Consider the following 72,089-nt stretch of genomic DNA (forward strand, 5'->3'; position numbering starts at 1 on the left):
AAAGTATTTCCCTCTGCCAGTTCCATCAGGGCAAGGAAGGAAAATATCAGGACTGAGACCTGGTACCTGCTCTCTTATCCACCAGTTTATGAACTAAGTCAGGTTACTCAGCCACTTTGGATTCAATTAGCCACAAAATCTGGATAATCCAGTTTCTTTTAGCACTGGAATGTATAAGATAAACAAATACTTAATGCTTTGCTTAAAGTATTATTGATAGTGAAATCTACCAAAAGACCATTGTTCTGTGGTAACAATAAGAAACTAAATCTGTATTAGGCTAATGAAAGCCTGTTCACGGACAGTTACAGAATGTATGAGGAGACCCCAAAGCAGGGTGTTTAAATGAGACTGCTGGCCTTTTGAGAATAAGAAAAAAAAATGGTAAATATATTCAGGATTAGTTATAGTAAAATATACTCCCTTGTTGTTGTCTATTTCCAATGGCAACAAAAGTAGATTCAGTTTGGTCCTAGCCATTCATACCAGACTCCCTCTCCAAACAGTAGAGAATATGTCAGTGACCGTGGGAATAAGGTAGACAGCAAGATGCTGACTTCAGGTGACAGCATCCGTGTGACCTTGGGAAAGTCAGATGAAGTTTGTCCTTTTCTCTATAAAAAAGGAATAAATAATAGAAAATATTTCATAAGGTTGTTGTAAGGATTAAATAAAACAACAATTGTAAAGCACATAGCATAGCCCCTGATACATAACAAAAGCTCAAACATTAATTGCAGTGATGATGATATTGGTGGTGGTGTTGGTGGTGGTGATAGTGATGATAGTGACTCTATTTGAAGCTAAACCTCAATGGTGTTATTTACAGTGTGAACTGATATAGCTAAGGAGGTATCTTGCAAACTTCTCAGTGTTCAGAATATATTAAAAGGTACCTCTCACTTTCTAGACTCCTTCTTTTGAGATTTTACTATGCAATTCTTAATGCCACCTGACCCAAATGAATCATTATATCCCTATTAGGCATTGAAACAGTAAATACAACTTGTGTGTGATCAGAAAATTGTAATATTAACATAGGGACAGAAATCAGGCTTCCACTTAGTACAACAAAGCTGATTCCAAGACAGTTTACTATGGTTTGACCAGGTGCCCATTTCTCCCTTCTGATCCCTGTGTTTAATTGGAAGGTATTTATTAATCTGTTGGTCTGGCCTGCTATGGACCAGACCCCTCATCTTTTTTTTTCCCCATCCAACCATTTTTATATTTAGTCTTACTGTGCTCTGCTACAGAAGAGTTATTCTATAGCTTGCAGCACCCCTTCCCTTTTCCTTTGGGACTAATATAAATTATTACTCTGTCATATTTAAGCAGCAGCATTAGGGGCTAGAGCAAACAAAAATGCCCAATGACTTAGATTGAAAATAATTAAGTAACTAGAGGTACCCGGAATCTTGTTTCTGGGCATTATGGATGGTCTTTGGTAATATACAGCTGTGAGCATTTCAATTGTCAATGATATCCTATGATGGAACATTCCTAGTACATTGTTAACTCACTTTATAATTAAGCATTTGCTTTTTTCTCCTTGGCCCACAAGACAAAAAAGAAACACTATTATAGAAATAAAATCAGTGATTTATTGCTGTTATTGCTTATATCTCCCAGTAAAAGCTATCATATATGATGTGGTAATATATTTTATTGATACGCCATGTCAAAAGAAATTGCTGGTGTGTAGAGAAATCGCGAGGCCTGAGAATGTGTATGTGTAAACATTCTTCTAACAGCCAAATTCATGCAAATTGAGAACCAATGGTAATGAAAGACAGAATAAAACAATATTTCATAAGCCAAGTTGGACATAGGTTTTAGAAAGTATAATTCTCAGTAGCATCTATGAATACCAAGATGGCTTCTGCATACAGAAATTTGTCTATATCATTCTTTGAGGATGAGACATCTAAAATCATGATTCCAATAATTTTAAATTTCTTGAGAACTGAAATTAAGCGGCCAATTTTGTTATTTGGTCACATACATATTTTTAAATAATCAGATCTACCATCTGTTATCACTGTCTCTAATAAAAGTAATGACTTACCAAAAAGAATTTCAAAAAAACATTGGAAGTCCTTTATATGTTTATCGGCCGCTTGTATGTTTTCACCACTAATCATCAGAGAAACGCAAATGAAACCACAATGAGATACCATCTCACACCTGCCAAAATGACAATTGTTAACATGCCAAAAAAACAACAGATGCTGGAGTTGCTTTGGAGAAAAGGAAAGGCTTATTCACTGTTGGTGGAAATATAAACTACTTCAGAAATTGTGGAAAGGAATTTGGAGTGCATATTAAAAAAAAAAAAAAAGAAAGAAAATCGTTCTATCAAAAAACATTTGTACTTGTATACTGATCACATGCTATTCACAATACCAAAGATCAGAAGTCCACCTAGGTGTCTGTCAACTCTTTGCTGGACACAGAATATGTGGTACATACACACCATGGAATACTACCCAGCCATAAAAAAATTAAATCAAGTCCTTCGTAGCAACATGGACTCAGCCTGAAGCCATTATCTTAAGTGGATTAACAAAGAAATGGAAAATGAAATATTACATGTTCTCACTTACCATTGAGAGCTAAACATTGGTTATTCATGGACATAAAAATGGGAACAACAGACAATGAATAGGGAGAGATGGAGTCAGGCAGGGGCTGAAAAACTACCTATTGGGTTCCATGCTCACTACCTGGGTGACAGGATCATTTGTTCCCCAAATCTCAGTGCCATACAACAAACTCATGTAACAAACCTGCACGTGTACCTCCCAAACTTAAATAAAAGTAAAAATTAAAAAGAAAATGAAAAAGCCCTTTAAATAGATTATATTGAACCTCTTGAAAAACTCATGATGCTGTCCTTCTGTTTTTAATTTTGCTATAGATGTAAACGTTTTTGCCAGACTTGCACTACTCCACAGGGCAGCATTTGAAACTCATGATGCTTGTGTTCGTGCCTGTATGTCACCAAGAGTCAGGGGTTTATATTCTGCTCATTCCTGACTCTTGGTGGGATTAGTTTCCACCTGTAGCTCCATAGGCCATCACGACGCTGGTATATGTGCAACAGGGCTGCTCAGGATGAAGTTTTCAAAGTTCTGTGCTAGTAGCAGGACCTTCTAGACTTACCAGCACGTGCATGCTCTTAGCACAGAGGATACTTCTGAGGGGCGAGCTGCCAGTCAGGCCAATCAAGGGGATACTCAATACTTGACAAAGCAGAACCCCATTGTATGCCATGACATCTATATTTCACAGTGCACTCAAAAGCAGCTTTTTATTTAGCAATTTTGGGGGGACTCCATTCCTTTATCTTACAGCTATTCCGTACCTGGCATAATACAAGCTCATACTATCATTTTTCAAGCCATTAAATGTTAACTTCATTTGCTTGTGTGAATTATGCTTTGCTCTTTTAGTTTTGTAATGAAAAATAAGTACAGGTTATGCAAGCAATAACCCCTGTGTACGCAGCAGCTATCTTTCTAAACGGTTTATTATGCCACAGTCTGGTACTCCATTAAATATAGATTACAGACTGCTGAATAAATGAATATCAACTAAGCGTCCCCATCCTTCTGTACATATCAATGCAAATAATGAATTGTGGCATCTCATGAAAATGGAAAACTAAGAAGAGTGGGTCAAGAAGTAATTACACATTTGTCTTATCTCATGCTTCTTGCCCTCAAAACAGCAGAATACATCATGTGGTGGAGGGGATGGTGCAGAGATACGGCTGATCTGTTATTATCGGTAAAAGCCTGCCCTCTATTCTTGTTTTCTTCCTCCTCACAAATTTTTATGTGGGAGGGGCCACCTTGGACCTAGAACTCACGCCTGTTTGCTTTCACCAAGCTCTATGAAGTAAGACCTGAAAGCTTCATCATAGCTGTTTGAAGAGAGAAAACGTTGTCATGTAATTATCCCTGTCTTTCACTCGGTGCTTGGGTAAGCACTTGCCTCTCTTCACCCATATTGAAATTGAAAACTTTCGAGCCAGAGAAAATAGGACATCGCCATGGCCTGCAAATGAATGGACATTTCTATTGCCTCTCTTCATCTCTGACTTGAGACTGGTTGTTTCAGTCAGCCTTCTTTCTAGAGGTCTGTGGCCCTTATTAATTCACTCACATTTTAAAGGACACTTATTTTGCAGGAATAAAAATAGGGAAGAATTTGCCTTTTGGGAGTTAATGCCTTGAGTGGCAGGGTAACACAGCAGGCGTCTCTTAGTTTACTTTGAGAGGATAAAGAGTGATGTACATCAATTCTAGTTTTCAGTGCAAGCATTACTTGTACTGAAAAGCAAATAGGTGGTTTTGGTAGTTTAAATAGCTGCTTTTTAACAGGATTGCCTTATATTTAATCTCATATCTTCTTGCTCCTTCTTGATCCTTCTAGAACCTCATTCTTTCGAGTCCAGTTTTATCTGTTCATTTCCACTGTACCCTTCCTTCACCTCTGCTTTCAAGCATGTTAAGTTTTTCCACTATTGAAGGAAAACACAAGGACCTCCCCAGTGTTATCCCTTTCATTCTTATCTTGCCAAAAACCCTTAAAGGAGCTTAACGGTGTGATTTGTTTCCTCTCTGCCCACTCACTCCTCCTTAATCCAGTGTAATTTACCTTTTTTTCTTCTTTCTTTCCTACCAAACTGCTCCCTCAAAAGTTACCTGTAGCTCCTTGGCCTTTCCATAACACTCAGTGTTATTAACTTTCCTTCTGATTATTGAAACTTTCTTCTTCATTGACTTTTGGATCACTCTGCTGCCTTCTTTAAAAGAAATATTATCCTCTTCCTTTTTTTCACTGATCTCATTTCTTTTTCAAATCTCTAAAATATTACTAACATGCAAGTTTTTGTCTTTAAATTCTCTTCGTCTTCTTTTAAGGTTAAGCATTTCACTCGTCTCTTCTGAGAAGGAAGTTTTCTTCCGATCCCTTCTCTCCAGGGCTAGTAGACTCCTCCTTTTCCTGTGACCTTTTGACACCTGAATTGTCTGTTTTTCAAACTAGATAGCAGCAGCCGCTTGGATCTTTTCAACACCACCGTCTAGTGCGTGGCACGCTTTCAGTAAGTATTTGTGGAGTAAGTGGATGAGTAAAAGGGTATGCTAAATTGTCAATAACAAAGTAAGTTTTAGTGCTACATAAACATTTTTTTCAGATAGACTAAATCATCCTAACAATGAGAGTGTTAAAAAAAAAAAAGAGTGTTATCTGTGGCCCAGGACACATCTGACGGTGGTATGCCGGCTATTTGGTTGTCAGAAATGGCAAAGGAGAATAAGCCTCCAAGAGAGACTTGAAAGTAGCAAAGAGAATATGACAGGATTCTGGGATAGATTCTTTCTTATTGACTCAGAACTACAGCTAAGACCTAAATCTTGTAGCTGAAAGATGTTCATTGCCTGCTGCGTAATGTGTAAATATACGAAGACCCACAGGTTGCAGCAGAGAAAGGAGTTAATAATCACAGGGCAGCTGAAGGAAGACATGAGAGGAAACGTCAACTCTGCCTCCTGGAGAGGCTTGGGGATGGATTTTTAAGGGGTGCAGGGATGAGTGATGGACTAAAGTATAAGGATTGCTGATTGTTCAAGAAGTGAGGTGTGACATCCTGGGACAGGAAGATGAAGAAAGTGCATTCCTGTGCTAAGTCAGTTCCTTGGTGGGCATCTTCGAGTGGTGGGCATCACTTATGTTACTGGAATTCAAGATCTGAAAAACTTAAGCAGTTCTTGGGTAAAAATGTCCCGTGTCAGTGAGTATTTATAAGAGGAACAATGGGCAAGCAGATTATCAGCCTGCTATACAACTCTCAGTTAGCAGCTGCAGGGAAGTGGGTCGAAATGCACCAGCCCACCCTGCCCGATGCCTATCTATAATTCTGTATAAGGCCTGATGTGTAACTCTTGTTTACCCTGTGAAGGGGGTTTCCATCTGAGGATGAAAGACATTAGGGACTCCATATTTGAGGTTTAGAAATATTCACACAGTTAGAAACAGCCCCTCTGAAACAGAAAAAAGAAAGCACCAATGCATTCTTGCCTCAGAAAGGTCATCTTTTCCTCCTCAAAGCCAAAAAAATGGGCTGGCACAAGAATTGCTCCTAAAGTAATTAAGAGACTGACAACTTTTGGAGAGACATCTGTCTAGTGATGGACTTCCTAATCTGTGCTATCTCAGAAGAGAAAATAACACTGCTGTGTGGTGGGAGGGCTAAGGGGAGCATGGGGTGGCACGGATATAGCCCTGCTCTTTGCTGTGCCAGCAGTTTCCCAGGAGTTTAGGGGTCACTGCAGAAGCTAATTAAGCAGGGAGCCCAACCAGAAGATTTACTTTCCAGCAGAAGGAAGCCAGAGTGGAATACCACTGTGGAAACTTAGGAAATAGTGGAGGTGGTGAGTCCAGGACTGGATCTCATGCATCAGACTGTGGAACTGGTCCCAGGAAGAAGTTCCAAAGAACCTTTGCCTGTCCCCTGTGAGGGAGCCAGCTTAGCTGCTTACCATTTCATATTAACCAGTGAATTACTATTGACCAAGAGGGAGAGGACTCACGCTCACTCAAGTAAGCAGACATGCCATTTCCTGCTCTAATGCTTTCTGTTTTAATACACCTGAAGAGTTTCTCTGCTGTAACCTGTGCACCTGAGGAAGGGAGGAGAACAAAAGGGTGAAGAGCTCACTCTGCAACGCATCCCTCATCTACTCCCGGAGACTGCACTGCAGAACAGCTGAGCCCAACCTGGGGCTGCAATTAGGGCAGGTAAGGAGGTATAGGGCTTTCAATGGCGCTTGAGACTAAAACTTTCAACGGAGCAGAAGTGAGTCTAAATATTGAAATGAGGCTTTTTCAAAAGCCAAGAGTAACTGAGAAGTTGCAGAATCTGGCCAAGATGTCATTAAGATACCTGTTTTCTACCAGGTAAGAGGTCACAAGTGGTGAAGAGTGGTGGTTGATACGTCCCCAGCCTGGAGACCCCTGCAACACAGCTGCAGGAAGCCCACAACTGTAAAGAGCACATATGGAGAGACTACTCTGTGTTTTGATGACAAATCCAGGGACAGACCAAGGTGCTACCAGGGGGAAGACACAACGATTGCCCAGGGACATCACAATATAATTCCTGAGAGTCTGGCTCTCTCCTTCAAAAATGTGGCCAGTTCACTTTTATATATTTTTATTATTATTTAAAAAATCTTTTTATGTCCTACAGGAAACTAGACCCTAGAAAGACCGATTCATGCCAACCCAACTCATAAGGAGTGATACATGAGACAGAAGGTGAATTTGTTCATTAACAATATAGCATTTTATTTTGAAAATCATAGGGGTCTGGACTCTGAGACCTAGCCAGATAAATCAGTTATACAAGTAGACTGATTATCAAAAACCTGACTTAAAGTCATGACCTCTGGATATGGTGGATAAGCTAAATACTGGAGGTAACTGATGACATCAGACCCTGAAACTCTGCCATATGCAGTACCACAGTAATAGAGGACTGACTGCTACCTGCTTTGTGCTCCCCAAAAGCCATGCTTCTGAACTATGGGTTTCTCTCCACAAGACAGCCTTGGGATGGATACTCCAGGGTTGGTCTCTGTGACTCTTCCTTACCAAGCTTCAAAGACTGAGGAGAACTTTGATGACTGACTCATATGTTTTCTCATTCAGCTGTGCTACATTTTATTTTATTTTATTTATTTTATTTTATTTCCTTGAGATGAAGTCTCACTCTGTCACCCAGGGGTGCCATCTTGGCTCACTGCAAACTTCACCTTCCAGGTTCAAGTGATTTTCCTGTCTCAGCCTCCCAAGTAGCTGGGATTATAGGCATGTGCCACCGCACCTGGCTAATTTTCGTATTTTTAGTAGAGACAGGGTGTCACCAAGATGGTCAGGCTGGTTTTGAACTCCTGACCTCAAGTGATCCGCCTGCCTCAGCCTCTCAAAGTGCTGGGATCAGGTGTGAGCCACATTGCAGGACCGCAGCCACGCTACATTTCTAAGCAACTCCTACATGCCAGAAACTATGCCAGATACTGAGAACTGTAATTTAGTTGTGTGTCCGCTGTTCAGAGAAAAACTTTAAGCAAATTAAATTTAACGGAGTTTAATTGAGCAGAGAACAATTTGTGAATCAGGCAGCTCTCAGAACTGGAAGACGATCAGAGAGCTGTTCTCTGCAAAGTGGGCAGGCAGTGTTTATGGACAGAAAACTGAAGTGAGGTGTAGAAACAGCTTGATTGGTTATGCTTCTGCAGTTGACTGATTTGGACATGATGTGACAAGTTGACAGCCTGCAATGGGCTGAAGTTTGTTGTGTGATTGGCTGAGACTCACCTACTTGTTATAGGAATATACCGCTAAGTTAGGCTTTCTGTTAGTTTAGGTAAGAGACTAGGTTGCAGTTTGTTAAGTAGGAAATCAAGGTGCAGGGGCATCTTTAGGCCAAATTTAGTTTAATTTACCACCACCCATACCATAGCTCAAGGGAAAGGCTTAAGTGTTGCTATTTTCCCCAGCTGGGCCAAAAGGCAGGTGGAAGGGGAGTTCTTCAAGGGCGATGCATTGATAGGTGGAAGGATGTACATTTGAGCATCCTCAAAGCTGAAGTCGTTTCCACCAATCCGTAGTGCTTTTGCCCAACCACATCTCATCTCCTGTTAGAGGATAACATGCCCTTTTTTTTCCTTCTTAGGCCATTTTTACCAGCAATTACCCCTTGAAAATAAAGATTTATGTCTCAACAGCCAAAAGAGAAGGATGCACTTGGGCATGAGTAGAAGAGTTTCATAAAGAAGCAGTAAGGCAGGCCGGGCGTGGTGGCTCATGCCTGTAATCCCGGTACTTTGGGAGGCCGAGGTAGGCAGATCACGCAGTCAAGAGATCAAGACAATCTGGGCCAACATGGTGAAACCCCGTCTCTACCAAAAATACAAAAGTTAGCCGGGCATGGTGGCACGCGCCTCTGGTCCCAGCTACTCGGGAGGCTAAGGCAGAAGAATCGCTTGAACCCAGGAGGCGGAGGTTGCAGTGAGCCGAGATTGCACCACTGCACTGCAGCCTGGTGACAGAGCAAGACTGCGTCTCAAAAAAAAAAAAAAAAAAAAAAAAAAAAAAGAAAAGAAAAGAAGCAGTAAGGGAAACTGCCTTAAACACACATAATATATGTGTATACATATATTTGTATTCTTCCTCTAAATATAAGATATATATTCTAAATATATATAAATTGTATGTTATATGTTAAAATACATGTAAACATATACAGTGTGTATATTCAGTATATATATACACATTTATCTTGCATTTAGAAAATAGAAACTGTAAACATAAGATAAAAGCCATAAGACATTTATTTACTTCCTTATTTCATTTTCCGTTAATAACGATAGTAATGGTAGTAGTAGCAGTAGTCACAGCAAAGTGTTATAAATTGTTTACCGTGTGGGAGGCAGTGTTCTAATGTCTCTACCTCCATTAACTTATACATATGTCCTGGAATATAGATATTATTAATATTATTTGCTACAGGGTAACTGAGTAAATTGCTTATGTCACATATGTAGGAAGTGGCAGCACCAGGATTCTAAGAAAAGTATGCTTGCTTATCAGCGTGTGTTTCCACAGCAATGCTTGCTAGCCCTGTCTCCTTTTCTTTCCAGGACAAAGGTGATGTGTGCCATGGACCTATGGTAGCGGTGTGCTGCTTAAGCATCTCAATTCTCCAATCCCCTCTGAAATCCACCAGGAATATTATCACAGCATGCCCAATAGTTCCTAATAGTAATGAGAAAAGAAAATGTGCAGATAATATGGCATGTGGAATAAAATACTCAGTACACAGAAAAACCCTTGGCAGTCAGGGGACATAAGTAATTTTCTCATCATTTTCCATCTTTCTTGTTCAACTCAGTGGGAAAGAAAAGCACCACATTAATATTTCAATAATACTCATAATTTTAAAAATAATTTTAGAGTTTTATATGTGATGCTTTGATTTCCACAGAGAGGTCACAGCGGGTATAATTCATGAGTATGGAGAATGAGTCTCCTTCAATATTGTCACCCCGTAATTTAGATGCCCTGGTTCTTGGATTTACCTAGTAATAATGTTTCTGAGGCTTCATTGCTGTTTTTCATATACTTATCTGTCACTTTTACCACACAATAAGGTTTTCAAGTCAAGTTTTTAAATGTATTTTTCTATCTTCAGCACAAGCCCAGTATGTGACAATCGACCTTTGAAAAGAATGAATGAATTAATGAATGAAATTAAAAACATAACTCTTGACTCCTGGGAACTCTGTGCTTTGACCCAGCCATATATTTCTCCTTGATGGTTTTCACAAATTTCACCTTCTATTTTTCACCCATGCCCCGCACACTGCTTTGAGGCTGAAGATGGTGACTCTCATTTTAACTTAATCTGTGTTTTACAGCTTGGAAAGAGCCTCTCTATAAAGTGTTTGCTTTCATTCATATTCATTACAAGTTGTGCTTTAGTTCACACTTTCAAACTAAACTGATATATGCTACTATTTTGCAAAAGGGCATATCTCCCTATTTTCGATGAACTTTAGTGTACTGCTGCATGAAGAAAGGAACAGAATGACGAAGAGTTTCACAAAACTGAAGCATTTAAAAAAAGGTGCCATTATTCCTTTACTAAATTTTCTACTCATTTGTAATCAGAAGATAGTCACTCTGCTAGGGTATCTCTAGGGTCAGAAGAAAGTCATAGATAGTAATGGCTGATGTAAAACATCTGGACTCCACAGTGGCGAGCCAGGAGATTCAAAGTGAGGTCTCATTAGATCTGAGAGCTGGTTCTATCCTGAAGGCATCAGGCACAGGATGTGTGCCATGTGCTTGGCCCCTGGCATACAGGGAGGAAAACCACATGTAACCTGCAGTCAGACATTCCCAGGTGTAAAATGTGGCTCCACCACATGACTTGCTGGTAGTGTTACCTTGGCGAAATTTTTAACGTCCTTTTATCTAGAAAAGGGAAACAATTAGCTACATAGCTATTAGATTTTGTAGAGGAGAATGAATATGGTGGCATATGAAAAGTACTACAAGTTGGCACCAAGTATGTGTCTTACAAATGCCATTGAATCTTATAGCCATTCTTATATTTATAGTTAACCATCAAGTCTTTATAGGTCTATGCATTTTTTGATTATCAAAGTGCTTATTGAATATGCTCTATCACTGATATTTAATCTCACACTTCTGCAATATTTTAGAATTGAGTGTGTGCACAGCTAGCTATGCTATTTGTAAAAAGGGGTTATTCTCAGTTGCTACTGATTTATGGTCAGTGGCAGAAGAACTGACCTTGTCTCTCTATAAAGTTGAAAATAAAAGAAGAATATAAAAGGGTCTGTATATTTTTAGTTAGATAAACCCTTTATCCAAAATGCACCTTTGAAATTAGCTGTGGGTATATCCAGCCACTTATATCTCTGAGTCATCAACTAAAGAATAAAAGCATAAATACAAAGCACACATGACCTTCTTACTCATGTTGCTATTGGCCTTATGGTGGTAAAAATCTAATTAAATGTATATTCTTCCCTGAAGATCCTAGTATTTTTAACCTTTAAGAGAAGTTCTAGCAACTTTGCTTGTTAGGATGAAAAGCTTCAAGCAATTATAGTTGTTTCCTATTTTTCTGACTAAAGGCTGTCTTTCAAAAATTTCTACCTCCTACCTCTTTAAGTTTTAAGCAGCTAAACTCTTCATCTAGGTTTTCTTCCCTCTCCTTGAATCAAATAGGCACCTGATAGCCCCCTCTTCTATCTTGTGTGTCCCCAAAATCTTCTGTCCCATCAGCGAAAGTGCAGATACAGCGAGATGCTGGAGCTTGACTTATCTTTTTGGCACCTCCCCTCTTTGTCTTATCTAGCTTTGCTTCTATCAGGCATCTTTAAAAACAGTGAACTTGGGCGGGGCGCTGCTGGCTCTCACCTGTGATCCCAGCACTTTGGGAGGCCGAAGCAGGCTGATCACAGGTGAAGAGGTGGAGACCATCCTGGCCAACACGGTGAAACCCTGTCTCTACTGAAAATACAAAAATTAGCTGGGCGTGGTGGCAGGTACCTGTAGTCCCAGCTACTTGGGAGGCTGAGGCAGGAGAATCACTTGAACCCTGGAGGCGGACGTTGCAGTGAGCTGAGATTGCCACTGTGCTCCAGGCTGGTGACAGAGCAAGACCCCATCTCAAAAACAAAAACAAAAACAAAACAAAACAAACAGTGAACTTTGGTTTAGGATTCTTGTTTTTGTGAAAACCTGGTAAGTGATTTAACATTTGTGGAGGCTTTGGGACATCAGATTCTCTGAACCAATTTAACTGCTGGATTACTCAGTACAATGACACTATTTCTTCTACCTCGGTAACATTCCCTGATGTTGAAATATGCTTCTTGGAGAGGATATTGAAAACCGAAGCACTATTTCTCTACAGATGGGCAATTTCAGGATCAGAGGAATAAATAACTTCTCCTAAATGACAAAAGGGGAAGGGCAGCTGGACTAAAATCTTCCAGCGGACCACTGTGTCATCAAAGTAAGGGAGAGGAGCTGAGCTCAGAGCCACAGCTGCCGACTGCTAGTCCGGAGCCATGTGTTCGGTCTCTAAGACCTCCGTGTTGCCGAGCACTGCCTGCTCCGTGCTGGGATGTGCTTCATCTTTGTCAGTGAGAAGAAAACAAAAATCTGCCTCTTTCGGTCTTCAGAAGAGAAGCAAGTAGCAAGAGCAGACGAGCAGGACCAAAAGGCGAGAAACTTCAAGCATCATTGCTCATTAAGGAAAGAACAGCCAGAGGATACACAGCTGCCCAGCCCCATGCTGAACAGAGAGAAGGGAAAGAGCGCAGCGAGCTTCATCTGAAGCCACCTGGGCCAGGCTCTGCAGCTCGCCTGGTGAAAAACGTGCAGGTCCCCCACCTCCCCGACTCTCCCAAGGCCCCTGGGTTATTTCAGAGTGCCTAAGAGTAAATTCCAAGTTTTCCTCAATGTGTCTCTTAAGCTGCTATATAATACCCAACACTCTTCTTTCCCTCCTGTTAAACAATCTCTTTCACTGATGTCTCTCATGAAGGCCTGTGAAGGACTTCACCTCTGTCAGTGCAGCTGATGTCACCTTCCACAGCTCCTCCCTATCAAGAGGCATGGCTAGAGACTGTGCAGCTGCTGCACAGAGCTCACTCTACTGCAGACCAGCACAGCGCACTGCTGCCTCCCATGACATGACCTCACACACCCACAGACAAACGCAGTTACACACAGAGGCACATGCAGAAGCACAGGCAGAGACGCCCACAGCTATATACACACATAGACACACGCAGAGACACATGCAGAGACACTCACAGAGAGACTCACATAGCCATATACACACATGGACAGATAACACACAGAGACACACACAGACACACATGCAGAGACACATGTAGAGAGACTCACACAGCCATATACACACATAGACAGACACACAGAGAGACTCACACAGACACACATGCAGAGACACTCACAGAGAGACTCACACAGCCATATACACACATAGACAGACATACACAAAGACACACAGACATACATACAGAGACACATGTAGAAAGACTCACACAGCCATATACACACATAGACACACACAGAGACTCACACAGACACACATGAAGAGACACAGAGAGATTCACACAGCCATATACACACATAGACAGACACACGCAGAGAAACAGAGATATATGGTCATATATACACATAGACACAGATGCACACAGAGACACATGCAGACACACCCAAAGACACATGTGGAGACATGTAGACACAGAGAAACACACACAGTCATATACATACACAGACACATGCAGACACAGCCAACACACACACACACAGCCATATACACAAACTCACACACATAGACTCACAGCCACATACATTCACACTCATACACATAGACATATGCACACAGCCACATACATTCACAGAGACATATATGGGCACACACATACACCAAACACAGAGACATGCACAGAGAGATACACACATAGACACACAAACACATACAAAGAGACAGAAACACCAAGACACACACAAATACACAGATACAAAGACGCATATAGCCACACACAGACACAGATGCACTCACAGACGTATTCAGATGTATACATAAAGACAGCCACACAGATGCACACATACACATAGCCACACATACAGACACACATAGATGCATACACAGACACAAATACATGGAGCCACACATTGCCTTACACACATGCACAGAGCCTCTATCGAGGTGCACATACACACAGATGTACCCATAGGCACACACAGCCACACTCACAGTCTTACATGCCCAGGTACCTTTAGTCCACTCCCATCACAATGACTTTACCAAGAGTGCTGCCTTATGTTTACTTCTCATGGAGACAGTTTCTTTTTTGCATAAAAATACCTTATTATTCTTAAACCCGTTTTCTTTCAAGATGAGGAGCAAGACTCTGTTGGAGCAGGAGGAAAGAGAGTGAATAAGAAGGCCAGTCTCTGTGACACCTCCATCTGCTCTAAAATCCTCCATGACCATTGTCCCCAATACTTTGGGTAGTGTAGGTCCAGTTCATGGCTTCCGTCTCGAGGTGAGATGCTTTCCTATCTACTGGGTCACCCTAGGCCACTTAGCAAATATTATAGGATCATGGGGTGTGCCCAGTAGCCTTCTTTCCACCGCTAGCCATCATAGCAAGCCAGGTGTGAAACCTCACAGGAATTGAAGCAGTCAGAGCCCCTTCCCTGAGAATTTGGAATCCACACGAAGGTGGTCCAGACTCTTCTACTCTGAGAGTGGTCAGGAGGGAAGACTTGTGTGCAGAAAGAGAGAAGCATTGAGCATTCCCAGAGAGATGTTGGGGAGAGAGGCAGGGGTGAATCCTACAAGTTTATGAGTTCTCGTTCTTTGTTATGAATCTGGAACATTCCTGCCCGTGTCCTTCAGGAGACACCCAGATGCCAGAGGAAAATGTTCCGTAAGATTAGATGAATGCCCTTCAGCTACAACCAAGTCATTTAAATCAGAAAAACGTGAGACTTGGAAAAGCTCTCACAAAATTAAATATACACACTTCTATATTTAATAGATAAATAGAAATATATCATGTATCTATATCTATATAAATATAGATATTCCAGTAAAGATTTTCTAAGCTCTTGAATGTAAATATAGGTAAACTAAGTAAGTGTTCTGTCCTTTCTGCTGAGATTATGTTTTATTTGTTTGGTTTAAAATGCCATTTTTATTTTAAATTTTCTTTAAAAAATAAGGCACCATTGGCTCCACGTTTTTGTTTTCTAAGCAATTGGAGAAAATACGAATTGCAGGAACTCACTAATGTACCTTGCCTGGCACGTCTGGTGTGTCTCCCAAGCCTTTCTTTTGTGTGTGTGTGTGCGTGCATGTGTGTGTGTGTGTGTGTGTGTGTGTGTGTGTCTATATGCATATGTTTAATTTTTAATTGAAACATATTTTACAAGTTTGTAAAGTCCATGTCATATTTTGTTACATGCATAGAATGTGCAATGATCACATCAAGGTACTTGAGGTCTCCATAACTTAAGAGTGTTTATTATTTCTATGAAAGTTCTACAATCAGTCAATGACACCAGGTTTGTGCAGCCTCAGAGTTTTTAACTTGGCTTGTAACATGCATGTGCACACACACAGGCAAACACACTTCTGGAAAGTCACATTGTCTTCCAAAGCCAGTTTTCCTTGAGATGGTGAACCTCTCCACTAGCAGGCTCGTCTCAGGAAGAACGGTGCATCTTCAAGCTTTCCATTCTAAAGCATCAGATCTCCATCCAGCACCAATGCTGCGAAGATGAAGACAGACCTGGTGCTGAGCAGCACGACCTTTCATCCCTTTGCCTTGACTGTCACTGCTGGCTTCCTGGCTTGCTCTTGTGCCCAAGACATGCTCTGGGGCAGCAACACATTCCCACTGGGATTCTCTGGCTCTTCACGCTGCACCTGACTTTCCTACACTGCAGCCACTGTGGGTATTATAAGTCACGTTGACAACACACGTTAGACCATCCATCACAACCTCTGGCCCCAGGAGTAAGCACGACCATTTGAGCGTGACCTGCTTGGCCTCACTGGGATCAACCATGGCAATCTTTTGGCTCCTTAGATTACTTTCCCTCACTTGGCCTGAATTTAGATCCATTTCACCCAAATCACGCTTCTCATAGACACACACTTCTATACTGCTCATTTCTGGCCTTGTTCATTTCCTTGAAAACTGCATTTCTTTCTCATTGCATGCCACCTTTGATTCTTGACTGAGATAGCTGTTGTCAGTCTTTGAACATTTCTCATGATCTGCTGACTGTAACTGCATGTGGTTCCAAGCTAGAACTGTGCAGCTTGGGAGATAATCCTTTAATGAAGTCCTAAGCCTGACACACATTCATGTAATCAATGACTGCACATGTAACAAATAGCTATCAAGAGGTAGACAGGAAAGTGGCCCCAATAATAGGCTTTTTTTAAAAATTGCATTTTAGGTACATGTGAAGAACATGCAAGATTGTTGCATAGGTACACACATGGCAGTGTGGTTTGCTGCATTCCTCCCCTTCACCTATATCTGGCATTTCTCCACATGCTATCTCTCCCCAACTCCCCACCCCCCACTGTCCCTCCCCTATTTCCCCCAGGCAGACCACAATGTGTGATGCTCCCTTCCCTGTGTCCATGTGTTCTCATTGTTCAACACCCACCTGTGAGTGATGGGCTATCTTAAGGTTAGATTTCATTTTTCAGTTTTGAGAAACTGACTCCTTTACAGTAGGTATGTATGTATGTATTTATTTATTGAGACGGTTTTGCTGTTGTTGCCCAGGATGGAGTGCAATGCCATGATCTCAGCCCACTGCAACCCTCACCTTCCTGGTTCTCACGATTCTTCTGTCTCATCCTCCAGAGTAGCTGAGATTACAGGTACCTGTCACTTTGTCCAGCTTATTTTTGTATTTTTAGTAGAGACAAGGTTTCACCATGTTGGCCAGGCTGTTCTCAAACTCCTGACCTCAGATGATCCACCCACCTTGGCCTCCCAAAGTGCTGGTTTTACAAGCATGAGCCACCGCTCCTGGCACCTTCACAATTTTAGAGTACAATTTCGCATATTCTAATACACAATTTAAGAAAGGTCAACTCTAGATTTCCCACCTCAAACAAAAGAACCAGAAATAAAAATAAGCATTTATATGGTGGAGAAAATTGTGAGTATGTGCCCTGGAGTAAGCTGACTACTTGTTCTGATCTATAACTAAATAAACAGGAATTTGATCAACACTGGAAATAAATGTATCTTCTTTGGTTTAATGTGAGAAAGTGTGTCATTCTCCATTGTTGCATGATCATTACACTATTCTGCTTTCATTCTGAGAAAGCATTTTTTTACTATAGAACCTGAAGGAGTGTTAAGGTGTACACTCCCTGGACTGGAACTTTCCAAGTCAAGGTGGCAGCTGATGGAAGCAAGATAGTGTCTGAGCTTTAGGAGCCTGAGGATGTGAAGAAAGCAGAAAATTGTATACCTATTTATGCTGACCTCTGTCCCTGGCACAACATCTCAGCCCTCCACAAACTCAGGTAACCTTACCGCTACCCTGTGCTGCTCTGATTTGCCCTCCACTGCTCCCGCTCACCCAGCCAACAACTTGGTCTTATTCACCATCCCTCCAGATCCTTGTGCATCCCGTTAGTTCTGTTGGTTCCTTGCTGTGCATCATGGACACGTGCCCAAACATGAGGGCTTCTTAATACAGCACACTGAGGAGTCTTGACTCTTTATCCAATTTGTCAGTCTATATCTTTTAATTGGGGCATGTTTACATTTAAGGTATAAATTTGTTCCTGTCATTATGATGCTAGCTGGTTATTTTGCCCATTAGTTGATGCAGTTTCTTCACAGTGTTGATGGTGTTTCCAATTTGGTATGTTTTTGGAGTGGCTAGTACCAAGTTTTCCTTTCCATATTTAGTGCTTCTTTCAGGAACTCTTGTAAGGCAGGCCTGGTGGTGACAAAATCTCTCATCATTTGGTTTTCTGTAAAGGATTTTATTTCTCATTTGCTTATGAAGCTTAGTTTGGCTGGAGGTGAATTTCTGGGTTGAAAATACTTTTCTTTAAGAATGCTGATTATTGGCCCCCACTCTCATCTTCCTTGGTTTCTGCAGAGAGATCTGCTGTTAGTCTGATGGTCTTACCTTTATGGGTAACCTGACCTTACTCTCTGGCTATCTGTAACATTTTTCATTTATTTCAACCTTGAAGAGTCTGAGAACTATGTGTCTTAGGGTTGCTCTTCTCAGGAAGTATCTTTGTGGTGTTCTCTGTATTTTCTGAATTTGATTGTTGGCTTGTCTTGCTAGGTTGAGGAAGTTCTCCTGGATAATATCCTGAAAAGTGTTTTCCAACTTCCATTCTCCCCATCACTTTCAGGTACACCAGTCAAATGTAGTTTTTTTCTCTTCACATAGTCCCATATTTCTTGGAGGCTTTGTTCATTGCTTTTCATTCTCTTTTCTCTACTCTTGTCTTCACATTTTATTTCATTAAGTTGATCTTCAATCTCTGATATCCTTTCTTCTGCTTGATGGATTCATCTAGTGATACTTAGGAATGCTTTATGAAGTTCTTGTGCTGTGTTTTTCAGCTTCATCAGGTCATTTATGTTCTTCTTTAGCTAGTTATTCTAGTTAGCAATTCTTCTTATCTTTATTCAAGGTCCTCAGTTTCCTTGCACTGGATTAGAACATGCTCCTTTAGCTCAGAGGAATTGGTTATTATTCACTTTTTAAAGGCTACCTCTGTCAATTCATCAAACTCATTCTCTGCCCAGTTTTATTCCCTTGCCTGTGAGGAGTTGTGATCCTCTGGAGAAGAAGCATTCTCATTTTTTTGGAACTTTTAGCCTTTTTGCACTGGTTTCTCCTCACCTTCCTGGATTTACCTATCTTTGTTCTTTGATGCTGGTGACCTTCAGATGGGGTTTTTGTGTGGACATCCTTTTTGTTGATGTTGATGCTATTTCTTTCTGTTTGTTGGTTTTCCTTCTAACAGTCAGCCCCCACTGTTGCAGGTCTGCTGGAGTTTGCTGGAGGTCCACTCCAGATCCTGTTTGCCTGGGTATCACCAGCAGAGGCTAAAGAACAGCAAAGATGGCTACCTGTTCTTTCCTCTGAAAGCTTTGTCTCAGAGGGGCACCTACCAGATGTCAGTTGGAGCTCTCCTGTCTGAAGTGTCTATTGATCCCTGCTGGGAAGTGTCTCCCAGTCAGAAGGCATGGGATCAGGGACCCACTTGAGGAAGCCGTCTGTCCCTTAGCAGCACTCGAGTGCTGTGCTGGGACATCTGCTGCTCTCTTCAGAGCTGGCGAGCAGGAACATTTAAGTCTGCTGAAGCTGTGCCCACAGCCGCCCCTTCCCTCAGGTGCTCTGTCCCAAGGAGTTGGGAGTTTTATCTGTTAAGTCCCTGATTCTGGCTTCTGCCTTTCTTTCAGAGATGCCTTGCCCAGAGAGGAGAAATCCAGAGAGGCAGTTTGGTTACAGTGGATTTGCTGAGATGTGGTGGGCTTCACCCCATTTGAACTTCCCAGTGTCTTTGTTTACACTGTGAAAGGAAAGCTGCCTACTCAAATCTCAGTAATGGCAGACACCCCTCTCCCCACCAAGGTAGAGTGTCCCAGGTCGATTTCAGACTGCTGTGCTGACAGCGAGAATTTCAAGCCAGTGGATCTTAGCTTGCTGGGCTCCATGGGGGTGTGATCCACTGAGCTAGACCACTTGTCTACAGTTCTGTCTCACTGACATTCCAGGTGCCACTGGAGTACCAAAAAAAAAAAAAAAAAAAAAAATCCTATAGCTAGCTCAGTGTCTGCCCAAATGGTCATTCAGTTTTATGCTTGAAACCCAGGGTCCTGGTGGTGTAGGCACCCAAGGGAATCTCCTGGTCTGTGGGTTTCAAAGACTTTGGGAAAAGCGTAGTATTTGGACTGGAATGCACCGTTCCTCATGGCACTGTCTCTCACAGCTTTCCTTGGCTAGGGGAGTGAGTTGCTCCACCCATTATACTTCCTGGATGAGGCAACATCCCATCCTGCTTCAGCTTGCCCTTCATGGGCTGCACCCACTGTGTAACCAGTCCCAATTAGATGAGCCAGGTACCTCAGTTGGAAATGCAGAAATCACCCGCCTTCTGTGTTAATCTCACTGGGAGCTGCAGACCAAAGCTGTTCCTATTCAGCTATCTCGTCAGCCACTCCAATTCTGACTTTTAAAATATTTTTTCCTATGTTATCTGTTAGATTCCCCTATAATATTTTGTTTGAAATTTAAGTAACACCACGAAAAAATAAAAACTCAGCTTTAAGGGACAAGTTGGTAATTTATAATGTTAGGGTCGGGATCTCAGAGAAAAATGTGGAACTCTTTCTATGCTGTGCAAAGAAGTACTATTTGCATATGTAACTAGATCTTACGATTTTTTCATTAAAACATGTACGTGAATAAGACATATGGAAATTAGAAGTGAATGGCATTTTTGGACTGGAGACAGTGTAGTTTATAAATGTGATAGTGAACTACATAATAGCCTTCAGTCTAGGAATTCAGCCTTCTGGTAAATGTCACAGATCTCATTTGAATGTGGGAGACTAACAAAAAAATAAACAGCATTATTTGTTTGGCATTAAAGGTAATGAAAATAAAATCCAGGGTTAAATGCAACTGTAACGTTCAGACAGAATTGACACAAAAATCAGGTTGCATTTTGCCTGAAAAAGTGATTATTTGTAATTACAAAAAAAATACAGTGTTTGTAGATGACCTAGGCAAGATCTCTTGAGCTGAGGAATTATTTCCTTTTTCATTTTTCAGTTTTATTTACTCCTGGCCCATTCTTTAAATAAATGATAAAACTCTTTTTTTTCCTCTCAGACAATTTTATAGTGGATTCTGTTTTTAAGCTTTTTGTCATTATGATTATTTTACTTTGAATTTAGGTTCTGGGGTACATGTGCAGGTTTGTTATATAGGTAAACTTTGTGTCACAGGGGTTTGATGTACAGATTATTTTATTACCTACAGAATCAGCAGAGTGCCTGATAAGTAGTTTTTTGATCCCAATCCTCCTTCTACCCTCCATCCTCAAGTACACATGTGCACATGTTTAGCTCCCGCTTATGGTGAGAACATGCAGAATTTGGTTTTCTGGTCCTGTGCTAGTTCACTTAGGCTGATGGCATCCAGTTCTTTTTATGAACACACATACTAAATATGTTATGAGCCAAAATAATTTATGTCTAAGCTCCACAATATTTCTGCAAATCCCTATTTTTAATGACTAAAAATAAACAGCACTATTATATGTAGTTTGTATTTGTCTGAATACTATATTTGTAAATATATTTTGTAAATGATTTGAATAAATGTAATATATATACACATATTTATATGCATGTTTTAGTATAATTATATACTTTTCTGGCATGAGGTCCAAGGGAACTGGACCACAGAGCTCTAGGATAAATAAGTAGATTGGAAAAATCCTGAGTCTGTTCCTAACTGGCTCTAAACTTGAGATCCAGCATAGAAAAGATTTTCATCCTTACTAAACCAAAGTGAAGCATAGAGAGCACAGAAATGAGTTCTGATTGGAGTTTTAGCCTCTCAATCCAGAGTGACTCCTCTACTGAGCCTCAAGTGAGTTTCAGATGGGCAGAGATATTGATTGCATTAGTGTTCTGGGCATCGGAATAACTGGACCCTGGCTGCCTCTTCCTGAAAGTATAGCTTTCTTCACTTATTATTGGGACAGTATACATAAAGTTTTTAGTGTATGCCAAAGCATAAAAAGAGTTTGGGATCAGGGAGCTGATCTAAATAATCAGAACCAAAGTAATCTCTTCCTAAATTCATCCAATTCAATCCATTATTGTTTATTAAACATTTTGCTGACATAATGAGTAAGATCTAATCTAATCTTTTAAGAAGAACTTTGCTAACTGAGAGAGGTAGGCATAAACAAATACAGTATCATGCAATCTGGGGGTGTTTTGCAGAGATAGTAAGAGAACCGTAGTTAATATCCTACAGAATTACATTATTGTTACAAAGAGCTAGTTTTTAAACTTTGATCTGTATGATGAAGGAGGAATTTTTTGGCAAAGTCACTGGGTGAGAGCACATCAGACAATGAATGGGTCTGGGACAGCCACAGCAAATGGGGCAAGCTATATAGCAGATATGGAGGGGATGATGGTGTGTGTCGTGGGGAGAAATTGGAAGGTAGTTTTGATGTCTGCTTCCAGAACAACTCATATATCTAAGTGAAAAACATATGGGTTTTTACCTTTTTCTAACAGGAATCCACTAAGGAATGTCAAACATGGAATTGACGATGTTGTTACTGAACAATCACTAAGGAATGTCAAACATAGAACTGACGATGTTGTTACTGAACCATGCCGATTTTGCCTGCTGTGCGGTGTGCCAATCGCTGAGTCAACAAGTTTTACAGAGGTGAAAGTGTGTATTATTGTGGCAGCCAGCAAGGAGATGAGAGAAAACAGGTCTCAGATCTACCTCTCCAAAGATGGGGATTAGGGATATTTATGAGTTAGAGGAGCAGGGTGGTCTGAGGCATGGGGGAGGGTGATTAAAGGTAAGGAAAAGTGAGGTAATCAGTGTTCTACACAAGGGCAGCTAAACTTTATGGCTCTTCCTAGGATGCATGTTTGAAAAATGGCAGTATTAGCATGATCTCAGGGTGACACTTTCTGGCCTCTGACATCAAAATGTCACCCATCAGACATTTATTCAGGCCCAGTTGATAGGTCAGTGGTCTCAGCTGGCATGAACAAGTTAAAAGCTGATGGTGAGTTCCTGAAAAACAACTTAGGAAACCATCACCATTGTGACCCATACTTCAAGGATGTTATCTATAAGGAAGCAGAAGGAAGTCTTACAATACATTGCTTAGCTACATAACATTTAGTTAGTAATTTTACAAAACCATTAAACCAGCTTAAGCAAGTGAAGCAGGTTAAAATTTGATGATCCTAATTATGCTTGCCCTCAGCTTCAATGTTTGGCTTATTTTGAAAGACAAAGTGTGTCATGTAATTGCACAGAGTTATTTAAAAAAAAAAACTGCTTTCAGGATGGTTTGTTTAACCAATATTTTTACATTTCTATTATATAGATACTGTTCAGTAAACTAGGAATACAGTATTGAAAAAGATAAGACAAAAATACCTGTCTTCCTAGAGCTTAGCTTTCGGGGAGAACCAAACACAATACACAAGGTAAATAAGTACTGTGGAATCCAGCATGTAAGGAGCATGGACGTCAGCACTCCATCCCAGAACAAGCAAAAAGCTCAAGGAACTGCAAAATCAACAACTCGTCTTAGATCTATTAGAGAAGTCAGGTCACAGGAAAACTGCTGCTCCCAAAACGAGACAGGCAGAAATCCGTGAGCTAAGGCTACCACAGGAGCCATTGCTGGAGTGGCAAAGTTTAAACTGTAATTGACAAATTGCTGGGAATCAGTGTAGACATGTCCTAGAGGTGAGAACTCTGGAAGGGGGAAGTGGGTCGTCACAGGGGAGGTCCCCATACTTTTGTTTTACCTCCAGGAGCTTCACGGGGTTCTCATCGTGCATAACAGAGAAGAGTTCTTATGTGTTTCTGACAGGGAGAGGTGGGAGTAGTAATTTTGAAACACACCAGAGTGGTCTGTTTTTAACAAGGCCTGCCTTAAGAAAACTGTTTGGTCAGAGCCTGACCTGGTGGAGTTTCACTGGAGCCTAACTGACCTGGGGTAAGAGAGATGACCGATTTCAGCTCCCTCTGGCCTTCCTGTTGAAACTATGGGGGCTCAGGAAAAAGAAAGCAGTTGTGAAGCTCAGGCCAAGGGGCATGGGTTTATTAAAAGACTGAGACCTAATAATAAGATGGGACTCAACTGTCTGTTGCCTATAATAAATTTGTGTTAAATATTAAGGCAATAATACACTAAAAGTAGAGGATAAAGAAAGATAATTATAACAACACTAATTTTTGAAAAGCTAGACTGGCTATATTAATTTCACATAGAACAGACCTTAGAGCAAGGAAAATTATCAGGAATAAAGAGAAATATTAAATAACAATAAAGTAGTAAATTCTCAACAAGATGCAGCAATTCTTTATGTGAAAGCTTTTAACGTCATCATGTCAAAACATGTTAGGCCAAAACTCAGAACTGCTAAGAGAAATAGATGAATCCATTATTATTGTTGGAGACATCAACACCCTTCTATCAGAAATGGATAGATCCAGTGGGCAGAAAATCAGTAAGGACATAGTTGAACTCAACGACACCATCAATCAACTGTATATGATTGACAACTATAGACTACTTCCTTCCTCAACAACAGTGTGTACATTTTTCTCAAGTTTACATGGAACATCAAACAACACAGACCACATTCTTGGTCATAAAACACACCTTAACAAGTTTAAAATAATAGAAATCACACAATGTATTCTCTCAGATGACAATGGAGTTAAGTTAGAAATCAATAAAAGAAGGATAGCTAGAAAAATTCCCAAATAGTTGAAGATTAAATATCCTACCTCTAAGTAATTTGAGTCAAAAACTAATATCAAAAAATTTTAAAAATATTTTAACTAAAAGAAAATGAAAACACAACATCAAAATTAGTGAGATACAGAATAGTCAGTGGTAAGAGGTAAATTTAAAGCATTGAATGCATAGATTAGAAAAAAAGAGATATAAAATCAATAATTAAAGATTTTACTTTAGAAAACCAGAAAATGATTTTTTAAATTATCAATGCAGTGTAAAAAAAGACATAATTAAATTTCAAGTAGAATTAAATAAAATTGAAAACCAAGATTTAAAAATTACAAGTTTAGGAGGTAATGGATACACTAGCTACTTGAAACATCACATTGTACTCCATAAACATGAACACTTACAATATATCAATTTTAGAAGAAAAGAAAGAAGAAAAGAAAGAAAAAGGAAAATCAACAGAAAGTTCATTCTTTGAAAAGGTCAATAAAGTTGATAAATCTGTATCTAGGATAACTAAGAAAAAAAATGAGAGAAGATACAATTACTCATATCAGACATGAAAGAGAAGACATCACTATGGATTCCATGGCCATTAGAAATTAGTAAAGAATACTATGCTAAAAACTCTCAAAAAGTAGGTATTGATAGAATGTATCTCAAAATAATAAAAGCTATTTATGAGAAACCCACAGCCAATATCATACTGAATGGGCAAAAACTAGAAGCATTTCCTTTGAAAACTGGCCCAAGAAAAGGATATCTTCTCTCACCACTCCTATTTAACATAGTATTGGAAGTTCTGGCCAGGGCAATCAGACAAAATAAATAAATAAATAAATAAAGTGTATTCAATTAGGAAAAGAGAAAGTCAAATTGTCTCTATTTGCAGAAGACATGGTTGTATATTTAGAAGACCCCATCATCTCAGCCCAAAATCTCCTTAAGATGATAAGCAACTTCAGCAAAGTCTTAGGATACAAAACCAATGTGTAAAAATTACAAGCATTCCTATACACTAATAACAGACAAATGAAGAGCCAAATCATGAGTGAACTCCCATTCACAATTGCTACAAAGAGAATAAAATACCTAAGAATACAACTTACAAGGGATGTGAAGGACCTCTTCAAAGTAAACTACAAACCACTGCTCAAGAAAATAAGAGGACACAAACAAATGAAAAAAACATTCCTTGCTCATTAATAGGAAGAATTAATATCATGAAAATGGCCATACTGCCCAAAGTAATTTATAGATTCAGTTCTATCCCCATCAATCTACCATTGACTTTCTTCACAGAATTGGGAAAACCACCTTAAATTTCATATAGAACCAAAAAAGAACCTGCATAGTGAAGACAATCCTAAGCAAAATAAAAATACAAAAAAATAAAATAAAATAAAAAATAAAAAAAGCTGGAAGCATCATGCTACCTGACTTCAAACTATACTATAAGGCTACAGTAATCAAAACAGCATGGTACTGGTACCAAAACAGATATGTAGACCAATGAAACAGAAAAGAGGCCCCAGAAACAATTCCACACATCTACAACCATCTGATTTTTGACGAACCTGACAAAAACAAGAAATGGGGAAAGGATTCCTTATTTAATAAATGGTGTTGGGAAAACTAGCTAGCCATATGCAGGAAGCTGAAACTGGATCTTTTCCTTAAATCTTATACAAAAAATAACTCAAGGTGGATTAAAGATTTAAAGGTAAGAACTAAAACTGTAAAAACTCTAGAAGAAAACCTAGGCAATATCATTCAGGACATAGGCATGGGGAAAGACTTCATAACTAAAACACCAAACAAAATGGCAATAAAAGCCAAAATGGACAAATGGGATCTAGTTAAACTAAAGAGCTTCTGCATAGCAAAAGAAACTATCATCAGAGTGAACAGGCAACCTACAGAATGGGAGAAAAATTTTGCGATCTACCCATCTGACAAAGGGCTAACACCGAGAATTTATAAAGAACTTAGACAGATTTACAAGAAAAAAACAACCCCAGCAAAAACTGGGAAAAGGGTATGAACAGACACTTATCAAAAGGAGACATTTATGCAGCCAACAAACATATAAAAACAAGCTTATCATCACTGGGTCATTAGAGAAATGCAAATCAAAACCACAATGAGATACTGTCTCACACCAGTTAGAATGGCAATCATTAAAAAGTCAGGAGACAACAGATGCTGGAGAAGATGTAGAGAAATAGGAATGCTTTTACACTGTTGGTGGGAGTGTAAATTAGTTTCACCATTGTGGAAGACAGTGTGGAGATTCCTCAAGGATCCAGAACTGGAAATACCACTTGACCCAGAAATCCCATTACTGGGTACATACCCAAAGGATTATAAATCATTCTATTATACAGACATATGCACATGTATGTTTATTGCAGTACTATTCACAACAGGAAAGACTTGGAACCAGCCCAAATTCCCAACAATAGTAGATTGGATAAAGAAAATGTGGCACATATACACCATGGAATACTACATAGCTATAAAAAAAGCATGAGTTCATGTCCTTTGCAGGGACATGAATGAAGCTGGAAACCATCATTCTCAGCAAATTGACACAAGAACAGAAAACCAAACACCACTTGTTCTCATTCATAAGTGGGAAAGTGGGAGTTGAACACACAGGGAGGAAAACATCACACACTGGGGCCTGCTGGGGGTGGGGGGATAGGAGAAGGATAGCATTAAGAGAAATGCTTAATGTAGATGATGCGGTGATGGATGCAGCAAACCACCATGGCTCATGTATACTTGTGTGAAACACCTACACTTTCTGCACCTGTACCCAGCACTGAAAGTATAATAATAATAATAATAATAATAAACTAAGAACAATTATATACCCTCAAATTTGATGACTTCAATCAAATAAACCAATTTTTTTGCAAGACAACCTGCCAAATGTTACACAAGAAGAAATGAACAACCAGAGTAGAGTTTCATGTGTTAAATAAATTGAATTAATAGTAAATAACCTTTCAAAATGAAAAGCATCAATCATAGACAGGTTCACTGGTACATGCTACTAAACACCAAAAAGTAGATTTATACTAATTCTCTATAATCATTTCCAGAGTAAAAAAGCAGAAGGTATGCATTCTAACTCATTCTATGAGATCAGTATTACCCTAGGATCAAAACTGGACAAAGACATACAAGAAAATTATAGACTAGTATCTCTCATGAACTTAGGTTCAACAAAGTATTAGAAACTTGAGGCCAACAGTATGTAAAATGAATCACACCATGACCTAGAGGGATATATCCCAGGTATGGAAAGGTGATTAAACTTTAGAAAATTAATTCATACAATCCATCAAATCAACAGGAAAAATCATTTATTCATGTTAATAGATGCAGAAGAAAACAACTGACATAATCATTAAAGACTTTTTTTTTCTAATTTGATCTATAGATGCAATGTATTTTAAATCAAATACTAGCGAGTTATTTCCTGGATACTAGCAAACCAGTTCTAAAATTTATATGGAGCTGTAAACTCAGTATTGAAGAAGAAAAAGAGGAATGGCACTATCTCATTTTAAGACTCAAACAAAGCTACAGTAATCAAGGGAGTATGTTATTGGTGAAAAAGTAAACAAATAGGCCATTGAAACAGAATAGAGCATTGAGAAATAAACTCCATAGGTATGGTCAACTAATATTTGATAAAAAGCCATTGAATAAACCACAGTCTTTAAACAACTGGTTTGGGACAAATGGACAAACTACAAGTCCAAAAAAAAAAAAAAAAAAAAAAAAAAAAAAAAAAGAGATAAAGGGAAAGGAGAAAGAGAGAAAGAAAGAGACAGATAACAGACTTTATATACCTCAAAAAATTAAAAGCTATAAAACTCTTCTAGTATAACATGGGAGAAAATCTCAATGATTGTGGGTATGAAAATAACTTCTTAGGTATAATACCAAAGACATGATTTATGAAATAAATCATGTATAAGCTAGTGTTCATTAAAATTAAAAATTTCAGCTCTACTGAAGACATTATCAAGAGAATTAGAAGGCAAACGATACACTGGGAAACGATATTTTCAAAAATATATCTAATAAACCACCATCATCAAAAATACACAAAGAATTCTTAAAACTCAGAAAGAAGAAAACATACAACACAATAAAAACATGGGAGAAAGATCCGAAGATGTACTTCAAAAAAGAAGATTTACATATAACAAATAAACAAGAAGAAAAGATGCTGAACATCATATGTCACTAGGGAATTGCAAATTAAATAAACAGTGAGATACCACCACTACACACCTATTAGAATAAACAAGTGTAAAACACTAACACCACGAAATGCTGGCAAGGACGTGGAACCACAAGAATACTCATTCATTGCTGTTGAGTATGTAAAATAGTACAGCCACTTTGAAAGACATTTTGGCAGTTTCTTCAAAAAACTAAACATAGTTTTACCATATGTTCCAGCAATTTCACTTCTTGGTATTTACTCAAATAAATTGAAAACTTATGTCCACACAAAAACCTGCACATGGATGTTTATAGCAGGTTTATTCATAATTGCCAAAACTTGGAAGCAACCAAGATATCCTTCAGCTGGTGAAAGAATAAATAAACTATTTCACACATAGACAATTGAATATCATTCCATGTTAAAAAGAAATCAGTAGCATTCCCATACACCACCAACAGCAGTCAAGCTGAGAGCCAAATTAGGAACACAGTTCTGTTCTCAATTGCCACAGAAATAATAAAATAGGAATACAACTAATAAGAAAGGTAAAATATCTCTGCAATGGGAAATAGAAAACACTGCTCAAAGAAATAAAAAAAAAACACAAACAAATGAAAAACATCTCATGCTCATGAATAGGAAATATCATTATAATGAAAACAGCCATACTGACCAAAGCAATTAAAGATTCAATGCTATTCCTATAAAAAACTACCAATGACATTCTTTACAAAACTAAGAAATGCTATTTTAAAACTTATATGAAACAGAAAAAGAGTCCTAATAGCCAAGGCAATTCTAAGCAAGAAGTAAAAAGCTGGAAGCATCACACTACCTGATTTCAAATGGTACTAAAGAGCTACAGTAACCAAAACAGCATGACACTGGTATAAAAAGAGGCATATAGACCAACGAAACAGAATAGAGAATCCAGAAATAATGTTACACATCTACAACCATCTGATCTTTGAAAAAGCTGACAAAAACAAACAATTGAGAAAAGATTTCCTATTTAATAAATGTTACTGGAATAACTGGGTAGCCATATGCAGAAGATTGAAACTAGATCACTTCCTTACACAATATCAAAAATCATCTCGAAATGCATTAATCTCTCAAACATAAATTCAAAACTATAAAAACTCTAGAAGACAACATAGGCAATACCTGTCTGGACATGAAAAAGGGCCAAAATATCATGATAAAGGCACCTAAGGCAATTGGAATGAAAGCAAAAATTGACAATTGGGATCTAATTCAATTTATGAGCTTCTACGCAGCAAAGAAACTATCAACAAATTAAGCAGACAACATACAGAATGGGAGAAAATATTTGCAAACTATTCATCTTACAAAGATCTAATATCCAGCATCTATAAGGGAATATCAATTTACAAGGAAGAACACCCCATTAAAAAGTGAACAAAGGACATGAGTGGATACTTTTCAAAAGAAGACATATGTGGCCAAAAAACATGTGAGAAAAGATTGACATCACTCATTATTAGAGAAATGCAAATCAAAACCACAATGAGATATTATCTCAAAGCAGGCAGAATGGTTACTATTAAAAATTTAAAAATGAATTGATGCTGTTAAGGTTGTGGAGAAAAGACAACATTTACACATTGTTGGTGGCAGTGTAAATTAGCTTAACCATTGTGGAAAGCAGTGTGGCAATTTCTCAAAGAGCTAAAAACAGCACTACCATTTGACTCAGCAATTCCATATACTGGCTATATACTCAGAGGATATAAATTATTCTGCCATAAAGATGTGCATGCTGTGCTCACATGTTCATTACAGCAGCATTCACTAGAGCAAAGACATGGAATAAACCTAAATGCCCATCAATGACAGATTGAATAAAGAAAATGTAGTACATATACATCATGGAATACTATGCAGCCATAAAAAACAAAATTCTGCCTTTTGTGGGAATATTGATGGAGCTGAAGGTCATTTTTTTTTTTTTTTTAGCAAACTAACTCAGGAACAAAAAATCAAATGATGCATGTTCTTACTTACAAGTGGGAGCTAAATGATGAGAATACATAGATACAAAGAAGAGGACAACAGGCACTGTGGCCTACTTGAGGGTTGAGGTTGGGAGGAGGGAGAGGAGCAGAAAAAATAATGATTAGATACTAGGCTTAGTACCTGGGTGATAAAATTATCTGTAAAACAAATCCCTGTGACCCAAATTTACCTACATAACAAATCTGTACATGTGCCCTGAACCTAAAATAAAAGTTAAAATAAAAAAAGAAATGACGTATCAAGCCATGAAAAGATGTAGAAGGAACTTGAATGCATACTGTTAAGTGGAAAAGTCCAGCTGGAAAAGGCTACATACTGTATGAGTCCAACTATATGATATTCTGGAAAAGGCAAAGCTATGCTTATACGGTTTGGCTCTGTGTCCCCACTTAAATCTCATCTTGAACTTTAATCCTCATCATCCCTATATGTCAGGATTGGGACTGGGTAGAGGTAACTGAATCATAGGGACTGTTTCCCCCGTGCTAATTTCATGATAATGAGTGAAAGTCATGAGAGCTGACGGTTTTTTAAGCATCTGGCATTTCCCCTGCTTGCACTCATTTTTCTCTCCTGCCACCATATGAAGAAAAACATGTTTGCTTCCCCTTCCACAATAATTGTAAGTTTCCTGAGGCCTCCCAGCCCTGTGAGACTGTGAATCAATCAAACCTCTTTTCTTTAGAAATCACTCATTCTCAGATATTTCTTCATAGCAGCCTGAGATCAAACTAATAGAGTAAATTGGTAACAGAAGTGGAGTATTGCTGTCAAGATACCTGAAAAGGTGGAGGCAACTTTGGAACTGGGTAAGAGGCAGAGGGTGAAACAGTTTGCAAGGCTCAGAAGAAGACAGGAAGATTTGGGAAAGTTTGGAATTTCCTAAAGACTTGTTGAATGACTTTGACCAAAATGCTGATAGGGATATGGACATTGAAGTCCATCTGAGACAGTCTCAGATGGAGATGAGGAACTTATTGGGAACTCTTTCTATGCTTTAGCAAAGAGACTAGTGGTGTTTTGCCCCTGGCCTAGAGATCTGTGAAACTTTTAACTTCAGAGAGATAATTTAGGATATTTGGTGGAAGAAATTTCAATACAGCAAAGCATTCAAGAAGTAGAACATAAACATTTCCAGCCTGATGATGTGATAGAAAAAGAAAAACCCATTTTCTAAAGAGAAATTCAAGGCTGTTGCAGAAGTTGGCATAAGTAATTAGGAGCCAAATGTTAATCACCAAGACAGCTGGGAAAAAATGTCTCCAGGGCACGTCAGGTACCTTCATGGCAGCCCCTCTCATCACAGGCCCAAAGGCCTAGGAAGGAAAAATGGTTGTGTGGGCTGAACCCAGGGTCCTTCTGCTCTGTGTAGCCTCAAGACATTTTGCCTAGCATCTCAGCTGCTTCAGCTCCAACCATGGTTAAAAAAGCAATTACTTTTGTAATTGCTTCAGAGGGTTCAAGTTCCAATCTTGGCAGCTTGCATGCGGTATTAGACCTGTGGGTGCACAAAAGTCAAGAATTGAGGTTGGGGAACCTTCACCTAGATGTCAGAGATTGTGTAAGTGTCTGGATGTCCACACAAAAGTTTGCTGCCAGGGTGGAGCCCTCATAACCTCTGCTAGGAAAGTGCCAAAGGGAATGTGGGGTCAGGGCCCCACACAAAGTCCCTGGGGCACTGCCTAATGGAGCTGTGAGAAGAGGGCCATCATTCTCCAGACTCCAGAATGGTAGATCCACCAACAGCTTGTGCCATGTGCCTGAAAAAGCTGGAGACACTCAACAACAGCCTGTGAATCAGCCAGGAGGTAGGCTGTACCCTACAAAGCCACAGAGATTGAGCTGCCCAAAGTCATAGGAGCCCACTTCTTACATCATCATGGTGTTTATGTGAGACATGGAGTCAAAATAGATCATTTTGGAACTTTAATGTTTAATAACTGCCCTATTGGATTTCAGACTTAGATGGGGCCTCTAGTCCCTTTGTTGTGGCCAATTTCACCCATTTGAAAGGGTATGTTTACCCAGTACTTGTACCCTCATTGTATCTAGGAAGTAAGTAATATGCTTTTGATCTTACAGGTTCATATGTAGAGGGAACTTGCCCTGTCACAGACGAGACTTTGGAGTTAGACTTTCGAGTTAATGCTGGAATGAGTTAAGATGTTGGGGGACTGTAGGAAGGACATAATTGTGTTTTGACATGTGAGGACATGAGATATGGGAGGGATCAGAGGCTGAATGTTCTAGTTTGACTCAATGTTCCTACCCAAATCTCACCTTTAATTGTAGTATTCGTAATCCCTGTATGTCAAGCACAGTATCAGGTGGAGGTTATTGAATCATACAGTTCTTATCACAATGAATGAGTCCCATGAACTCTTATGGTTTTACAAGTATCTGGCGTTTCCCCTGCTTGCACTCATTCTCTCCTGCCACCAACAAAAAGGATGGTTTGCTTCCTCTTCTGATATGATTGTAAGTTTCCTGGAGCCTCCCAGCCATGCCAAACTGTGAGTCAATTAAACCTCTTTTATTTATAGATTACCCAGCCTTGGGTATTTTTTCATAGCAGCATGAGCACAGACTAATACATATGGATACAGTAAAATTATCACTAGTGCCAGGAGTTAGGGATGAATCCGTGGAGTGCCAAGAATTTTTATGATATATTGACTATTCTGTTTGATACTATAATGGTGGATACCTTTCACAATGCATTTGTCTAACCCGTAGAATGTATAATACCACAAATGAAGCCTCTTATAAGCTGTGGACCTTGGGCGAAACTGAGATGTCAACATAAGTTCATCATTGTAATAAGTGTACTACTGCAAGGTGATAGTGGGAATGTGGTATGTGTGTAGGTGGGGAGAGAGCGGTATTTGTGAATACCTTGTACCTTTGGCTCAGTTTTACTGTGAACTTAAAACTGCTTTAAAATAAAGTCTATTTTAGAAAGTACTATGTAATATAATGTAATGTGATAGGAGTCACTAAGAGTAATATGGATAGTAAAATAATTCAAGGAAAGTAGGATGAGAATGTAGGAGTTGTGATTTTAGCTTGATTTTCCAGGTAAGCTGGTGGGCTCCACATCCAGGCAAGAGACCACAATGCAAGACCCAGACCACATGAGAAGGGACAGGTTATACAGGGCTTTGCAGGCAGCTGAAAGGAGTTTCTAAGGGCACAGGGAGTTACTGGAGTATAAGGCAAAATGTTCTTAAAACTAATTCAAATGAGAGAGGAAGCAACTCTGGGCTAAGACACTGGCAAGGGAGGTAACTAGTTGGAGAAGAGAGGCATGAAAAGTTCTAAAGAAAGAATGTCTGAGTGTACTACTGAGGTTCTTGGCTCGGCCAGATTGACAAGTGCAAAGGAGAAGATAGGAAACAACATGTAGACTAGGAATTGGTGGTCACAGCTGGAAGAAGACTACAGCTTGTCTAGGCTGAGGCTTTCAGAATGTGAGCTATCACTATCCTTACTGAACAGAATGCCAGACAGGTGCAGTGTGATTAAGTGACATACAGCACAAATATCTTTAATTGAAGTTTACTGAATAAGTGCCCTTAATATACTGCAAAGTTAAATCTGATTAAGCATGAAGGCCAATAGCAATTTTAAAGCAACAAACTATATTTAAGCAATTATTGAGATAACAGGGACTAATCCTATCAGGTTATTAAATAATATTTTGAAAGCAAAGGGCCAACTCTAGTTCCCCTTTCTTTTGCATTTGATTATTGGAGAACAATGAGAAGAAAGTCATAAAACATTTTGATACTTCCAACACTTTTAAAGTACTTATTTGATTCTAGCGTTTTAGTGATTTGTGTAGCCTTCTGTTTAGTCTGAATTTAATGGGAATACATGCTTCTTACATATGCATCAAATATGTACTGTATATATTGCATGTTTTTTGTACCTTGTATTAGTTTCCTATTGCTGAAGTAACAAGTTGCCATATGTTTGGTCGCTTTAAAGAACACAAATTTATTATCTTAGAGCTCTAAAGGCCATAAATGTAAAAATAGTTTCTCTAGGATGAAGTGAAGGTGTTGGCAGGGCTTGTTACCCCTGGAGGATCTGAGAGAGAATCTGTTCCCTTTCCTTTTCAAGCTTTGAAGGCCACCTGCATTCATTGTGGTTTCTGACTCTCTTCTTTTCTTTTTTTCTTTTTTTTTTTGTTGTTTGTTTGTTTGTTTGTTTGTTTTGTTTTGTTTTGAGACAGAGTCTCGCTCCATTGCCAGGTGTCAGGCTGGAGTGCAATGGCACGATCTCGGCTCACTGCAACCTCCACCTCCCGGGTTCAAGCAATTCTCCTGACTCAGCCTCCCGAATAGCTGGGACTTCAGGCACCTGCCACCACACCCGGCTAACTTTTGTATTTTTAGTAAAGACAAGGTTTCACCATGTTGGCCAGGATGGTCTCGATGATCTTGACCTCATGATCTGCCTGCCTCGGCCTCCCAAACCCTTTTCTTACATAACTACAACCTCTTACATCTGTTACCATATCTCCTACTTCCTCTCCTATAGTAAAATATCTTTCCGCCACCCTTTTACAAGAACACTTATGATCGTATTCAGGACCAACTCAAATAATCCAGAATCATCTTTGTATTCCAAAATTCTTAAAATAATCTCCTCTGCAAAGTCTTGTTTTCTATATAAAGTAATAGTCACAGGTCCCGGGTATGAGGATATGAATACCTTTGATAGACTACTGTTCTGCATGCCATACATACTATTTACTGCATATCACTTCATGGATAAGAAAGGCAGCTTATCATATTATAATAGAATCCTACTTAGAATAAGAAGTAGATTGACCGTATTACAAGTTGCACTACATAATAACCTTTTGATCTTGGGGAGTTCCTAAATTTCTTTACCTTCAGACTTTCTGGAAGAGTCTGGAAGCTGGGAAATGAAGGTAATACTTTGTAGAGTGTTTTAATATAAAGAATTATTGTAACAGCATCCATTAACTAAACCTAATATAAATCATATAAATCTGTATCAACTGCTTACAACTGTAATTGTACAGACCTATTACCACGCTCACAGAGAGAATAACTGAGCAGGGGAACAGAAGTTGAAATAAGCAAAAATGCTAACCAGTGATGACTGCAGGAACAGGGGATATATATGTTCACATGACAGTAAACTGTGTAACATCAAAACAATCAGTCTTGGACCACTTCCAAGAAGAGTGAGCTCCAAACTAAGACTAGCATTATGAGAAGACGTTAGCAAGTAAGAGGAGAGTAAGTGTCTTTCAGGAAGAAAGTTCCAAAGCTTCGGAAAAAAAGAGAGGGAGTGGAACAAAAACTTGAGAAACTGAAAATATTTTTTTTTCTTTAAATGCATCATGAAATTAGTAAGACATAAGGCAAAAAAGAAATTTAAAGAGTATCCAGATCTGGACAGGCCAGATCAATTATGTTTGAGGTTTATCCTCAGAACCTTGTAAACAGACTAATATTTTCAAAGCCCAGGGTGACAAATGCTAGACTGTAATACAAGGTGCTGTAGAAAGATCCATGGACAGTGCCAAGGAATGAAGGGGCTGAGCATGTCCTGTGAGTCACAGCACCTTGAGTGTAAGAATTCTGTTGATTAAAGTGTTAGAATGAACAGGACTTTAAGGACATGAGAGAGAAGTGAGAAGAAGTAGTTAGAAAAATGTCAGCTTTGTCTCTTGGATAAGTATTGATGCCAAGCTTAGAGATTCTGGATAAGGAGAGTTTGGGCACGTACATAAGGATGGAAGGGAGTGGTGGTGAGCTATCAGCCTTGAATATGTCGAGACTGAGTTGCTTTTGAAAGGTCCATTTAATGTGGTCTATGGCAACACTGGCCAACGCAGACATCTGTGAGCACAGTCTATCAAAATTTCATGATTATGTTTTGTTAGAACAATTGTGAGTCACAGGGATGAGAGATGTTCCAAGTAGCTACTCACTAGAGGAGGTGATGTGTGAATGCTGGTTAGGGGTAGGTTAGGCAGAGAAAAGACACATAAACTTTCATGGGAAAGTACCACATATGAGCCCAGCTACAGGAATAAACAGAATCTGGCTTCTACCATATAGTTTGTGAGCTTGGGAATTCTTGGAGAAAATCTGAGAAAACAAAAGTCCTCCTCAGGTGAGTTCCCTGTGTACCAGAGAGGTGGGAGAAAAATACATATTGAAGTCTCTCCCAATATAAAATATAACATAGAGTTGCACAGTCAGGCTAAAGCTGTTTTTTTTTAAATCCAGGCTCTTTCATTCTTTCTGATCACACACACAGAGACACACACAACCCAGATGCTAGTTGCTAATGGTTTTGAACCCCTCTGGGATTCTGGCACCTTTTGTTTCCAACAAGAGACTGTGATCTTTTTAGGCAAATACCTTTCCCAGGTCAGAGGATGGGGAAGCTCAGTAGAAGAGACAGAACAGGCACTGTGCATCCCGAAATAAAGAGCATCTGATGTGAATCAGACTGACTTTGTCAGAAATGGGATGATGAATTACCCTGCGCTTGACTGTTATGACAGCTCCAAACCTCAAATCAGCTTCTAAGTGGACAATTACAGGAGGGACACATAGACAGAGACATGCAGGAAGCTGAGGCTTCAATTTCTTTGAGCTCCCCTTCCTGATTTTCATTACACCCTCTCTAATTTATTTGGGGACCCAGGCTTGAGTACTCAGCCTTTCTTGATTTTCATGCATAAATAACATTTTCCCACTTTCTATCTCACCTCCCTTCCTTTGTCATTTCCTAAGGGCACTGCTCTGAGCATGCTCAGCCTGGGGCGCCAGTGTGGATCTGCGGGCTGCTGAGTGCCTTGAGTTTGGTTAGTTCTCATAAATGTATTTTAAGTTATTATCCAAAGAAAAAATGCCAGCACCTGAGACATCGCTCACCACTTGCAGAAGTCTGGCCTGCAGACCCTGACTCAATGACGGTTGAATGAATGCACTCTCACACCATTACAGTGAAACAAGTAGGCTAGGGATGGCCGAAGGCTGCTATCAGAGGGTGAAACACAACCAGTAGACCAAGACCCTCTGTCCATCCACACATTTATTCCATCAAGATTTTATAACAGAGGTTCAAAGTTAACACACTGGTGGATAATTAACATGGTTAAAAGAATGGTTATATGAATAATAAAAGCTTTAGGATCCAGGCCCAGAGTAAACACTATTAACAGGTAATTCCCTTTTGATCTCTCACTGAGAGGACGATCCAGCACCAAGTTACATGAATGAACAGAGTAGAGACAAAGACTTAAACTGGGAAAAGCCTCTTATTGTCCCTATATCTTCTAAACTTAATGAACCGGCCAGCCACCTTTGGCCTGCCACAATAAAACCTTTCAGCCTTCCAAAACGTTTGGGACTATAATCTATAACTTTCCCTAAATATTTTCCATAATATTTTGCCACCACCCCAACTGAATATCAACAAGCACCTACCTTGGGATGTGACCACCAGGTATGTGAAAATCAGCAGCTCCTTAACAACAGCATCTACTCAAATTTGAACAGATACATTGGGCTCTCTCCCTCAAACAAAACCATCTAGTGCACATAAAGGGGCCCTTGCCACTGTTTTACAAAATCAATAAATCAATAAATAATTACCAGCCCAGAAAATTACAGCTTTCTTTTGTTGTTGAAAAAGCAAAAACTGTTTGTGTCACGTCTCTTTAAGCTTCTTTAGTGACAAAGAACACAGGCCAAGAAAATCTACTTGATCTTATTATGTCAAAAGCAATTACTATTAAGGAACTGAACTGATCACAGCTTTTAGAAAGAGCTCATGATCAATGCTTAGGAGAGATCACACTGGTTAGAGCCATGATTACTTACATCCCCAACCTATCAGCAATGTCAAGGCCAGGTATATGTTTTATAAAAAGAACACTATAATAGCTAAAGTTTATTGCCAAATTATTATAAATTATTCTTATAAAAACTCAATTTTTAATTTGTAAATGAAAACTTAGATAAAAATAACCTAAGTTAATCCATACAGAGCTAGAGTTTGAAAACAGGTGGAGCATCTGCACATTCAAGCAGGATCTTGACCTTTGAGTAGAAGCACTGGGCTCACCCTGGGTTCCAGCCATCCTCCCATAGCTTACTCTTATACTTCCTTTCATTAAATCAGGATGTGTCATGGATCCTTGGACAGTGAGTGTAGAGTGAAAAGAATTAATTTTTCAATAAGCTCTCCTTGATTTCTTGTGTAGACTTTGCTACTTACTGTAGCCTCACTTTTTTAGTCAATACAATAGAATAATATTATCTGTCTAAAAAGGTCTACAAGAGAACATGGCATATTGAGTTGACCCCTACTCCTTAAGAAAGGGAAGATTATTTATGTCTCTATCTGGCTTACTATGTTTTTTTCTTCTGCATTCTACAATATCACTACACCATAAAACAGTTTTTAATCCATCCCTCTCCTCTCCATTAAAATGTGATCTAACAAAATCATTTTCCATCAGTAACTTGATGGATAATTTAGTTGCTGTGTTGATAAGTAGAAGCTCGTTATCTTATTCATCAGTTCATTTTTTGCTTTGAATGTATCTATTATAAATTAAATCACCTTATTTAGCTAAAACATTCAATTTTAAAATTTTCGTTTGTTTGGACAAATGTTTTTACTCTTTAATGACCGCATTACCTGTTTGAAACACACTGAATGCCACTACAAGTATTAACTACTCTAGGCTAAATGATGCCAAGTTTTTTAGCCACTGAACTTCAGGTGATGTGTGTGTGTGTGTATGTCTGTATGTGTGTGTAAACATATATATTTAAGAGTTTTGAATGAAAAATTTTAAGCAAATTTAAACATAGCAAAGATAGTACAATAAATTCACATGATAGCCATCACCCAATTTCTAAAAGTATCTACATTTTATCAAAGAATTTTTCACGAGAATAACATATCATCTGGTTCTATTCCTCTTAGTCTGCTTCTGTTAACATACAATGGTACCTCAACATGTTGAAGAGATGGACCCCATTAAAATAATAGCTGGAAATTTCAAAACACTACTTTCAGCATTAAATAGATTATCCTGACCAAAAAATCAACAAAGAAACATTGGACTTAATCTGCACTACAGACCAAATGGACCTAAAAGATAGATATTCACAGACCATTTTATGCAATGACTGCATAATACACATTCTTCTCCTCAAAATCTATATCATTATTAAAAATAGACCATACATCAAGCCACAAAACAAGTGTTAAAATATCTCCCAAAATTAAAATTATATAAAGCATCTTCTCTGACCACAAGGGCATAAAATCAGAAATCGATAACAAGAGAAATTTTGGAATATTTTTTCACTTTCATGGAAATTGAACTATATGTTTCTCAATGATCAGTGAGTCAATGAAGAAATTAAAACGTTAATTTAAACATTTCTTGAAACAAATGATAATGAAAACATAACTTACCAAAACCTGTGAGGTACAACAAAAGCAGTGCAGAGGAAAGTTTATAGCTATTATTGCCTATATTGGAATAGTAGAAAAACTTCAAAAAATAACCTAATATTATATCTTCAAGAAGTAGAAAAGAAAGAGCAAACAAATCCAAAATTAGTAGAATAACATAAATAATAAACATCAGAGCAGAAATAAATGAAATTCAAACAAAGCAATACAAAAGATCAACAAAACAAAAAGTTGTTTTTTTTTTTTTTTTTTTTTTTTTTGAGAAGATAAGCAATCTCAACTGTTACCAAGACTGACTAGGAAGAAAAAAGAGGTCCAAATGAATAAAATCAGAGACAAAAAAGGAGATATTACAACCAATACTACAGACATTCAACGGAGCATTAGAGGCTAGTATGGACAACTGTGTGCCAATAAATTGAAAAGTCTTTATAAAATGGACAAATTTCTAGACACATATAGCCTACCAGATTCAATCATAAAGAAATCCAAAACCTGGACAAACCAATAACAAGTAACAAGATTAAAGCTATAAAAAATGTCTCCCAGCAAAGAAAAGCCTAGGACCCAATGGCTTCACTGTTGAATTCTACCAAACCTTTACAGAAGAAATAGTATCAGTCTTACTCAAACTAGTTCAAAAAATAGACAAGGAGGAAATACTAAAAACTCATTCAACGAGGCCAGTATTATCCAGATACCCAAACCAGAAAAATACATTAAAAAGCAAAGAAAAAAAAGGACAGACCAATATCTCAGATGAGCATTCATACAAAAATCATTGACAAAATACTAGCAAAGTGTATTAAACAATACATTTAAAAAATCGTTTATCATAACTAAATGGGATTTTTCCCAGGAATGCAAGAACGGTTCACCATATGGAAATTCATCAATGTGACAGATTTTATCAACAGGATGAAGGACAACAATCTATATGATTATTTCAATTGATGCTACAAAAGCATTTGATATAATTCAATATCTGTTTATGATACTAATCCTTAAAAAAAACTAGGTATAAAAGTATATATGACAATCTTTCAGCTAGTATCAAACTGAATAGGGAAAAACTGAAAGCCTTATCTTTAAAATCTGGAACATGACAAGGATGCCCACTTTCACAACTCTTATTCAACATAGTACTAGAAGTCCTAGCTGGAGAAATTAGACAAGGGAAATAAATAAAAGGCATCCAAATTGGAAATAATGATGTCAGATTATCTTTGTTTTCAGATTATGTTATTTTATATTTGAAAAACTAAATACTGTTCGAACCTATAAATAATTCAATAAAGTCGCAGACTACAAAATCAACATATAAAAATCAGTAGCATTTCTATAGGTCAACATCAAACATTCTGAAAAGAAATCAAGAAGCAGTCTCATTTACAATAACTACAAATAAAATAAAATACCTAGGGATTAACCAAAGAAGTGAAAGATCTCCACAATAAAACTATAAAATACAAATGAAAGAAATTGGAAAGAACACAAAAAAGAGAAAGATATTCTATATTTATGGCATAGAAGAACCAATATTGTTAAAATGTCCTAAAGCAATCTACCCAAAACAATCTACAGATTCAATAGAATCCTGAGTAAGATAACAATAACATTCTTTGCAGAAATAGAAAAAAAAAATCTTAAAATTTATATGAAACCACGAAGGACCCAGAATAGCCATAGGTACCTGGAGCAAAAAGAACGAAACTGGAGAAATCACATTACTGTATTTATTTGTTTGTTTGTTTATTTATTTATTTATTTATTTATTTATTGAGACAGAGTCTTGCTCTGTCACCCAGGCTAAAGTCCAGTGGCATGATCTTGCCTCACTTAAACTTCTGCCTCCAAGGTTCAAGCAATTCTCCTGCCTCAGCTTCCTGAGTGCTGAAATTACAGGCATAAGCCACCATGCTCAGCCCATTACCTTACTTTAAATTATACTACAGAGCTACAGTAGCCAAAACAACATGGTACTGGCATAGAAATATACACATGGACCAATGGAACAGAGTAGAGATCCCAGAAACAAATCTATCTACTGTAAATTAATTTTTGAAAAAGTTGCCAAGAACATACATTGGGGAAAGGACAATTTATTCATTAAATGATGCTGGGTAAACTAGATATTTGTATGCAGAAGAATGAAACTAGGAGCCTATCATAATATATAAAAAAAATCAAAACAGATTACGGATGTAAATCCAATAGCTCAAACTACTAAATTACTAAAATAAAACACAGGAAAAACTCTCCAGGACATTGAACTGGAGTGTTGTCATTGAACTGGACAATTAAAGCAAAAATGGACAAATGAGCTAACATCAGTTTAAAAATTTTGTACAGGAAAGGAAACAATTACAAAGAGAAGAGACAACCCACAGAATGGGGAAATATATTTGCAAATTAGTCATCTGACAAGGGATTAATGAACAGAATATACAAGGAGCTCAAACAACTCTAAAGGAAAAAAAATCTAATACGTCTATTCAAAAATAGGCAAAATATCTGAACAAACATTTCTCAAAAAAAGACATACAAATGACAAACAAGTATATGAAAAAGTGTTCAACATTATTGATTGTTAGAAAAATGCAAAGCTAAACTACAATGTGCTATCATATCACTCCGGTTAAAATGGCTTTTATTCAAAAGATAGGCAAGAAGACAGACAACTAAATAGTGAGGATGTAGGGAAAAGACAACTCTTGTACACTATTGGTGAGATTGTAAGCTCTCATCACGGAAAACAGTTTGGAGGTTCCTCAAAAAACTACAAATACAGCTACCATATGATCCAGCAATTCCATTACTATGTATGTACCCCAAAGAAAGAAAATTAGTATGTCAGAGATATCTGCACTCCCATGTTTATTGCAGCACTATTCACAATACTGAAGATATTAAAGGAACTTAATCATTCATTAAGATAAATGGAAAAAGAAAATATACACATACACAATGGAGTACTACTGAGCCAAGAAAAAGATGAGAGACGTGCTAACCAGAACAGAAGAGGTACCCCAGCATGGCACACCTATTCTATGAAAGCATGGCCAGACTTCTTCTTTAAGTGGGTTCTTGATCCATCAGTGTTCACTGAGCTGGATCTCCCAACTGGCCCTTCAAACTACTCCTGCTGATGCTTTCTGGCTTGAAAACTTCTTAGGACAGAGCTCCTACAGGAAGGGGTAGGCACCATCTTTGTTGTTTCTGCAACCTGGCCATTCTATCCTTCAGACTTTAGAGAGCACAAACTGACCAGGGGTGGAAGCGGTACCTTAGCAAAGAACAGTTGCTGTATGAAAGCGTGGCTAGACTACTTGTATAAGTCAGTCTCCAATCCTGTTTCTGCTGACTGGGTGGAAGAGACCTTCCAAATGAAGTCTTCAGTTACCTCCTGCAGGTGTCATTGGGCCAGTAACACACCTCTACTCTCCTGTGATGGAGATCTCAGAGGGAGGGGCAGGCTGTCACCTTTGCTGTTTTGAAGCCTTCACTGGTGTTACGTCTAGGTTCTGGAAATCCAAGGTGACCAGGGGCTGGAGCAGACCTTGAGCAAACTGCAGCACTCCTACAGAAAAGTGGCCAGACAGGTAAAAGAAAAAAAAAATCCAAAGGTCAAAAACCTTAAAGACTGAAGGTAGACAAGCTCACAAAAACAAGAAGAATCAGCACAAGAACACTGGAATCTCAAAAAAACAGTGTCTTTGTTGCTCCAAATGACCCCATATCACTTCTCCAGCAAGAGTTTGGAAATGGGCTGGGGCTGAGATGGCTCAAACAACAGAAGTAGAATTCACAATGTGGATAAAAAATTAACTTGACTAGCTAAACAAGCATGTTGTAACTCAATGCAAGTATGCTATAAACCATGATAAAATATTGCAGGAGCTGTCAGAAAAAATAGCCAATATAGAGAAGAATGTAACTGACCCGATAGACTTGAAAAACACAGTGACAAAATTTCAGAATGCATCACAAGTATTAACAGCTAAATAGACCAAGTAGAGGAAAAAAATCTTAGAACTTTCAATCTAGAACTTGAAGACTGTCTTTGTGAAATAAGACCAGCAGACAAGAATAGAGAAAAATAAATAAAATGGAATGAACCAAACCTCTGAGAAATATGGGATTATGTAAAAAGTCCAAATCTACAACTTACTGGTTTACCTGAAAAAGATGGAAGAATTGAACCAATTTGGAAAATATATTTTAGGATATCATTCATGAAAACTTCAATAACCTAGCTTGACAGGCCAACATTCAAATTCCGGAAATGCAGAGAACCCCAGTAAGGTATTCCACAAGAAGATAACTATCATACACTCCAAGGTTGAAATGAAACCAAAAAATGTTAACGGCAACCAAAGAGAAAGGCCAGGTTACCTACAAAAAAAAAGCCCATCAGACTAATAGTGGGCCTCTCAGTAGAAATCCTACAAGCTCAAAGAGATTGGGGGTCAATATTCAACATTCTTAAAAAAGGAATTTCCAACCCAAATTTCCTGTCTGGCAAAACAGCTTCATAAGTGAAGGAGAAATAAGATCCTTTTCAGACAAGAAAATGCTGACAAAATTTATCATCACCAGGCCTGCCTTCTAAGAGCTCCTAAAGGAAGCACTAAATAAGAAAAGGAAAAACTGTTACCACCCTTACCACCCACTACAAAAACACACCTGACCATGCAAAACCATGTGATTATCCCAATAGATGCCGAAAAAGCTTCCGATAAAATTCAACATCTCTTCATGTTAAAGCCTCTCAATAAACTAGGTATTGAAGGAACACATCTCAAAATATTAAGAGTCATATATGACAAACCCACAGCCAATATCATATTGAATGGGCAAAAGCTGGAAGCATTCTCCTTGAAAAGTGGCACAAGAAAAAGATGCCTTCTCTCACCACTCCTATTCCATATAGTGTTGGAAGTTCTGACCAGTACAAAAACGCAAGAGAAAGAGAAAAAAGGAGGGGCATGCAAATAGGAAGAGAAGTCAAGCTATCCCTATTTATAGATGACATGATCCTATATGTAAGAAATACCATCATGCCAGCCCAAAAGCTTATCTCTTTTTTTTTTTTTTTTTTTTTTTTGAGACATAGTCTCGCTCTGTGGCCAGGCTAGGCTGGAGTGTAGTGGCGCCATCTCGGCTCACTGCAACTACCTCCGTTTTCCCGTTTCAAGCAATTCTCCTGCCTCAGCCTCCCTAGTAGCTGGGACAACAGGCACGCACCACCGTGCCAGGCTAATTTTTTGTACGTTTTAGTAGAGATGGGGGTTTCACCAACGTGGCCAGGATGGTCTCGATCTCTTGACCTTGTGATCCACCCGCCTCGGCCTCCCAAATTGCTGGGATTACAGGTGTGAGCCACCGCGCCCGGCCCCAAAAGCTTCTTAAGCTGATAGGCAACTTCAGCAATATCTCAGGATACAAAATCAATGTGCTAATTTGCTAGCATTCTTATATATCAACAATAGTCAAGCCAACAGCCAGATCACTACTGAACTCTCACTGGCAATTGCAACAAACATAAAAAAAATACCAGGAATACAGCTAACTAGAAAGAGTGAATTAAACGACATTTGCCAGCACAACAGCGTGACTATAGTCAAAAATAATTTAAGTGTACACTGTAAAATACCTAGAAGATTGTTATTAGATTGTTTGTAACACAGAGGATGAATGCTTAAAGTATTAGAGACTACGTCTATCCTGATATATAAACAGATGTATTATAAATCTGAATCAAAATATCTTCTGTAACAATGTACACACAAAAATTAAAAATCAAGAAAATAATAATGGTGCCTAATCCATGTGTGTACTAATAAGTAGGAGACAGACTTCCTCTCTGTCAGATATTCTACAATTATATTAATAAACATAAAATGAAATTAACTTTCTATAAAGATGTCACACTTTTCAATTATAATTTCCTCTCTTAAAAAATTATTTTATAAAATCCCTTAGAAGTTTTATTCAAATTTGCCTAGAGATAAATATTCATACAAATTAAATATTTTTAAAACTATAGAAATATAGGAATAACCCAAATGTATTTAAGTTCACATAATTTGAACAAATTTTAATTAAATAAAACTAGTATAATATTATTGATTTAATGCAACTACCTGTGTCTTTTGTGTCATTACAAAAACAAGCAAACAAAAACTATATTTATTTAACTTAAGGGTTTTTGCTTTGGTGATGAATGCCTAATATGCACGCTCTATAAACATATTTAACAGGGAAATAACATGAGGTAATGGCTAGCTTTGTGCATTATCTCATGAGGTATTCATTAATAGTTCAACCATAATTATTAGCAGTGATAAAATTAAATAAGATTTAAAAGGGATAAAAGATTACAAATAAACTTTTTAATGATAATTATGCTTACTCATTTCTTTTTACCTTAAAATTTTCCCAAATCTATTTGGTAACTATATCTTTAGAATTTTTGCTAAGTTAACTTAAATGGTGGCTATTCAGCAAATATCTAATTCTAAATGAGTTAAAATAGTGAAACATTAATACCTAGATATAACATTCAAGTTTACCTACTTTTGGCTTCTTTTTTAATAAAGATATTTTGTTCTGTTAGTAAATATGTCTTGACTCACAATGAGAATTGTTCTCAGACAAAACATAATTTCTAGAAATATAAAAACATGTATTCATAAAATGTTAGTACATTATAGACAGTTCAAAATTGCTTACTTCTTAGGTTTTCTCTAAAAATTAAGTTTATTAAGAGTTTAAATTTCTAATTAATGTATGTAATTAATACTACTACAAATAATAAGGGTGCCAATTCTATGCAAGAGAAATAACGATACAAACTGTACAAGAAGAGTAAGATGTGCCGGGTGCGGTGGCTCAAGCCTGTAATCCCAGCACTTTGGGAGGCCGAGGTGGGTGGATCACGAGGTCGAGAGATCGAGACCATCCTGGTCAACATGGTGAAACCCCGCCTCTACTAAAAATACAAAAATTAGCTGGGCATGGTGGTGTGTACCTGTAATCCCAGCTACTCAGGAGGCTGAGGCAGGAGAATTGCCTGAACCCAGGAGGCGGAGGTTGCGGTGAGCCGAGATCGTGCCATTGCACTCCAACCTGGGTAACAAGAGCGAAACTCCGTCTCGAAATGTAAAAAAAAAAAAAAAAAAAAAAAAAAAAAAAAGAAGAGTAAGATGTTATAAAGAATGAGTGGTTTTTGTCATTGTTAATAATTTATTCTCAGAGGCTACTTAAAGAAAAAACGTTTCAGAAAGAATAAATAGAGAATGGAATAATATGGATAAAAAGTGAATGAATATATATAGACAGCTGGGAAGAGAAATTGAGAGAGAATCTTATGTGGTCAAACTTTCTAAAATTGAATAAACTTACAATGCTTTAAAAATGAGCTTTTATATCAAAAAGACACTGATGCAAAAGCAGAGTTTGGTCATCTCTTTTGAAATGATAAGACATTCTTGGAGTATTTGATAAGAGATAGGAAACAATTTCCTTCATCTTTTAATTGAAACAAAGACGTCTCATCAAAATAATTTTATGTTCTTTTTTTCTTAAATTCTTTATATATGTATGTATATTATTGCTTTTAGGTTTTGGGGTACATGTGAAGAACATGAAAGATTGTTGCATAGGTACATAAATGGCAATGTAGTTTGCTGCCTTCCTCCCCATCACCTGTATCGGGCATTTCTCCCCATGTTATCCCTCCCCAACACCCCACCCCTGCTGTTCCTTCCCTAGTTCCCCTCTACAGACCCCAGTGTGTGAAGCGCCCCTCCCTGTGTCCATGTGTTCTCATTGTTCAACACCCTCTTGTGAGTGAGAACATGTGGTGTTTGATTTTCTGCTCTTGTGTCGGTTTGCTGAGAATGATGGTTTCCAGGTTCATCCATGTCCCTACAAAGGACACGAACTCATCGTTTTTTATGGCTGCATGGTATTCCATGGTGTATGTGTGCCACATTTTCCCTGTCCAGTCTATCATCGATGGGCATTTGGGTTGGTTCCAAGTGAATTAGGCCTTCAAGGACTTAAAGGGAGAACTGAGTCCTCTCTACTAAAAATGCTATTTCTTCCTACAATTAAGTAATTTTCTGCATTTGCCTTCAAAGCCTCTTAATCTCAACTTGCAGAACAAATCTGTCTTATTGTGATTATCTTTGGTAGAAATGGAGGTGACTGAAGAGAGAGAAATTATGTTTCATAAGCAAACTATAATGCATCTGTTATTATATTTCATTTGGTTTTGAAGGTTTGTTATTTACCTGTAAAGTGGACTGTATCCTGAATTCTTACAGTTTCCTCCAACATTTGACTGTGGGTCTCCAAACTATTTCCATTGGTGCCCATCCTTCTGACTTGAAATCACCAATATTAATAATGTCATTTTTCTAAAGCTCTGCAAGTTGAAGCTGAACAACTTGATATAAACTTGATATAGACTTCAGATAAATCACCACAATAACTTACGTATGGGCAGTCGTCATGCCTGTTGTATGAATTACTCGGAATGTTCACTGGAACACCTGGTTGCAAACTGAAAAGTAGAAAAATCTGTCAGTTTATCACTGTCTGCTGAAGATGCCTTGAGCCCAACATCTAGAAATCTTCTCAGCTGGCTACCTGCCAGATTCAGAAACTAGTTTATACATTTCTGCAAACATTAATCTGTATTTTTTTATTTTCACAGAATTGTCTTTTATTAAATACCCATCTGCTTGTACCTTACAGATATCTAACTTTGATACAAACCCACATAAAAGGTACCGTCTGAGACGACATATAACTCTTTAATTGGACTGAGCTATTTTCAGATCTCTTATCACTCAGCTGCACACTAACCAATTTTTTTCTCTCAACAGTCATCAGCTCAGCTTTCGCTGTGTAAAAGTTTTAGGAAAATTTTAGACAGGAGGAATAAAAATCTCAGAACGTGCCATCCTCAGTATGCCACTTTGATATGATAATTACTTCAAACGGAGGGCCTTTAGGGAAAGCAAATGTTAAAAGCGGCTTTCTCTAAACTTCCCTTATCTGCTTAGGTAGATTCTCCAAAAGAATCCTAACTGTCACAAATTCCCTCCCTGGGAATGTCATCCACCAAGGAAGACTGGCTGACAGGAGAAGACTGGAGATGGTCTTTGTCGCAGGCTATTATCTATTCTTCTAAAAGCTCATTCATCTTTTCCTAAATCATCTACCACCTTCAAAGTTGCCTATATTACTCCTCGCTTTTCCCTTATAAAAAGAGGTTGGTCAACCTTCTAGATCATCCTGGGTCTCGAAGTATTCACTTTTCTTTCCTGGGAGTCCTAAATACATGTAATAAATTTGTATATCTTTCCTCCTGTTAATTTGCCTGCTGTCACTATATTATTCATTGGCTTAGTTTCCAGACTGTCAAAGGGAAGAGAAACGTCTTTTCTTTCCCGAATTCCTTGAGGATGGGCTATGTTTTGTCACTGTAAGCTTAGACTCTGTACAGTAGAATAAAAGACAGACAGAAGAATATAAGAGGGAGGGATAGAAAAACTTTAAAAAAGGGTAAGAGATGAGGGAATGGATTGAGGGAAAGAAGAAAGGAATAAAAGCAAAACAGTAGGAATTCAGGAAGGAAAGAAAAAAGAGAACTAAGGAAGGAAGGAAGGAAGTTTTCTGGAATAAGGATCTATAATATTTCTGAGGGTTTGAAATAATGCCATCAGTTTATTTTTGTAGGGAAAATTGTGCAGTATTAATTTCAGCAAATATTTTCATTTTGCTTTACACATTGCAATGTTATTTAATATAAAATATCACAGTTTATATTATGACAATAAGTAATAAATAACTCACTAAGCCAGCATGTGCCACAGGAAAAAGGAAGATATCCACTGGGGATATTTATCAGTGCAGTAATGTAGCACACATTTCCAGAAAATCTATAATAATAGTCCTTGTCTTTTGATATAAACAAAACCACTGATTTATTTACTAGTTCCCCAGATATAACAACAAAACAAACAATGGTATATTTATATTTGTCATTCATATTTAGAATTTTATTTATTTGTTTATTTGTTTATTGGACAGAGAGAGACTCATCTGGCAACATAAAAGTACATGGAAGAAGTAACGAACTTTTAAATATTTTAAAGTTAACATTTAAGAATTTTCATAAGGCTCCAGTCAAACCCAAAGTCAATCTTCTAAAGCTGACTTTACTGACCCCAGAAGATGTAACTGACCAGAGGCTAATAAGCTTGCTAAATTGTTGTAGATAACAAGGGTCTTTGTTGACATGGATTTACATATGAACAAAATGTAAACAGTCAGCTTAATTTCCCTCAGGATGCAAACTTGGTAGAATACCAAGAATAAAAAGTCAATTTTTATTCAGAAATCAGCATCAACTTATTTCAGCAAACATGCATTTTTAGAAGGAGCACTGTTGTGTAAAATTAATTGTATCTTTTTTATAGCAGTTTATTTAATAACATATGAATCTGTCATATTAAGCCAGGTGATTTGAAAATAGAGCCCACTTTCCTCCAGCCTCCACACATTCCCAAACAGATTACAAATAGAAGCTCTATTTTGAAGTTCTTTGTACTTTGGCTTTTAGTTTTCTGTTATTTTTAAACTATAACGTGCCTAAAATATGTCACATATTTGGATTTGGATTAGGTCTTTCCATATATTAGCAAAAAAAAAAAATGAGAAGAAAAGAATGCTTTTCATAATGTGGAAATGCTGCTTCTTTTAAAGCTAACGTATGTCACCACGGTGATTCATCTATGGTTTTCTAAACTAAAGCGTAATGTTCCTATTTAATGTAGCTTCTTTATATGTCCAAGTTTGGAGCAGTTAGAGAAAGTCTTTGTAGTCCCTAAACATTATGAAGATAATGACAATTAATACTGTTTTTGTCCTCACGCAGTTCTTACTCTTCTGTCTGTGCTTTCTGGCCAAATATGATACTTGAAATCCCACTACTGAAGTCAGGCTTCCCTCAGATTATATCAGAACGCTCCTGAATATAAACTCATTTCCTAGAAAGGGCATACACTAAGTCATTTGTTTTGTTCTTAGCAGGAAAAGAATCAGTGTATATAGAACACGTATCAATGGTTTACTAATCCTCACAACAAACCTTATTTTATTTCACCACAAAGAGATTGAGGTTTAAAGAAGGTCTGTAATTACTAACAGTCACACATTTCAGAGGGGAGAAAGTCAGAATTCTAACCCTTTGATGGTCTCCTAAGATAAGACACAGCTATCAATGTTGAGGGCTCCATATTATGGTAGAACTCACAATAGACTTTTCATGCCTTAGCGTGATCTGAAACCTTAATATTTCCATTTCTCTCCTCCTCCTCCAGCATCATTTCTCATGATCTACCTCTTTCTATTTGATTTCAAACCTAACATCACAGCCATGCTAAATACAGAAATGTGATAGTAAGATTGCACTTAGATTTCTAAGTAACAAATAATTAACCTCGTCCTTCAGAGTGCAGAGAATACTATCATGTGGAACTTTGGATCTATAAAAAGAAATGAAGACCACCAGAAGTGATAAATATGTGGGTAACTACGATTTGTGCGCTTGTATTCTTTACCACTTTAAAAGCAACTAAGATAAAATAACAATACTGTATTGTAAGATTTATAAGTGAAAATAAAATATGCAAAATACAAAAATATCTAGATGGTGTATGGAAATTAACTGTCAAGCAGTACAAATATGTTAAATGAAGTGATACAACAGTAACTGTAAGTAAACTTTGATAAGGATGCTTATTGTAATTTCCATAGCAACTGATATAAAAATACAAAGAAGTAAAAGCTAAGAGGCAATAGGGAAATAAATGAAATATACATGTTTCAGCATGCTTTTTATATTATGATTAACTTATGTTTCCAGTTATCTTTTATTCACAAAAAACTCACATAACAGAAAATTATCAATGAGATACTACTTATGAATTAGGTAAAATAAAATACTGACATAATACATAACATGGATGCATCTTAAAAACCTCATTTTCAGTGGAATAAGTCAGACACAAAAGTACACATATTGTTTAATTCTATTAATAACAGATTCATAGTGAAACAAAACAAACTCATAACAATTGCAGCAGTGGTTGCTCCTGTGAGTAGGGATTGCCTGGACAAGACATAAGAAAATATTCTGGCGTAATAAAAATGTTCTCTATTTTGACTGGTGTGACTCACTTTATTTAACTCTGCCCTCAATTTTAAAATAAATAATATCAAGCAGACACTTCTATATTATGAATAAAGAAGAAATTAGATCATTGAGATCCAAGTCTTTGAGACAAACATATTTCAAAGCAATGAGTCCTCCTTAGACACTTACATCTCGAAGAACTTTGAAGTTTCTTTAAAACAACTCCTTTCTTCCTTATTTCAGAAAATTGAGGCCCAGAGATCAAGTTTCCATTATCTTACTAGATGTTAGAGATTGCATTTTTATTGTAATTTTAAAAATCATTTCCTATAAGAACCAATCAGATTGTAATCAGTGAACTAGAGAGAAAATTTCATCAAACACATTAGCTTAGTTAGACTAATTTGTTTTTTGAATTCTTTAGTTGAAGGAAAACACATAAAAAAGCATATAAAACATAATCGTACATTGCAACAACCATAGAGATCAACAAATAGTACTCTAAAAGACAGCTATTTTCTAATCCATTTGCTGTTTCTTTCTATATTCCCAAAGATGCTGCCCATCCTTACTTCTAATACAGTAGAGTAAAGTAGATGTGGCTTTTTTTTGAAATCTACGTAAGTGAGATTTTACTAGATTTACTAGATTTTACTAGATTTACTCATTGATGTCTATCTTCTTTTTCTTAGTAATATTTTTATAAAATTTAATCACATTACTTAAAAAAACTATAGTTAATGAGTAAATTTACTATTCTTTATTGTAACAATGATAGTTTTTCCAGTGTTCATATTACAAATAATGAACATTCTTGTACATTAATTGTGTACTTGCACTTGCCTTATTGTTGAATGTTTCACAGCAGAGAAATTATAGAATTATTTAGTATATGATTGCTTATTTTTAGTAAATTATATTTAAAATGGAATGATCAGTTTATGTCTCTACCAGCAAAACAAGAGTTGCTTATTGCTCCTTTTTCTCACATACATGTTTTACTGTCAGTCTTTTTAGGATTAACCAGACTAGTGGGTGCCTATCAGTATTTCATGGTAGATAATTCATATTTCCCTGGTTGCTAATAAAATAAGGACTTTTTTATAGGATGAACTGCCAAGTGTCCATCTTCTTTTTGAAAGATGACCATTCAAGTGTCTTGCTCATTTTTAATTTATGATATCTGTATAAAAATAATTCTATATTTTTTTATGTACAACACTTTCAATTTATGTGTTTCAAATATATTTTCTACTCTGTGGTATTCTTTCTCTCTCTTTTTTGATAATAAGACCTCTATAATTCTTATTTTCTAAATACAACAATATGTTTATTTATTTACTGTTTTTGTCTTATTTTAAAAAATCCTTCCACATACCAAAGTCTTAAATGTAGTTTTTCTACCATATTTTACAGACATTTTATTGTTTTGGCTTTTATATTCTAATGTACAATACCTTTGGAACTGTTTTGTGTATATTGTGGTGTGAATGTCCATTTTTTTCATATTTATATCAAAATTATACCACACATTAAAAATATTATCTTTCTTTAAAATTTTTATAGAATCAATAGTGTAATAAATCAAAGGTCCATATGTATTTTTAAAATCGTTTCTAGCTCATTCTTTTTGTTCCATTTCATATGTCTCTTTCTATCTATTGTATTCCTAATATTATACTATCTTAATTACTATAACTATATAAGACTTAATGTGGTGCTTCTTTTTTGGTATTTAAATATACATATGGAGTCAGCTTATTAATCATCACACTTTTGTACACACAAAGGCAAGGACTAGGGTATTGATTAGGATTTCATTGAATCTGTAAGTTAACTTAAGATAATATATGACCATGGCACACTCCTTCATGTATATAGTCTTCATTCATTTCTTTCAAAAATGTTTTATCATCTCATCAAAACCTTTAATCACAGTTGAAGTCCTAAATATGCAGTAAGAGAAGAAAAAGGAAATAGAATATATTCAGACTGAGAAGAGGAAATAAAACTATCTTTGATAGTAGATAACATAATGGTTTATGTAGAAAGTCTGAAAAAAAACAAAAATTATTGAAACTAATAAGTGATCATAGCAAGGTTGCCACATACAAAAATAAAATGCAAAATTCAATCACTTTCCTATATGCCAGCATAGACAAGTAGAATATGACATTAAAACCACAATACTAATAAAAGATATAGAAGATCTATATGAGGAAAAATACAAAACCTGGATGAAAGGAACCATAGAAAAACTAAATAAATGGAGAGGTATCCCATGTTCATGAATAAAATAATAATATCAACAAAATGTAGCTCTTTTCTACTTTACTTATTGATTCGAGGCAGCTCCAATCAAAATCTAACACTACCTGACATCAAGACTTACTATAAAGCTACAGTAATCAAAACCATGTAATACTGCTGAAAGAAAAGACAAACAGATCAATGCAACATAATATACAGCTTAGAAATAGACTTACAAAAATATAGTCAACTGGCTTTTGACAAAAGAGCAAAGGAAATACAATGGAAATCTCTGTCTTGTTTATTTTAATTGCTGTAAAGTTTTCTTTTTTTAAATTATACTTTAAGTTTTGGGGTATATGTGCAGAACATGCAGATTTGTTACATGGGTATACACATGCCATGGTGGTTTACTGCATCCATCCCCCCTTCATCTACATTAGGCATTTCTCTTACTGTTATCTCTCCCCACTGCTGCCACACTCTGCTATTCCTCCCCTAGCTCTCCTAGCCCTCAACAAGCCCCAGTGTGTGATGTTCCCCTCCCTGTGTCTATGTGTTCTCATTGTTCAACAACCACTTATGAGTGAGAAGATGCAGTGTTTGGTTTTCTGTTCTTGTTTCAGTTTGATGAGGATGATGGTTTCCAGATTCAACCATGTCCCTGCAAAGGACATGAATGCATCATTTCTTATGGCTGCGTAGTATTCCATGGTGCATATGTACCATATTTTCTTTATCCAGTCTATTATTGGTAAGCGTTTGGGTTGGTTCCAAGTCTTTGCTATCATAAACAGTGCCACAATGAACGTAAGTGTGCATGTGTCTTTATAATAGAATGATTTATAATCCTTTGGGTATATACCCAGTAATGGGATTGCTGGGTCAAATGGTATTTCTATTTCTAGATCCTTGAGGAATCACCAAACTGTCTTCCACAACAGTTGAACTAATTTACACTCCCACTAACAGTGTAAAAGCATTCCTATTTCTCCGCATCCTCTCCAGCATCTGTCTCCAGATTTTTTAATGGTTGTCATACTAATTGGTGTGAGATGGTATCTCAATGTGGTTTTGATTTACATTTCTCCGTCATGAGCACTTTTTCATATGTTTGTTGGCTGCATAAATGTCTTCTTTTGAAAATTGTCTGTTTATATCCTTCACCCACTTTTTGATGGGTTTGTTTGCTTTTTTTTCTTGTAAATTTGTTTAAGTTCTTTGTAGATTCTGGATATTAGCCATTGTCAGATGGGTAGATTGCAAAAAAATTTTCCCATTCTGTTGGTTACTGGTTTACTCTAATGAGTGTTTCTTTTGCTATGCAGAAGTTCTTTAGGTTAATTAGATTCCATTTGTCTATTTTGGCTTTTGTTGCCATAGCTTTTCGTGTTTTAGTCATGAAGTCCTTGCCTATGACTATGTACTGAATGGTGTTGCCTATGTTTACTTCTAGCGTTTTTATGGTGTTTGGTCTTATGTTTAAATCTTTAATGTAGCTGAAGTTAATTTTTGTTTGTCAAAAACAGATCTGACAAAATCAGATGGTTGTAGATCTGTGGCGTTACTTCCAGGAAATAACTAAGATCAGAGCAGAACTGAAGGAGATAGAGACACAAAAACCTTTCAAATTATCAATGAATCCAGGAGCTGATTTTTTGAAAAGACCAACAAAATAGACCACCAGCCAGAATAATAAAAAAGAAAAGAGAGAAGAAACAAATAGATGCAATAAAAAATGATAAAGGAGATATGACCACCAATTCCACAGAGATACAAACTACCATCAGAGATTACTACTGTAAAGTTTTCAATTGTGTGACTAAAACACATTGTTTAATGTATTCACTGTAATGCTGATGGACATTTGGATTGCTTCAAGTTTCAAAACATAATAGTTTGCAACTTAAAACTATTTTGTTTCAAACTTAAAAATTTTAAACTAGTTGTTTAAACATAATATAACATATAGTTGAAAAGAGTAGTTTAATATATTATGATAAAGTTTTGTAGATTTTTGTAGATTTTGGTCATAAATGGAAATATATATTGGGTAAATACCTAAGAATAAAATCGTAGGGTTGGTGTCTAGTGTTGGCAGGTTTTGACAAATAGATTTTGTAAGACAGGGTTCTTTATTTCTATTATCAGTAAATGATAATTTTTATAGCTCCACATCTCCATTAAATTTTCATGTTACATAATTAATCTATGTAAGGAATTCTGCTGAGTTTTTATTATATCTCACTGTGGAATTAATTTTTTGCTTCCCTGATATTTAATAACAGAAAACATTACTTCATATATTTATTGGCAATTTAGGTATCCACTTTTGGAAAATATTTGTTTAAATTGTTTCTTTTCCTTTTGGTTTGTCTATGTTTTTCTTTTTCTTTTTTTCTGATAGTTATTTGTATATTCAATGTATGTACCTTGTATTAATTATATATGTTTTAAATGCATACACTATGACTTGCCTTTGCACTTTCTTAATTGTGCTTTCTTTAAAAGTTTTTTTTTTTATTTTAATGTAGTAAAATTTGTCAATTACTTCCTTTTAGCATTAGTGTTCTTTATACCATGTTGAAGAAGTCTCTGCCTCCAAGGCATGAAGCTATTTTCCTATGTTATTTTGTAAACAATTTCTTGTACTTTATTCTTTCTTCTAAATCTGCAGTTCCTCTGAAATTCATTTATATGTATGACATGAAGTAGACTGTCAATGGCTGTATTTTTAATAGAGATTTTCAATAGACAGCAAAATTTATTGAAAAAAACCCACATATTTTGGAGTTTTTATACTGTATCTTGATAATTTTTTGATATTTTTATGTAGAGGATTAGCACAACTTTTATCTATTCTAAGGTATTTAGTGCTATTTTCATGCATTTAAATATTTTGTTTTCTAAATCTCCACTTCTAATTGTTGCTGAAATACAGATATATAGTTGACATTTAATCAGGCATTGTTCAAAAATTCACTTATTATGTCTACTAATATGTGTTTCTCTTTTTTTTTAAACAACCTAGTGCTCAAAATTTTAATAGTTTTATTATTTCATGTCTGATTGCATACATTAGAACATTCAGTATAATAGTGAATAGAACCTGAGAGTGCAATAGTCTTCCAAACTCAGAAAGAAAATCACAATATTTCTCCCTGAAATGAGAGGTTTGCTCTAAGTGTTACCTGGTATCAGATTTAAGACAATTGTATACTTTTTAGTTTTCTAAAAAATTATTCAAAATTTATTTTGTATGTATTAAATGTCTTTGTATCTATTAATATTTTGTCCTTTATTTTATTTTGTTATGTTATAATTTAAGTAAATATTTTTTATTAAACTATATAAGCACGGAAATGTACACCAATCATAAATGTACAGGTAAATTAATTTTTCATTGTTTTAGTTTTATTTCACATGCATTAGCATTTATATTAGGTATTTATCTAGTAGTGCAGTTCCTGGATCATATGTACCTTTCTCACGGCTTTTTCTTGAAATTTCTGTTTAACTTGTAACATCATCTCACTCTGAGGAACCTTTTTCAGATTTGACAGATGCCTCAAAACTTAAAGAGATTCCAAATAATAGTGTATCTCTCCATTTATTTTTTTCTTAATTTTATGCAATAATATTTCTCTATATTTATATATTTATTTACTTAATTATCTACTCAATATAGTTTTTCCAAGCATTCTCATCAGGAGTTTTGGGTCAGTTTATGTAGTAAGTAAGCTACCAGAGGTATCTGACAGAACACTTGTTAACTAAATTAGTGAGGTGCCTGTCTGGTCTTTAGTGTTAAATTCAAATGATTTGGTTCACCAAAACCAATAAATTGCCTTTGTAAAAACTGTATTTCAGATTATGTATGACTCTTTTTTAAAACAAGATCTAAAGTCCCACTCTATGTTTAATTAATAAGCCAATCAGTCAGAAAAACAGAAACTACTTTAGAACTTTCTTACATGTGCTAAAATACCACTAATTAATTTGGGAAAAGCAATGAAATTAAAATTTTATGCTTGATGACTAATTTAAAGTCTTTAGCTCATGATTTTATTTTTAAAAAATATATTTCTTTTGACAAGTTTTCATTTGCAATAATGAGCAGATAAACCAAAAAATGGTAAGGATATTTAGAAAATGAGTATCAATGTCATAGAACTTGATAGCTTTGTGTGTATGTTTATGCATATTTGTGTAGGTAGTTTTTTCATGAGTATTTCAGCTGTTAAAAATTTATGCATCTAACCCAAAGATGTAAGAATCCATGCATAAATAAATAAGCCTTTGAATACATTTCAGAAAGAGAAAGCACCAAAGATAAGGAACTATTTAAATCTGTTTAACTACTTGAAATGACAATTATTTGGCATTATAATTATGAAGAGAGGTTCCATTTAAAAAATAAGTTTACTTAGGGATTTTAAGGTCTGCTATAGTAACCAGAATACAATGTAATTTGTTGCTGTTAGTGGCTCACAGATACAGTGAAACATCTGATAGGGAGCTTGAAAGAACAGACATCAATTTAAAGCATAAGGTAAAGACATTTTTAAAATCTTATTGAAATTCTTAGCCAGTTTTTTTATTGTTTGTGTGTGTGTTTACTTATTCATTCATTGTCTATAGTAATATAGTTTCAGGTTGTAATATTGAACCATGCTTACTATACATCTTTTGTGGTATCTAGTGAATTATTTCTTTAATCTCACTAAGACACAATAAAGGCTTTATCATGATGTTTAATTTGTGCTATTAATTGAATCATCTGTGTAAGAATTTAACAGATAGCTGATTTATCACAGTGTTACCTTCTTTGTCATAGTTCACACAGCAACTTCACAATGGAATGAAAGTGGTAGGAATTTTATAGCTCCAATCTCGAGTTTGATTCTTTTGACTGTGGAGATTTTAAAAGTTTTCTGTTCCTCAAGAATTAGCTTGTTGTAGAATAAAGCATGTCAGTAGAAATGCTTGTTCTCTCTGCTTCTCACTGCCTCAGGAATCAATTCCATTCATAAAGAGGGCTTGTGAAAAAAAAGAAAAAAAAAAAGAATCAATTCCTAGTCTAAAATATATAACACTTCATTATATTCCATAAGAAAGTTTTCTAATTATGTCCTGTTGCTCTTGTTACTCAAATTATTTTGAAATCTTTCGAAAGTTAAATTGGTATTACAAAAAAGAGTGTTGAATTTAAAGTCAGAAGGACCAAAAATAGAATTTTCCCTCTAATATTTCTTAACTGTTGGATCTTGGGCAAGTTACTTCACCTTCTTACTTTTATTTTCCTCATCTGTGACAGTGAGTTAAAGATGTCCCTCAAATGGAATGGTTATAAGTATTAAATGAGACACGATGTGAAAACTCAGTAACTGAGTTCCTGGTAGAATGTATGCATTCCATGAGTCCTCCTTTCTTTCCTGCCTTTCTTTCTTGAGAGCAGGCATTATATATTTTTCCCTAAAACATTTTATTCCCCACTGCACTTACTGTCTAGCGTAGATTTTGTCTATGGCTGATTAGAAAGAGTACTTGGTGTTTCAAACACAACTTGATAGTCAACATGTTTCTTGCCTGAGATTAATTACCTTCATCCTTTTTTCCACACATATTTTGTCAGTGTCTGTGGTACACCAGGCGTGACTCTGGAAGCTTGCTGAAACCACTGTACATAACAGCAACTATGAAGGCACTGCTCTACCAGGTCAGTTGATTAATCAGATAAGGTAAAAATAGAACAATAAAGTCATAGAGGTGAGGACAGCAGTGAACAGCCTTCAAATAGCTATGTATTTTAGTCCTCCTCATCAACTACATCCCAGTCAGTGTCTTATTCTTCATGAAGGGGAACTTTTCCTTTCAGTCACAGCATCAGAAAATATTTGCTGTCTTTGGGGCATGATTGGTTGAAAAGAGGCATGGGGTAAGACTGGTGTATAAGACTATTTTTAGATGAGCCGCCTACATTTCCTGTATAATTTTAGTATCATCTACCCACTTACACACATCCTGAGTTCTGTCCATATAAACTACCCAATGTTGTTATTCTATGTGTGTGTCTACATAAGTGCAAATGGATAATAGGGAAGACTAGACACTCGTTTGAACTATATATAAACAAAGTGGTTTAAAAATACCAGATATTCGACTGACTGGTCCACTTTTTGTTTGCTTATTGATGATATTTAGACCCAGAATTGAAGACTCATTCATAAACAAGATGTAAACAATGCCCATATTAGTCTCTGGGAACTTTCTACTCAGCCCCCAAATAGTCAGTTCTAATTAACTTAAAATAATCACATGGGCTATATTTCAGAGAGAGAGAGAGAGAGTGAGCACTCCCCTCTGAGAATTTATGTTAACAATTCAGTTATTATGCACTGAATTACTTTTTGAATCCAGAAAAAAGATACTCACTATTCTGCATTTAAATCCAAACTTGCAATATCATGGTTTTTTATTCAGCTTGTATTATGAATATTTGTTAAAGGCTTTTGTTTCCAACTCTTCTCATAAAATATTAAGGTGGTTTCATCTCAGTCATTTTCTGAAATTGGATATTGTATCATGACAATTCCACATGCACGTTAATTGAGACATTATTGCAAATACAATTAAAACTAATGATCGGCATTGTTATTACCATTGTTATTATCATTATTACACAGCTGTATTTGGATATAATTTGATTTTTTCAATAGCCCTGTAAGGTAGAAAAGACAGTATTATAATCAAGAATTTATAAATGAGGCTTAGCACCTAGCGAGGATATTTATTCACCAGGTAAATAGTTATGTAGCTATTTTGTACCAGGGTTGGAGTGAGTTCTCCCAAACTTTGACCTGGTTTTCTTCATTGATTATAGACTTCATTTTTCCCCCTAATGTCAGAATCAAAGTATTTAAGTAGCACCTACAGCAAATTCAGCCCTAGAAGGTTTTGGGTTAAAACACACCTATAGAAATTTCCTGAAAGACAGCTTTTAAAGAGCACAATATTTCCTTCACCCCCTTCCAAAATTAAGATTGTCTTTCTAGTCTATTTCCCATTCTGCTTGTGTCTTTCTTAGTTATGAAAGATTCTGCTAAGTTTCCATTCTGGTCAACTACTTTGCCCAATATTTTATCCATTTAAAAGAGAAAAAAAGTCACTTTATTTTGGCATATAAAAATAAAGAACTCTTTAATTTCTCATCTGAGCAGGGAAGATACTGCCTTTAAGCAAATGTTCAGGAATTTTGCACAAGGATGTACTGCCTTCCTCATGATCTCGTCTTCTGTCAGTCCCTGTCTTTGATTCTTTAGGCACCCATGTTTTCATCCATCTTTTCTTCTGCTTGGAAAGCTGGTGGAATTGGGAATATGTGTTTCCTGCCCAGGTATTCTGGCAGTGCTTAGATGATCTTATCTACTCTGGAAAAATAAACAAATAAAAAACTTGGCTTCTTGCTTTATTTCATTGAATTTATCTTCAGTCTCTGATATCCTTTCTTTTGCTTGATCGATTTGGCTATTGAAACTTGTGTATGCTTCACCAAGTTCTTGTGCTGGGTTTTTAGCTCCATCAAGTCGTTTATGTTCTTCTCCATGCTGATTGTTCTAGTTAGCATTTTGTCTAACCTTTTTTTCAAGGTTCTTAGCTTCCTTGCATTGGATTAGAACATGCTCCCTTAGCCTGGAGAAATTTGTAATTTCCCACCTTCTGAAGCCTGCTTCTGTCAATTCGTCAAACTCATTCTCCATCCAATTTTATTCCCTTGCTGGTGAGAAGTTGTGGTGCCTTGGAGGAGAAGAGGCATTCTTGTTTTTGGAGGATTCAGCCTGATTTCTTCCCTTCTTCGTGGCTTTATCTACCTTTGGTCTTCGTGGTCCAACCCAAATACTCATCAACGATAGACTGGATAAAGAAAATGTGGCACACATACACAATGGAATTCCATGCAGCCATAAAAAAGGATGAGTTTATGGCCTTTGCAGGAACATGGATGAAAGTGGAAACCATCATTCTCACAAACTAACACAAAAACAGAAAAGCAAACACTGCATGTTCTCACTTATAAGTGGGTATTGAAAAATGAGAATCACAGGGGCACAGGGAGGGGAACATCACACACTGGGGCCTATTGGGGAGTTGGGGGCTGGGGAGGGATAGCAGGGCTGTGGGGGGCTAGGGGCTGGATAGCATTAGGAGAAATACACAATGTAGATGACAGGGTGATGGATGCAGCAAATCACCATGGCACCTGTATACCTATGTAACAAACTTGCACGTTCTGCACATGTACCCCAGAACCTAAAGTATAATACAAGATAAATTTAAAAAAATACTTGGAAACAAACCTTTGGCAGCCTCTAATGATAAGAACATACCCACCTTTCTGCCCTCACACCCCACTTGCCTGTACTCAGATTCTTTTCGTGTGTAGCATGAAGAAGGTCTGCACCTTTTTTTAAACCTGTGTGTAAGTCCCATTATTACATTATCATTTATTTTGCCTCATAGTTTCCCATCTTGAGAAAGACATTACTTACCTGTTCCTTGGTAGACGATACGTTTCTTTCTCTCTGTGTGCTATTTGAATGAGCAGTTTGTTGTGGCTCATCCTTGGTTGGGAGTCTTTCTAGACACTATCTCGGTTGCCCCTAGCTCTGCCGTCTAGAGTCACATCCAGAGTTTCTGGGAGATAAGGTAATGGATGGAAATTCAAAGTAAAGTAAATATATGCAAATAAAATGAAAATGCTGCTTCCTGAGATGCATTGCAGAGGTTCCACAGATGCTCTGCACATTTCTTTGAGTTAGGTTCTACTTCATGAACTAAAGATCCTGAGGCCCAAGGAAATGAAGGTATTAAGCCAAGTGACAAGTCAGTGAAATATTTCTGTATTTCACCCCAGCTCTCTTTTGCACGAAAGTATCATCTCTTTCTGCTCCACTATATCACTCCGTATACACACAAGTAAAAAGGCATAATGAGAAATGGATGCATTCTTAAAACAATGGATCTCTAGTGAAGAACAAGAAAATCCCAGATTTCAAACTCAGGTTTTACCATTACTACCTGTATCCTCCATCAAATTTTGTAACCTCTAATGACTTCTGTGCTTTTGACTCTAAAATGAGGCTAGGAATGCCTGCCAGAAAGGGCTCTTGTGATGGTAAAATGTGAATAAAAACACTTTCTCTATCTGGAAAGTATGAAGAGGACTATGACACTTGAAATGTCTTTGAAAGGCAGGTTATTTATCTTAAAAGTGAAATAATTGCCAGTTACTATTAATGTGGTTTCATCCAGTTCTTAGACTTCATGATTCTATCTTGAATGTGATCTCTATATTTGATCCTTTTACTGTTGTCTGATTCTGTAAGTGCTTGATTCAGCCTAACCCAAACAAAAGTGCATGGTTATAGCATGTACAAGTATATCCACTGCCATTCAGACCAAAATTCAGCCAGAATACAAAGATACACCCTTGGGCACTGACTCCTACTAAATCTGAGACATGTGTAGCGACATAAGCACTATTCACACATTAATCTTACCAATGCAGTTGGCAGCAGGACTAGGAGGCCACAAGGATTTTATGACAGCCCTGGGGCATGTGAGTGCATAAGAGGTCAGTACTGTGGGAGGTGCAATAGCACAGCCAATGGCACTGCAGCCTCTGGAGTGCCACTGTCTGGACTGAAGTCCTGTGTGATCACTTTCTAATTGTGTGGCCTTCAGCAAGTTACTTCTACACGCAACTGTCCCATCTCTGCAAGGGGAATGTTAGTAGTTTGAACCTTTCAGCGTTTTGACAAAGATTAAATGAGCTAATAAATATCCAGCACTTAGAAAAATATCTCACAGATGCATAAATTAGATCTATTTCTTGCTTGATTCTCAAAATAATCCTGAGTAATAGGAATTGTCATAAGCAAACAGAAGATTTGATAAATAAAACAAATTTTCCCCAGATTATACCTCCAGTAAAAGATACAACTGGTGTTCACGCCCTGATGGCCTGGGCATCTCTACTTTAGCACAACGCTATGTGTGTCCAGTGAAATGATTATGTATATGCAACTATAAGCTTGTAAAGGCAAATCTGCAAAAATGTTGCTTAATAAAATTCCTAAACATTGCTTATTATAATTCCTATTACCCAGGATTATTTTGAGACACAAGCAAGAAATATATCTAATTTACATTATTTGTGAGATATTTTTCTAAGTGCTAGATACTTATTAGGTCATTTAATCTTCATCAAAACCCTAAAAGGTTGAAGTTCCTATTATTCCCATTGTGGAGATGGGACAGTTGAGTGTAGAAGTAACTTGCTGAAGGCCACTCTGCTGTAACACAACACTATCTGTGCCCAGTTAAATTATTATGCGTATGCAAAAAGCTTGGAAAAGAAAATCTGCAAAAGAATTTTTTAGAATAAAATGTCGACACTAAGAAGCATACCTGCTAAAACTTAGAGATGCCTGAGGAACAAGAAATCTTGGGGCAGAACACAGCCACAGAAAATAATGATCTAACAGATTTTCTAACTATCAGGGAGGAAAATAATATAAGCACTTAACTACTAATGGCAATGATTATAAAACCAATGGAGTATTTCATGAAATTTAGTGTGATGAATACAAAATGGGGGTTATGTTTTCTCAACTTTTCAAAGTGAGCTGAAAATAAAATTGCACATCATTTTATAATTAAAGACTTTGAGGGCCTCTGAAAATTTTTATGCTCAGCCCGAGTTATGTTACCATATTGCCTGATGTCCACGAAAAATCAAATGGCGTTAGCAGTAGTAAATTATCAAAGTATAACAACTTAATAATCAGTGTGATGGATAAGGACCCAAATTAAACAAAAGACTTACAGTGAATTCAAGATCATCTAAGAGAAAATCTACCAGCTAATGTTAGGTACAGAGGGAAGGAACCTAACACTGACTAAGTATCACTATAGGCAAGTAACCTAACACTGACTAAGTATCGCTATTTAATGTTCCAGGCTCTGTCATAGATGTTTTACATGGCTACTTCATATCACCCTCACAACAGACCTATCAGTGCTAATTTATTAACAGGTAAATAGTAACAGAACTATGTTTGAAACACAGATCACTACAACATACCAACATACCCTTCTTGTTATTTTTGTTTTTCTCACCTTTCCTCTTGGAACCTCTGTTTCTCTTTCCTTCTCTTTTTCTTCCTTTTCCTCCTTTTTTTTTTTTGATTCTCACCTTTCGTAAATAATTTAACCAACATTTACTGAACGTGTATTACTATTGGACACTAGGTTAGTTGATAGAGATTGAATGGGGAGCAAAACCCTCTACGGACTATTTCAATTGAGGGGGAAATGAACATAAACTGTTATACTCATGAACGTAAAATGATACCTAAGAGAAGTGCCATGAAAGAAGGAATATGATTCCACAGCAAAAAGGAATGTGGAGTTAGTCATCCTTAGGAAATGAGGCTTTGACTAGTATATAGAAAGAGAGTAAATTATCTACGAAAATGGATGAATGTGTGAGAGCATGAGATGTATTCAAGCTGATTGAATTGTAGGTGAAGAGGCCAAGGATCTAGGTGGGTGAATTATTGGGATACAGAAACTGGACAGGGAGGCTGAAGCACAAAGACCTAAGGTAAGTAGTGAAAGATGAAGTCAAAAATGAGAGCCTTCTGAGGTTCCCTTAAAACATTTCATGTCATTTTATTGCTTCCAGGATAAATATAGATAAAAAATCAGAAACTAATAATATATCAGTTTCACAAAGTTGACTATGGTTAATAAAAAAAGAGAATAGATAATTTAAGTGGGAGTGGGGGAGGGAGAATAGAAATGAAGAAAATGTATGGGGAACTACCAGAAAGAAAAGAGAAATTATCATGCCCTGCATAAGAAGAAATAATGTCCATAGATATAGAGGTAGAGGGATGCTGGTGATGATAAAGGAAAATTTCTTAAAAGAATATCTTTTTTGTAAACTCTGATATTTCTAGGTATTAGCAATTTCCTTTCCAAATGTGATTAGAACACTTTTCTTATTAGTTAGGATAAGTCGTGTCTGAGATTTTTCACTAAATATCCACTGGGGCTCACCTCAGTCCTTGAACTGAGTGGATTGAGAAAAAAAATGATTGGGAAAAATATGAGGACACAATGGTAGTTATAGCATAACTACATAAATATTAGCTTGAGACTGATTATGGACTTAACTATAAATTATAAAACTATAATGTAGAAGAAAGTCTTTGAAGTTTACTATTAGGTAAAAAGCTCTTAGACTTCATACTGAAAGCATGACCATAAAAAGAGAAATTGATAAATTGGACTTAAATAAAATTAAAATGTTTTGTGTTATGTGCGTTCCTGTTAAGGGGAAGAAATAAAACTACAGGCTAGAACACAATAGTGCATATCTAATCAAAGACTATTGTGTAGAATCAATAAATAACTCACAAAAATCAACATTAAAAATGCAATCCAATTAGAAAATATGAAAAAGACATGAAGAGTCACTTCATCAAAGTTAATATATAGCTGGAAAATAACCCCATGGAAAAATCATCAGACACTATGAGATATCACAGCACACCTATAAAGACCGTTAAGTTGAAAATTAATGGTAGCACCAAGCATCCTGGGATAACTGATGCTTCATCTATTGCTGGTGAAAATGTGAAATGGTACAGCAACTTTAGAAAGCAGTTTGACAGTATTTTATAAAGATCAACATGCAGCTTCATAAAATCCAATAATTGCATTATTGGGAATTATTACCAGAGAAATAAAGTTATACTCATACACACACACACACACACACACACACACACACACACACAAACTGTTTATAGCATCTTTATTCGCATTAGCAAAAAACGAGAACCAACACTGATACCTTTAATAGTAAATGGCTAACAAATGGCTGTCTTCATAAGAAGGAAAATCACTCAGAAATAAAAGGAAGTGAACTCTTGATACAAGCAACAACCTGCAGGACTCTCAAGAGAATTATGCTGAATTTTTTTAAAAGCCAAATGGATACCAACTATATTATCCCACCTGCATAATGTTCTTAAAATGGCATTATAGAAATGGAAAAGATCAGTGGTTTCTAGGAGTTAAGATTGAGTGGCATGTGAAAGCAAGAAGGAAGTGATGCAGCTATAGAAGAGCAACATAAGGAATCCTTGTGATGAAAATATTCTGTTTGTTGAGTCTGTCAATGTTACCATTGGGATCATGACAGGTACTGTAGTTTTGCAAGATGTTAACATTGAGAAAACAGGATAAAGCGCTAATGGGATACTTACATTATTTTTCTGCTTTCATGTGAATTGACAATTCTATCAAAATAAGTGTTTAATTAAAAGAATAATTTCCCATAGAAACAGAGTACAATGGTGGTGGAGTGAGGTCCAGAAGATGGTCAAAGTATACAAAATTGCAATTAAATAGAAGACGTAAGTTCAATAGTTATATTGTACAATATGGTAACTCTAGTTAATAACAATATACTGTAGTTTTAAAAATTGCTAGGAGTAAAAGAAAGAAAAACAATTGAAATACACTTCTATAAATCTGGAAAATATCTGTGACATATTAACAAATAAAATAAGCAAATTGCAAAGTAATACAAATAATGAGACTCAATTTCTGAGCTAAAGAAAAAGAGAGAAAATAGAAAATTATGTGTGTACATGTTTGTATAAGTGGATACACCCCAGACACTGGCTTCCTCAGAGATAAACTTAGTAAACTATTTTTCTTTATATATTTTTGTATTATGGCTTGAAATATTACAATAAGCATCCATGGTTTTGTGATTAAGAAAAAGATGAAATATTACATTATTGGAGGAAAAAAATCCTGGAGTTTATAACACATAAAGTAAACCATGTTTTTACTAAGTCTGAGTGTGTGCAAGCAGGTGTAGGGGCTTGCATAGAAACCCACCTTCTGTTTGGGTTTGCCACCTCCTGCATAACTAATTTCAGCTGCTGACCTACTTTACAGAGCCCCTGAGAGTCTATGAATCATGGTTTAAAAAACACTGTACTAGGCAGTATCAAAGATATTGTCCATGTCTAAGATTATTGAACAAATGGGAAGTCCAAAGTCAGTGGGAAGACCTCCATGATCTCAGGATGCACATGACACTGAGGATGATCTCTCTCGTCTTGCTCCACTAGTGACTATTCACTTACCCCATATACAGGTCCACGTGGTCTCTTATACTTCTGTAAAAGTATAACCTAGGTCAAAGTCATCCTTATTAGAGTTGGCTCTCCCAGCCTGCATACATGCTTTCTCTGGGAATACCATGTAACCACTCACTCTGTCAGCATTGCTGACCCTGTGGGACCCACATTCTTTTGGTTCTCCTGATCCAGAAGTGCCTTCTACAGCAAGATAATTACACCTAAGTTCACGGTTGTCTTCTGGATTCAGGGAAGGCTTCCATTCAAGGTGCTACTCATTCTCTACTGAGACTCACAAATGTAATTGCACAGTGAATTATACACTGCTCATTTAAAAGACAGCTATGTGTTTACATCCTTAGGTATATGTGTGGGTTTGTGTGTGTGTTCCGCTAATATATATATAAATGTATCTTCAACTATTACTATTTTTATGTATCTCTATTATTTCTATATCTCCATATATAAACACATATGTACATAAAAACACCAAACACACACACACACACACACACACACACACACACATATATAATGTAAGATACATATATCTTTTAGAAGGTTTTAGATTCTGAAGGCAAATGAAATAAATCCTTTCCATGGTAAAAAAATAATAATAAATAAATAAATAAATATAAATTGTTTCTTTCTAGTACAGTTTTCTCAAGTAAAATCTATTTCATCAACTTCATTGCTTTCTGGAGATGGCCTTGTTGTAAAGTGGAAAAAGACACAAATAGAAGCACAGCAACAGCAGGGCAATCCTTTCCTGTTCCACACATAATTAGAAGCATAATACATTTTCCATTCCGTGACACTATCAACTTTTCTCCAGCCGTGTTTAATCCCATGACCTTGAAAAGCTTCAGTCATAATAGAATAAAAAGAGGAGGAATGCAGGGTTTGATCTTGCAAGTGAAAAGATTCTCCTGTTTTGAGCCAGAGCTCCAATTCTGAGCCAGAGTTCTGAAAGCGAATGAATCTTTTCACTCTCTGAAGAGGCAAAAGACCCTTGACTGCCCAAAGATGCTCAGACACGAGTTTCTTTGACAAGGGCAGAGCACGGGTTTTTACAGTAGTGATTGGCAATAAGAAAAGAAAGAAATACTGGGATAAGTGGGTGGGAGAATGCCTCAAAATCTCAGAAAGATAGAGTCAAAAATGGAAAATGTGTCCCTTGGTCTTAATGGCTCAGCATGAACCAAAGTACCTACCTGGAATGTGTACAAGACATTGTACAATTTTAAGTATTCACAGAAATTCATTCAAGTGTTATTCCACTAAAACAAATGAATTCCTTATTAACATTGAGAAGAAAAGGTAAAGAGAAAAAACATTCTTAATCCTATCACCAAAAACATTATGTTAACATTTAAGGCTATTTCCTTATAGAGTTTCTCTATAATGCATATATGTACTATAGAATTATGATAATTCTGGTTTATGGCCATTTTTCCTACTTCTTAAAGCTAAACACTTTCTCTACACTATTACAAGTTCTTGTTACAGTAGAGTACATGGGAACAGCGGAAATGATAGTTTTTTTTTTTTTTTTTTTTTTTTTTTTTTTTGAGACGGAGTTTCGCTCTTGTTACCCAGGCTGGAGTGCAATGGCGCGATCTCGGCTCACCGCAACCTCCGCCTCCTGGGTTCAGGCAATTCTCCTGCCTCAGCCTCCTGAGTAGCTGGGAACACAGGCACGCGCCACCATGCCCAGTTAATTTTTGTGTTTTTAGTAGAGAAGGGGTTTCAACGTGTTGGCCAGGATGGGCTGGATTTCTTGACCTCGTGATCTGCCCGCCTCAGCCTCCCAAAGTGCTGGGATTACAGGCTCGAGCCACCGCATCCATCAATGAAATGATTTTTATTCTGTGGCTTTCACCAGTACTTTTCATCTGATTTAGACAAAATTCGAATTAAATTTCCTTTTTCTCATTTTAACATAGTAACTTGAGTAATACATTCCTATTAGGATTGTTGAGATGATCAAATAATAAAACATAGATAACATGCTTATGACAATTTATGGCACATAATAGTCAATAATAATTAGCTAAAAACAATAGCATGATTTGATACTCTTATTTTAGTTTATTCTATTAGTGTCCAATTAATGTAGTTAACCAAATAACTATTGTTAGACTTTTAAATTATAACAAATCTTCACTTTTAAAAACTGTCAAGATATTATGTATCACTTAATTTGTATTTTTAATTATTATTTCCTTAGGATAGTTTCCTAGAAGTAAGATCGCTGTGCTAGCAGTTATTCTCTTTTTAATTGTTCTTGATACGTATGAATTTTGCTTTCATGAGGAGTTTATCAATCAATTTTTTATGTCAACAACATAGGAGCATGTATCTCTTAAACACGTTTTTCAAGGACATAGTTTTATATTTATTTCTCTCAAATCAATACTTCATCACTGAAAATTGGGTCATTGTTTTTGTTATTCTAATTCAATGTTTTCTAATTTTACTTATTAATTATATATCAATTATATATTAATTATATATATAATTTTACTTGTTAATCAAGTATATATTAGTTATATATATATAATTTTACTTGTTAATAAATTATATATTAGTTATTAATATATATTAATTTTAGTTAACTATGTATCATACATTTTTGAAATATTAAGTCTCAATTACTGTTATCTTTTTATAAAAAATAAATATTCCATTTTAAGGTCAATCATTTCACATTTACACTTTGTTTAGTTATAAATACTACCTAATCAATGCTTTATAAACTTTAAAAAAATTCTTACAGGTGAACAAAATAAATATATACTTATTTATTCTTGCTTATCTAATTTATCTGTGTTAGGCTGGCAGAGGTATTTATGAAAAGCATCATAAATTGCTAAATTGACTTAACAAGTAATTAAGCTTACT

The sequence above is a fragment of the Saimiri boliviensis genome, chromosome 5 (genome assembly GCF_048565385.1).
Source record: "Saimiri boliviensis isolate mSaiBol1 chromosome 5, mSaiBol1.pri, whole genome shotgun sequence".
NCBI classification, from domain to species: domain Eukaryota; kingdom Metazoa; phylum Chordata; class Mammalia; order Primates; family Cebidae; genus Saimiri; species Saimiri boliviensis.